The sequence below is a fragment of the Suricata suricatta genome, chromosome 3 (assembly GCF_006229205.1).
Source record: "Suricata suricatta isolate VVHF042 chromosome 3, meerkat_22Aug2017_6uvM2_HiC, whole genome shotgun sequence".
Taxonomy (NCBI): domain Eukaryota; kingdom Metazoa; phylum Chordata; class Mammalia; order Carnivora; family Herpestidae; genus Suricata; species Suricata suricatta.
In genome coordinates, this window is record NC_043702.1 from 146,674,747 (window position 1) to 146,746,835 (window position 72,089).

The following is a 72,089-nucleotide window of genomic DNA, read 5'->3' on the forward strand; positions in this document are numbered from 1 at the left end:
GAAAGCATTAACGTTGCAGAAAGATCAAGGAGAATCCGAAGGCTCGGAGGTTATTCACCTTTCTTGAGAAGACCGTACTGAAAGCACCACTCTGCAAATAACTCTGAAACTCCTTGCTGATTTGCACATGGGTTATTAAGAGCTTGGGTTGCTCCGCTGTAAATTTCCCTTGATGTCTAGCACACTTCATTTCACTTCAGGTGGAATTTCCCAAAATCTAAGCTGTGTGGATATGACCTGAGTTCTTAAGCTTTTGACAAGTTTCAGGTCCCATATGTCAGACCTATATGAACTTGGCAACGGGGATGCATTCTTCACATTTCTCAATCTCCTAACCTGATGATAAACTTGGGGTTTGATGTCCTAAGTGAGTAGGGAGGCTGTAGAAACTGAGGGAAGTGAAAAAACAGAGATCTCTATATGTGCAAAATTTCAAACTAGTGCTAGACTCTTGTGTTAGTTGAAGGATTCTGCAAAACGATATGCTTCCCCCAACATGTAACTGGCGTAGGAGGGAGGGGGCAGGAGCCGGACTTGAACATAAATGGTCAGCCGGGAACAGCACAAGGCAGTGACAAAGAATAGCGGCTCTAATAATCAGCAATCTAGAATTCCAGCCCTTCTGCTTCCTCCAGCTGTGTGATCTCGTACTAGTTACTGAACATCTCTGAACCTTAATTTTGTTATCTTCAAAGTGCCAACAATAACAGTACATTATTTGTTACTTCGAGCACAAAATAAGATCGTGCTCGTGAGGCACTGAGTGCAAAATCCTTACTCACTAAGGTTAGAGTGTGAACTCACAGTAGGTGTTAGCTGTGATTCTCTATGTTAGAATCTGAACCATGGCCTGAAGTGGAAACGTCTAACATGTTGGTGTGTCCAGTGACTTCTAGGAAAAGGAAACAGTGACAATTGCAGTTTGCAGACAAAGCCAGACCAGTAAGTCTCCTGAGGCTGTGAGGAGGGGCCCCCAGGGAGGCAAACAGCCCATCCCAGGCCCCGGAGGTAGAAACTGTGTAGATAATATTGATGCGTTCATAACAATGACACTAACAATAACCGCATCTCACTGAAACCCCTGTGCCAGTCCCTGGCCTAAGCAAGGCGCATGGCCTAACAATTTCAGCTAATCTCACAACGGCCCGTGAGGATGTGTTATCATCTCTGGGTGTGATGAGGAATCTGAGGCCCAGGGAGGGTGCACCTTGCCCAGAGTCACGGTAAAGGGTAGGGAAGGAACTGGAACAGAAGGCGGTCTGGAGGGCCTGTTCCAGCGCCGTGGGGCTCCATGCTACCTCCCCCTCTTCTCCTGGCAGGAATTTTCCGATTGAGGTGTTAGTTTTGCCCTCTGCCTCTTTCTGTCTTTCCTCCTAGCGAGTTGGGCAGCCGAGGCCCTCGCCCCATGTTCTGCTCCAACTTCTCATGTTCTTTTAACTTCTCCCCAAATGTATATATTCACCTTTTAAAGACTGACGACAGGAATACTAAACTGGGGGGGGGGGGCGGGAATGTTCAGTGCTTAAATTTATAAAAAGTGACTTATGTCAACTTCAACTTCACCCAAATCACCACTCAGAACCTTCTCACAACGTCAAAGCGACATCCCAAAGGGGTGACAAGCACATGTCAGAGTTTGATTTCCAAGTTGCTACTGGGGAAGAGGCCTTGGAGCAAGTCAGTGCCAAGAGATCTTTTTGGTGGAGAAATTTTACAGGGAAGAGAAAAGTTAAAGAATTACAGGATAAAAAAAAAAAGTTTCCTTGAAGAGGATTTGGTTAGTCAACTGAGTAACCGTATCTTCCCAGAAGTTTATAACCTCATTTGTTCTAGCAAACATTCCTCAAGCACTTTATCAGGAATGCTAATTTCTTCCCAGAAGGAGGCTGTGAATCATATCATGGAAAAAGTGGTGCCCTAGACTAGGTTTGAGATAGTTTTCTGCCATCCTTGAGTGATTCATCATCCACTTGAACCAACTTTTGTCCTTGATTATGTGGTGGGGAGGGAGCTTTGTTCCAGAGAAATAGGGAAAGAATATGAGCTCAAGTCTAGGAACTTGGAGAAGTTTCTTCCTTTTCTGTTCTTGAGTAGTCAATAGGTTAGGTTTATCTAAGAGCCCGCAGGGTGTGCCCTCCAAGGACATCACCTGGAAGGTACAGAAGATAAGTGTCCTGGGTGCTTGTAGGAGCAGCGGGTCTGGGCAGCAAGTCAGCGGCCCAGGAGTGGCACAGAGGAAGGGGATGTGTGGAGGGAGGAGAAGGAAACCTAACAGGGACCTGGGAAGCCTCAATCCTGCTGACCGGGGAGGCCTAATGGAGAGAAAATGAGGGCCCTGAAGGGCAGATGCTTGATGGTGTAGACAAATCCAGACATTGTCACTGAAAATTAGCCAGAGAGACAAAAAGCATGATTCGTTCTCAAAAGAGACTGAATTTCCTCTTATATTCTTAGAAACCTATCAGCATCTGAATTCAGGGGATTTGGTGGTAAGAAATGTGAAGAGCCACGTGCTTAATCAAAATGGTGTCCTCCTGAATTCTTTCTTGACTCCATCAGTGGTGCTCTGGTGGTTCTCCTGCACTTCAACATCGGAGTGTTGTCGTCTTCTGCGCTGAGAGGTATTACGTTATGAACAACTGGGGATCCAACAAATGGGTCTTTCACAAGTCCCTGATTTGAGGCAATCTAAGCTTTTTAACATGTTTCTGTGACTTTGCACTAGAAGTATGGCTGTCATTAGAGAAATAATTATTGGAATAAGTGGAATGAACCTGGTTATCAGATGATATTAAACTACATGCCCATCGTCCTCTTCTAAAAAGCCCATAAGCCAATAATGGTGAAAGGAAGAAAGATGAGAAGACTCCGTCTTGATTGTACCACACAATGACTGTAATTTGCACGCTCCAGAGCACAAGCTTGCCTGATGACTCACGCACAAGCAGCTGAATAGATAACCTTCACTGAACCGAACTGACACCTTCCCCCCTCCTCTGTGATAAATGGGTTCCTACTTTCCATATTAGAGAAAGCCTCAAAATCATTATCGGCACAGAGTTAGGCACAGCAGATTTAAACCTGCTAATCACCAGGGCACCTGGAGGGCTCGGTCAGTTGACAGGCCAACTCTGGCTCGGGTCATGATCTCACGGTTTGTGGGTTTGAGCCCCCATTGGCGTCACTGCCGTCAGTGCAGAGCCTGCTTTGGATCTATCCCCCTATCTCTCTGCCCTTCCCCCCTTTTCAAAAATAAACATTAAAAAAAAGGCTAATTAGTTAACCAAACAATATTTTGCTAAAAAGTGGAGAAGGACCTCAAGAAGGACACACCTATGTCCTACTCACCTTCCTGGGGCTGATGAGATACTCTTTAGCCCTTTTACTATCACAGAACCTAACGGCAGCAGATCTATTTTCAAGTACGCCATGTTTAAAGCAGTGCAGTACAACTCAGTGCAGTACCGGAATATTACGAGCGGCACAGGCTAACACGAAAAGTGATCCCATAAACACTGTGACAAGGGTTTAGTTGCTGGTCATGGGAAAGAGGGACAGACACTAACGTTCACTAACAATCCACTACATGCCAGGACCTATTCCTACATTTTTCTCATTTAATGCTCAGGTAGGCCGTGAGGAGGGGCATTACTGTTCTTTCTGCAGGTGAGAACATGGGTAAGAAGAGAGCAAGCAACTTGTCTAAGGTTATACCCCAAATGTATGAAACATGTGTCACTCCAAAGCTCATGCTCTTTCCACCACAGCAATGGGGACAAATCTATTCTGGACAACCACCTGCAAAGAGGCAGGGCAATGTTAAAAAAAGAAAAAAAAATCCAAGTAGTTGTCCTAACATTATTTATTTAGTATTTCCTAATTATTTGCTTTGTGATACCAGTATAAATATTATCACAGTTACATATAAAACTATTAGGTAACTAGTAAAACTATTATCAAGGCAGAGCTATTACAGCAATTTTGAGTCAGAAATAAAGTAAATGAACAAAACCAATAAAATAAAAATACCTTAGGCCAAGAGATAATTCTGAAGCCAATAAGATTTATTAAAGGCATTCTCTTTATAACATTCTTATCAGTGCACATGATTCTATAGCAAATATATTTTTCATCATTCATTCAAATACTGCATAACAATTTATTTGTAAGTATAAATACATATATATATACATATACAAAATTTTACAACAACACTAATGGGTTTCTGACCAATGAACTTATGAGTTTAGAAAGCAGAGGGTAAAGATTAAGTACCAAACATTAAGATGAAAACTATGGTACTGAACTATGGTACAGAACTTAGAAAGTTCTTCAAAGTACAACCTTCAAGAAAAGTTCTTAAATGTACATCTTGGTGATAAAACTATAAAACTTCAGAGCAAAAGTGCTACTTTCGGCAGAACGTTGACAATTAAAAGTATGTTTAGGAATTCAGAAAGAATACAAGCTCAAATGCCAAAAAGAAAACGAAAGCAAAATTTGCTACACTGTACCATTTTAAAGCACCTGGCAATGCAGCTCATGCTTTATTCACACAGTTCTGGCTACAATTACCAGTATTCTCTCTGGAACAAGGAAATGATCAAATTTACTTATGGTATTAACATCTGATTTTTACTAGTCCTGTCAAAAGTGCAAGTGGTATTTGCAAGTGGAAAGGGCAAATGCAAGGACCAGGTTATTTACAAGAATTATTCTCCAAGAACTACTCCTCATCACCCACGCAGTCATCACGTATCTTTCCAAATTACACATATGTTTGTGGTCAAAAACATCAAGTCAGTTCCCTAATGAAAGACCCTGAAAGTAGAATATTCTCTTTATTATTTGATTGCAAATCGAAGTGTTTAAAGCTGTGAGATACAATAAGGATCTTTCATTTTTACCAAATCACGTACTAACTCTTTCACTGCACATTTAAGAAAACAAGCATTATCAAGAAAAGGTCCAGCCTCTGATTTCTAACTCCATTCAACAGGTGTAATTCTATCAATATTTAATAGGTCTTAAATTATATTCATACAGCCCCCATTACAGAACGGAGATAACATAGTGAACTATTATGCCAGCAAGTCATATTATTAATATATACTCATACTATATTTAGGTAGCTACTTATAATTTGGAAAGAAAAGGAAACTATGCCTTAAACACACTATTCAAAATGGCAATCAGTTAACCTTTCAAGAAAAGAATTTTAGATTTAAAGATGCAAGTTAAGCTGCCTTAGTTAAATAAAGTGGCAACTTCACCATAAACCTCATTTACAGAGGAGAGAAGGCATAGCACAAAGGTGGCTGATTATTCACGTGTTTCCACTCATGAGAAAATAACTTATAATAACGATAGTAACCATTCACAAACAAGCTGAAGAACCAACCAGAGAGTGTATATCAATATTAAAAACAAACCTTTAAAATCCAAGGCAATGAGAACCTGGAGAAGAGACCATTCACTTGTTTTCAAACTCCTAATTTCGTTCTATTGCCGCCATGTTCCAATACAGCCGATGCCTGCGCGGAATCGCCTGAGGAAGTCCTGAAAGCACATTCTGAGATCAGGAGCCTCCATGCTTACACTGGCCACACCCAGTGCCGGACGACCCGCACACACCTACTTCTTTCAAACACTTTTTGCTGATCTCCTGCTTTATATGTTCTCCTCGGTGAGGGGATCTGCCTGCCCAGTGCTCTGCCTCTTTCCTGGATGGGCACCAAGCGCCTCTGCGGCGGAATTCATACCCACTGAATCCTACCGGCTGCGCTTTCCTCTGACGTCCCTGCGGGGCGTGAGCCGTGGAGTTCATAGACACGCTTTGGTACACCTCTCTTCCTAACGGGGTCGGTCCTGCCTGACTTAGATTGCTGTCCTTCTTCTCCGGTATCCTGATTACACGTTTCCCAAGGTTTCAACAAATTAGGACTTTCTTCAGGTTCAAAAAATAAGAGGAGTGACTTGACCAGAGATTCTAGGCCCCTGTGGCCGCCTTGAGGTACTGTCTCCTCACAGCTGTCAAGAGAAGTAGAGTGCATGCTGAAGTCTTCATGAAAATCCTTGGTCAAGGTGCAAAGACTTTCAACACAATTCTTGAGAAGATTTTTGTCACTGTGGCAGCCTATGCCAGGAGAAGAAAAAGTTAATTAACCCTTTCATTTGTTACCATGTATTTATTACTGTTACATGACTGTAGGTATCTTTTAGGTCAAACTAACTCTATCAAGACAAATCTAACTACTTACGATTATTCAACTTATCTGCTAAAAAAGCCCCTGGTTTTTTAGGATCTAATTACTTAGGCAACGTACTTATATATATTAAGTGGAAATGCAACCATTCAAGTTCCTATATTGATAATTAATGTCAAGGAAGGAGCACTAATTAGACTTGAGTTAATGAATTAGACTAGAAATAAAAAGAACAGATGTCTGAGAGTCCTTTAACTATAAAATTTTGGTCAATTACAAATTCCATCTGGAATATATACCTCTCAGTGCAGAAATAATAATTTGAATAATTTGCTCTAAGCAATGTTTCAACTTCAGGAATTCTGGAGCAATATTAACCATCTTCTTCAAATCCTGGTACCCAGAATTTTCTTGTAGTTCGCTTCTGAAACTTTTCTGTAAATAAAGTTTTAATATTTTTAAAAACACAATGGACTACATGACAGTAAAGCCTAGTTAATATGATTTTAATCACCAGAATCTTATGTCCAAGAAAAAGAACAAGTTTACTTTCCTCACCAGTAGTTAATTCTGTTTCTATAAGACCAAATATATTAATAATTATTCTTTTAAAAAAATAAGAATTTAAAAATATTTTTAATTTAAAAAGTTGGAATTTTTATGTTTGTTTATTTTTTGAGAGAGAAGAGAGAGCACATGAGAGAGCATGCATGCACATGAACGGAGGAGCGGCAGAGAGAGAAGGAGACACAGAATCCAAAGCAGCCTCCAGGCTCTGAGCTGTCAGCACAGAGTGTGATGCAGGGTTCAGTCTCATGAACCATGAGATCATGACCTGAGCAGAAGTCAGATGCTTAACTGACTGGGCCACCAGGGCGCCCTCCCCACCAAAAGTTTTTTTTTTAACTAAGTTTAATTCCCAGTGTGGGGCTTGAACTCATGAAAGGGAAATCAAGAGTCACATGACCTAACAAATGGGCCAGCCAGGTACCCCAAGAATTTTAAACTAATTTTAAATCAAAATCCAATTGTCCTATAACATGGGAATGAAATAAAACCACAACACCCTTTATTACCCAATATCATAAAAAATAAATTTATTTAATTTTTTAGAGTTCAACTTAATATCTCCCACTCATTTTTATTTAAATAAAAAAATTCAACCCATAGATATTTCTCTTCTTTTAACACACTGATTATATACTTGGTTTATATTTTTCAATTTACTTCTAATATGAAAATAAAAAATTTGTCTAATTCATCTATATTTTAAAATCTTTAAGCAAGTTGATTATTAAACATAATATTTTTAAGTTTATTTATCTTGAGAGAGAGAGAAAGAGCGAGAGGAGTGAAGGAGGGACAGAGCGGAGGAAAGAGAGAGAATCCCAAGCAAGCTCCGTGCTGCCAGCATGGAGCCTGACAGGGGCTCACTGGATCTCAGGAACCGTGAGATCATGACCTGAGCCGGAATCAAGAACTGGATGCTTAACCTACTGAGCCACCCAGGTGCCCCTATTAAACACAATTTTTTACCCAATGACTATCCCAGCAAAAGCTGACAATTACTAAACTAGGAAATAGATAAAATACATTAATATTAATCAATTTCTATATAATATCTTATATATTATTAAAACAAATAAGTTACGACACCCAACAGGAAGTAGCTAGGGAGCTACTGTACATGCTTCAACTAAACACGCACAAAGGAATTATCTGGCTAAGGATGAACGCTGAAATGAACACAAGGTGTCTGCACTTAAAGCAATTGAAATGATAAAATACACCAAAGAAAAGTAAACACAAAAACGATTTAAAGCTTCTCTTACTGTTTTCCACTCAGCAAAGATGTTTTCAAGAGATCCAACCAATGCCATGGCATTAGCTTTCATCTGTTTGGTAACCTATAGAGAATGTTAACATATTTTAATATACGAATAATTATTTACAAGTTTAAAAATCCTAGAATTCTATGGGACATGACAGGGAAGAATTTTAGTCTAAGAAGACAAAAGACTCAAGTTCTTTTATTGGGACTATAATTAACTAGCGGCAGTACCTAGATCATGTGAGCAAAATTTCTTTCAAAATAAATTATATACTGATTCTACATTAAATATAGATACCCTCTGATGTTTGTTATAATAATAGCATTTTGTCTTAAATATTTATAGGAATGAGATTTCCAAGACTTCTCTTGGAAGAAGGTGAGGTAACTAATATCAAGCAAATATTATGCTTCAAAAACTACATATACATTTCACCAGTTTTATTAAAATATATTTGACAAATAACATTGGATTGGTTTAAGGGGTACAACATGGTTCGATATGCAGCAAAATGATCACCGCAGTGAGTTTAGTTGACGTGCATTACCTCATATACTTATAAGCCTTCTTCCTGTGATGAGCACTTTTAAGATCTACTCTTTTAGCAACATTCAAATATACAATATCATAATATTAGAAATGATACACACAGTGCTGTGTTTTACATCCCCAGCACTTATGACTGAAAGTTGGTACTTTTGGACCACCTGCACCCATTTCACCCACCCCCACCCTCTGCCTCTGGTAACCACTTATCTGTCCTCTGTTTCTATGAACTAAGCGTTATTTTTAGATTCTGCATATAAGTGAGATCAGATAATATTTGTCTTCCTTTGTCCAAGTTACTTCACTTACATGTTTTATTATTTGCTTCTCAATTACAGCCCTATGCTGCACATGCAACTGTCTCCCTTCTACAAATAAGAAAACGGATCCCACGCTCCTAAGACTCAGAACCAGGGTGGAAACCCCAGTGTAAATAAATTCTAAGCCTTTGCTTTTGTGCTGCTCAGTGCTGCCCCCTAAGGTGCCTTCTCGCTTAATCTCTGCCAGCGGATTCTGTTCCCACACAGCTCTTCCCTAGGCCTTAGATTTCCTGTATCTGGTTTAAAAAAAAAAAAAAATAACACTCAAATTCCTTTTTTCCTTGACTCCAATTTTACAATTATAACTCCTATGCCTTATGGTTGAGTCCATTTTCTATTTCTTCAGATTCTTTTCTTTCCTTCTGTAGGTTCTTGAGTTTTAACTTCAATGGAATACGATAAGCTAAAACCCCACCATGACTAAACACCATGGCAAAGAAAGTGAGAGGAAGGGAGGTAGAGGTCTGCATGAAATGCAGATAACATGAATTTTATGCAAGATGGGCCTGACTCACTTGCTGTTTATTTCCTCAAAACAATGGCAAAGCTAACATCGGCACAACGCTCTACGACGCACTGAGCACATTCACACGCACGGCTTCATCTCTACTTTGCATTAACTTATTCTGTAGCCCCTTGCCCTTACTGCCAGCAGACGTTCTGTTTGCAAACACTGACAGAGTGTTTTAGTGATAAATGGAGCTGCTGAGCCAAACCACGCTGGAGATGTCAGCAGTGGCCGGAAGTCCACTTTCTTCAAAGCTGCAGACAACTGAAATCGGCCTCATGTCTCCTAGAATATGCTTGGACCCACATATCTTGATCTAGTGCCAAAATGAGCTCCTTTTGAATGTGCTTTTATTGTAAAAATAATACAAAAACACCAGGTGAGAGAGGCAAACATACACAGAGAACAAGAGCAAGCAAGCTGAGGCCCCTAAGATTTGCCTGGCACGGAATCCTTAGAACAACCTAATGAAGTACATATGGTCATCATCACATTTTAAACATTTCTTTGAAAACTTTTAAAATGTCCTGTATTTATTTTTGAGATAAAGGGGAACAGAGCATGAGGGGGAGGGGCAGACAGAGAGGGAGACACAGAATCCAAAGTAGGCTGTCAGCACAGAGCCTGATGCGGGGCTTGAACTCACAGACCATGAGATCATGACCCGAGCTGATGACAGGTGCTGAACTGACTAAGCCGCCCAAGCGCCCCAGGTCATCGCCACACTTTAAATGGAACAAGTGGGGCTCAGGTAAGCAGCTCATGGCTGCGCAGGAAGTGGGACAGCAACTTAATATTCACTGTCTTCTCCAGCTTGGAGACAGTTTGGGCAGAGATTAATCTATAAAGCCCTTTAGTCTGAGGAAAGGAATGGAGATCGCCTCTGGCCTACATGGAAAGTTTCCCCCCAGATTAGGAAGCTAGATGTACATTAATGAAAAGGTTTTCCTAAAAGGAACATTAAAACAACAACAACAACAAAAACCCCTGACTTACCTAACTTTCCTGCCTTCCTGGGAACAACTAGCCAGAGGGGTGGAAGCTAATAGTCCTCCACCAGATTAACTTTCCTGAGCCAATCATTATGTATGTAAATGAGGGTCCACCCTAGGGGGATGATCTCAGGAACCGAAACACCCCCAGGTGGCGCTATCACAGCACACTGACTCCAGGGAAAGAAAGGGAAGGGGCAGAGATGGTTCTGACAAGAAGTTGTTACAATGAGACTGAAACTCACAGTCAAGATTTGAACTCACTGACTCCCCAGTTTGTTAACAGTAACTCCCAAGGAAGGAACTTAGTGCATGAACAATGGCTTACAGAACTTATGTATGGACATGCTGAGCTTTGGAGTCAGGTGGGTAGAACATAAAACCCTGGCTCCAGATGGCCGGACGAGGCACTCCAGCTCAGTGAAACGCGTAGGAAGATGAGTAATTGCCACCTCGCATCACTATTGTACATAAAGCACCAAGTCCTAGAACTGTCACGGGGGGGATGATTGAATAAGTAATTTAATAAATAATGTCACAACCTAGGACACAGGTATCATTACACAGGACACTCGAGGAAGCAGTCAGAGCACTGACTTGAGTAACTGCTGGGCAATGACAGAGACAGGTTTCACACACCGCGCCACCTCCAAGACAGCATTGGTCTTACGCTTTCATGTTAGTTAGCTGGAGAAGGCGGGCAGGAAGCACACTTTAGGAAGTCACTCATATCTGCATTGGTTCTGTATCTTGATATGAAGTAATAGATTGAATGTCTCTGGCAAAATATTTTTAGTTCAAAATATTGGATCTATAAATGGTAGTTTCTATTCTTAAACTGAAAAGTAGAGACCTCAACAAAGATCAAGAAGAAAAAGACAAGCAGAAAGTGAACACTAGGTGTCACCACCACACTCCATTCTGCTCTCGACTGTATCCACGGGCTAAATTGTCAGGAACAATACTGAAAATTATACAGTAGAGGCTGTGGTAACTCACGAGTAACTTCGGAAAGTATCACCATGATATACTGATAACATCAACCTTCTCAATAAAAAAGTTATTCAACACAAATTAAAATACATAAATTTATAAGAATCCAATATATGGAACTAATTAAAAAAATTTTTTAATGTTTATTCATTTTTGAGAGACGGAATGCAGGGAAGGGGCAAAGAGAGAGGGAGACACAATCTGAAGCAGGTTCCAGCTGTCAGAACAGAGCCCGACGTGGGCTCAAACCCACAAACCCACAAACCGTCAGATCATGACCTGACCTGAAGTCAGATGCTTAACTGACTGAGCCACCCAAGAGGCTCAGAACTAATTTTTTTAAACCACCTTTACAGACCATCTGGTACTACATAGAATGTTCTTTCATTCCTCTTACCTCATTTTGGGTACATTGCCTTAAGAGTTCATGCTGAAGTTCTTTTGCTTTTTCCTGTCCAGAATCTAATAGAATCTTCATTCCTAAGCCTACACCATCACAAAGAGCATCCATGAAATCCTCCTAGAAAAAGTTTTAAGCATTAACTGAAAAACTCAGGTTTTATGTTTTTAAAATATTATCAAATAATTGTTATAATTTCTGCTTATTTTAGGACTAGAATAAGTTCCAGGTTTATTAAATTCAACCAAAGCTGGAATGAGATCTAATAGTCTATAAGAAAAGTGGCAAACCTGTAATTAGCATTCCACATATAACGTGCTATGAAGAACGTCTGTCATCTCAGGCAGGACATACATTGCCAGAACACAGTAACATTCTAATATAATACTATGTTTTCAATGGCACAAATACTTAAAGCAAGTAAATACAAATTTTCTAGAATTATAAAGTTCTTTAAATGTTGATTGGCTGAGTAGGCGGCTATCACGAAAGCAAAGATCCAAAAAGTAAAGTGAGGATTCCAGAATTATCCAGTACATTTAACCAACTTAGACTGAAATAGTTTTAAATTATATTGCTAAACTAATAAAAGTATGAGCTATTTCAAAATAAAAACAACTTCTCATGCTTAGTGGTACTATTATCAGAAGTCTACTGTTCCCTCAGATGAAGTCTTTCAAAACCAATATTACCAAGTTACCTGAACACTGATAGCCTTATTGCTACTGTTTTCCAGAAAATGTAGCTTGCTCCCTTTAAGAACTGCTAACTGTCCCACATACTTTACAGCTTGTTGCACAATTTGGATTATTTTCTTCTGAGCCTCTTTTACCATTGACGATATATCTGAACAGCATCCCTATAAAATAAAAATGGACCAGTTTATAAGATACATGAGATTACAAAGGGTGACAAAGAAAAGAAAAGCAATTTGAAAAAAACCAAATTCTGCATTCATTGATATAGTGACTATGCTTCATAAAACTCTCAGTCAGGGGTACCTGGGTGGCTCAGTTGGTTGAGCACCAGACTCAGGTCATGGTCTCTTGGTCTATCAGTTTGAGCCCCACGTCGGGCTCTGTGCTGACAGCTCAGAGCCTGGAGCCTGCTTCTGACTCTGTGTGTCCCTCTGTCTCTGCCCCTCCCTCACTCACGCTCTGACTCTCCCTGTCTCTCAAAAATAAATAAATGTTTAAAAAATTTAAAAAAAGTCTCAGACCCAGAAAACATGTAATCTTACAGCTACTAACGAGGATAAAATGACTAGGATATAGTCTCTACCCTCAAAGACCTTACACACTAATAGGAGACATAAGACAAGTATGCAGTCAACTAATATAAGAAAGAAGCAATAAATGAATGTCCCCCACCCCCCAAAAAAAAGAACAAAACAGTGGCTCTTTTGCCTTTGAACTTTTCCTGTCCTGGAGCCATCTGACAGATGGTCGGCAAAGATATTTTCTTTTATCAAGGGAAAAGGAAGAGGGGAAGGAAAAGGGGGAGAAACCTCCCTTCAAACAAAAGGCTTCTCCTACACCACAGTACACATGCCCAATAGGAGGTGCTCCCTGAGCTTGTCTTTCCATTACCTGCCAACTATAGTGACTCTCTTCAAAACACTTCTCTTGGCCTGCTTTCTTGGACATGCTTATAATACTGCTACAAGGTAAGAATCCTCACACCCTACTTGGGTAGTAAATGTAGTCACTAAATTCAGTTGTGCCAACTTAATGTGTCTCCTGAGCTCCGTCTAACCTCCCCTCCAGGTCACCTGTTCCCTACATCTTTGATTCCTTATATAAAACATTTCCCATAGGGCTCTAGGTTGCAACCCCTAAACTCAAAGTGTTCTTTCTAGGCAATGAAAAGAAGGAAAGAAACGACATACTAGTTGCTCTAATAGGTACTTTCTTATCACATCCATCCATCTGATCCTCATAACAACCTTGCCAGATAGGCCTGTTATTTTTATTTTCCCAGTGACAAAATGGGAGACTCAAAAAGTGAAGCGGCTTGCCCAAGGACCTACCACGAATTCAGCATGGGTTCAAACACTGGATTTCCAGATGCCAACAGTGCATTTTTTTTTTCCTGTTCCTGAATTGCCGCTCAGATCTAAGAGCCAAGCAGGTATATCTCCAACTCTCTTCTCCACCCACCCTCCACTGGCTTCCTTCTCCAGGCTCTAGCATAAGTCAGACCTCAGGTTCCGGCTCCCCAGCTTTGCCTTTCATTTTCATGGCTCTGTGCTCAGAGCATCTTCTTTGTCTCCTTCACCCACACCTGTTTGCAGTCCACCTCTCTGTCTTAGGGTCACTCTGTTTCCTCACCACTTTTATCCAAAGCGAGACTTCATCCAGGGTGAATTTTTTTTATCACTTCAATAACAAGCATCCAACCGAGCAGCTATCATATGATGAGTCCTTGCCCCTCTAACTGCCCAAAGCTTACTGCCCAATGAGGTGTTCAGGCCTGTAAATATGATATATTAATTTTTTTTTAATGTTTTTTTTTTTTAATTTTTGATACAGAGAGAGACAGAGCATGAGAGGGGGAGGGGCAGAGAGAGAAGGAGACACAGAACCGGAAGCAGGCTCCAGGCTCTGAGCTAGCTGTCAGCACAGAGCCTGACGCGAGGCTCGAACCCACGAATGTGAGATCTGACCTGAGCCGAAGTCGGAGGCTTAGCCGACGAGCCACCCAGGCGCCCCAATATGATATATTAAAGGCCATAATAGGTGAAGTACAGGGTTATCAGGAAAACAAATAAGAAGAAATGCCTAACCAAGTCATAGAGAGACCCAAAAAGACCTCCTAGGGAAGAATGATGGACAATTGAAAATAAACATTTGATTTCAATTTGATTAGCTCTCAATTTGATTTAATCAAACAAAATTTCCAAATCCTGTCCAGTAAATAACCCACCCAGGAAGTATTTGATACAACTAACATTCTACTACAATAGTAGAATGAAAAAAGTCTCTTGGTGGGTACTATAAGATTTGTTCAAATATTCTAGAACATTTTGTCATGAAGCCAAGTGAGCCATTTTAAAAAGTGAAACCTATGCCATCTGGTATTTTCAGATCTACTTTCCTCATATATTCAAGGAATTCTCATGGAGGAGTTCACTGATATGGTGGATGACTGGGTATTAACCAATATCAAATTCCCTACTTCTTCCATGGTAATAGAACTCTTGATTTTTCACGAGGTACACCACTGTCCAGAATAAAAAAATAATTTCCCAATTATACTTGTGGCTAGATGTGGTCATGTAATGAAGTCCTGGCCAAAGATTTATAAAGAGAAATGTCATATGGAAATTTCTAGAACCTACCCTTAAAAGAAGGCTCATTTGGCCTTTCCCTTCTTTGTCACTTCTTCCATCCTGCCACAATGAATTCAGACAGGGCTCCACCACTAGGGGGGACCAGAAATAAAGGGCATGCACTGGGCTTGGCAGAAAGGTGCACTAGGAGGAGCTTAGATCTCAAGGTATGAACAGAGCCACCATGCCTACTTCCAGATTTCATGTGACAGCCAGTGAGCTTTTATCTTACTTCTTTTCACAGTCATACCTAATCTCACTTGATATAAGGTAAACAGAAAAAAAAATTATCTTTCTTGACTGTATATCAGTGGGCTTGTGACTCACTCAGCACAAGTTGATACCCAATACATACATAACCAGGGCACGATTTTGCCTTTCTTCCCAATAGCCATTCTTGAGGACTAGCATAGTATAATGTGTTACTAGTTACATAACAGAACAGGCTACATATCCTGTGCCTCCGTTTCTGCATTTATAAAACGGCGATTAAGAACAGTACCCACTTCTAAAGTTGTTATGAGAACTGAATGAGTTAATATTTGTCAGTCACTGAGTACTCTCAGTGCCTGGCACAGAGGCAATAAACAATAAACAACTATAGAAAACCACACTTTCAGAATTGCAAAACAGAAATCACTTCTGTAAATCCTACAGATCTAATTTTGGGGACGATGCAGACAGTAGAAGGTCAATAAGTACTTGCTGAATAAATGAATCTTTCAAATGACAATCAGCAAATCAATTTACCTGCAGAAATAACTGTAAGTAGCTTCCGAGTTTTTTAACCTCCTGTCTCAGTTCATCTTCGAGTCTTGCTGTGCTGGTACCAGGTAGAATATCATCCAGCCAGTGTTTGATGAGCACCACAAGCTGCCCAAAAGTACACGTGACCTGGACAGTAAGTGACTGGGTTGCTCGATCAGAGGAGAACACTTGGAAGAAGAAGAAAAATTATTGGAAGAAATAATCTCCAAATAAAAGATTATTCAAGTCTAGGATTTGGGTTAGGGTTAGGATTTAAAATGTTTATAAAGCATTTTACCATGGTCAGAAAACGTATGCCAAATGTGAGAGTCATTCAAAAGAAAACGTAATGTGCAGAAAATAATCATTCATGTAAGTTAGTAAACACAGTAAGGTTGCTTACAGTTATCTTGACTTTCTTCATCTTGTTCTTCATGAGCTTTGGAAATGGCAAGTAGTCCGTGATAAATTTTAAGAAAATTATTAATCAGGCTGTCTGCCATGGTTTTTTCTTCATCATAACTCTGTCCAAGAAAATCTAATGATGACCCAATCAATTCTTTGCAAATTCCAGGAAGAAAAGATTCTGCTGACCTTGGGGAAATAGTGCTCGATTTCTCCAGTAAGCCTGTATTGGCAGAACACAGCCATGTTAAGCCTACTTCTCAGGCACAACACTTTCCCCAAATGCATTAATGCAAGCATATTACGGGCTCATTCACCAGCAAACTCAAAGCAGGCTGCTCTTATTTCAATGCACCCTCATTTCTACTTGCCAACGTGAAAACACAAGCCCGTAAAGGAGGTCAATTAACCTCTCAATGGCGTCAACCCGTAGGTTAGTAGTTCCTCAACAAGGTAAGTAACAGGACAATGCAAATAAACTAAATAACCATTGGTTTAATCTCCTTCTTTACTTACTTTTTGGGAACACCTAAGAAACTGTGAATTGGTGAAAACAATGGCAGTTACATGAAATAAAATAATATAAACATAATAAACATAAATATAATATAAAGTTAATTTAATTAATCCATATGCTGGGAACCTGGGCAATAATAAAGCAAACTATACTAAGAGGAATGTCTCAGTAGCTCTACTCTTAATTTTTCCTTCTCTACGCATTCTATAACCAAAATAGGCTAAAACCAGTGATGTACAGTTAATATATCACATCTCTGGGAGACAGACTTTCAGCATCATTTTCTAAGCACTATCCAAACCAGAAGTAAATGGAAAAGCTTGAAGGAGCTCTTTTGGAGCCCCTGGAAATACCTTTATACTGGAATGCTAACTCATGAGTATAATGATTCTCATTTAATAAACAAGATTATTTTTTTGGTCCAGTTCATTGGCAATACAAACAGCAAAGTAAAAGAAAGGTAGAATGAGGGCGAAGGATGGGAACTATTAAGAGGCTAGAACAGGGGCGCCTGGCTGGCTCAGTCAGTAGAGCATGAGAATCCTGAACTCGGGGTCATAGGTTCGAGCCCCATGTTGGGGGTAAAGTTTACTAAATAAACAAAACAAAACAAAGTTATTTTTAAAAAGAGTCTAGACCAAAAATGAATTTGATTTTAGAAGAGAAAAAAGAAAAGCTCTATCACTGCAGGGTAATAATATCCTTATGATAACGATTATAATCTAGTCATCATAAATAGTTAACAATATATTCTCTGTTTAAGATAATGATGTCAATGCATTCTAAAATCCAGCATCTGGGCACCTGGGTGGCTCAGTGAGTTAAGTGTCCGAATCTAGATTTGGGCTCAGGTCATGATCTCATAGTTGATCTCAAGCCACACGCAGTGACAGCACAGAGCCTGCTTGGGATTCTCTCTCCCTCTTCCTCTGTCTCTCCCATCTCACCAGCACCCCCACACTCCTTGCATGCACTCTCTTAAAATAAATAAAAATTAAAAAAAAATAGTGGCAGGGAGCCTGGGTGGCTCAGTCAGTTAAGTGTTCAACTTGGGCACAGGGCATGATCTCACTGTCAAGCCCCTTGTCAGGCTCTGTGCTGACAGCTCAGAGCCTGGAGCCCGCTTCTGTGTCTCCCTCTCTCTGCCCCTCCCTGCCTCACAATCTGTCTCTCTATCTCTCTTAAAAATAAATAAACATTAAAAAAATGTTTTTACCCAAAAAGAGTCTCTTATGCTTTGTTTCCTTCTGTCTTTAAAAAAATAATTTTTAAAATAAAATAAATAATAAATAAAAATAAATAAAATTCAGTATGAACATTTTAAATGCAAAACTCTAGTTTAAAAATATGGCCCTGGATGCCTGGGTGGCTCAGTAGGGCCTTGGTTAAGCGCCCTACTCTTGATTCTGGCTCAGATCATGAAGTCACAGTTTGTGAGTTCAAGCCCCACACTGAGCTCTGTGCTGACAGTGCAGAGCCTGCTTGAGATTCTTTCTCTCTGCCCCATCCCACTTGCTGGAGTGTGTGCTCTCTCTCAAAATAAATAAACTTACAGCAATTTTTTTTTCATAAAAAAATAACAACACATTTGGCCCTTAAGGTGAGAAGTTAAGACACTTGCTCACCTTCCTGGAGTGAAAAGTGCACCCTCCATAACCCCACAGCCTGGGCGGGTCCACACTCAATGCAGATAGGAGATTCCCATTTCCCTCTTTGAAAACTGCAAACAAGCAAAGACCTTTTGTATTTCACTTACTCTTACTCTAATAATACTGAATAAATAAATTGATGCCACAGATACATGACTTTTATTGTGCTGGTGAACAAAAAGCCTACAGCTTACTTTGTTTTCCCTTAGATTAAATAAGATAATTATCTTCCTAAAAGGTAATTTTGTGATTAAAAAGAAAGAAACCTAATTTCTCTATTTTAAAGTCAAGATGAAACATAATTTCCTTTTTTTTAATGTTTATTTATTTTTGAGAGACTGAGAGAGATGCAGTGTGAGCAGGGTAGGGGCAGAGAGAGAGGCAGACACAGAATCTGATGCAGGCTTCAGGCTCAGAGCCTGATATGGGGCTCGAACCCACGAAACATGAGATCATGACCTGAGCCGAAGTCGGACGCTTAACCAACTGAGCCACCTAGGCACCCCGAAACACAATTTCTTTTATGACTACTTGTGCCCCATTAGTGCCTTTATCAAACAGATTATTAACTTATATAGCAATTTTAAAACTCTTTGTTTACCAAGGTGTGGTCTATCCTCTGTAAAGTGTGCATATCTTACGTATATAGCTTATTGCTTTTACATACATGCGCGCCCCCTCTTAGATCAACGTGCGCAAAGTTTCCACCACAACCACATTCCAACAGCTTCCCTCTGGAGCCATTATTCTCTTCTCGACTGCTCTGGCTTCTGTCACCATAGATCCATTCTGCCTGTGCCTGAGCTTCATAGAAATATCATACAGTGTGTACTTTTTGTTACCTGGTTTCTTTCACTCAATAGAACATTTTTGGAATTCATCCAGGTTGTTGAGTGAAGCAGTCGTTTGTTCTTTTTTTTATTGCTGTGTAGCCACTACTACCTGGCAGTAATTTCAGTTCATGCAGGTAGCTCGCTACACATGCATGTTTACAGTGTGTCCCCTTCCACTGGAAAATTAATATTGTAATCAATATTCACATAAAATAATTACTCACTGGAAAAATTCCAGTAGCTTTTAAGTTTTTTCTTCCACATTTGAACTAGTCACTCTATTAAAAGGCTTTGAGTACCGAATCTTAGACATGGGAAGGGCCACCCGGTCCACCTCTTCACTTTACAAACAAAGTGGAAGTTTGTAGAAGATGAAATGATTTGCAATAAGAACATGACACAGGGTAGTGACTGAGCCATGACTTGATGCTTTTCTCAGGATACAAGAAAATTTGATGAGAAAATACCTGATGAATGGGAAGAATGCAAATTCTGAATTGGGTAGGCTTGTATTTCGTGTAAACAACCAGAAATTCTTTTGTTCTTCATCAAACTCTTGCTCCTAAAAAAGATAAACCATCAGATTAGTTATTATATACCACATGGAAAAATAATATTAAGAATATTCTTTTTTTTTTAAAGGAACAGATTTTTTTTAAGTTTATTTATTTTGAGAGAGACAGGGAGGGGCAGAGAGAGGGGCAGAAAGAGAATCCCAAGCAGGTTCCATGCTGTCAAAGCAGAGCCTGATGTGGGGCTTGATCCCACAAACCGCAAGATCATGACCTGAGCCAAGATCAAGAGTCACTCAACTGACTGAGTCACCAAGGCACCCCAAGAATATTCTTTATTCTCTAAAGAAATTGGGTATGCATGTGGGTCTTTTCTATGGAAACATTTTCATCAAGAAATAGTTTAATTCATTTGGTTTACTGAGCAAGAACTTTACTTTTTATAGGTAGTGTTCCAAGCATACAGTTAATTAGTTAAATAATACATATTTGTAGAGTATTACTATTTACAGGCTCTAGATACTGTGGTTAAACATAACAAACATGGTTTTTGGGCTCATTGAACTTAAGGTCTGTAGGAAAAGAGAAATTAGGCAAATAATTATAATAAAGTAACATGTCATGAGAGCAGAGCATGCCGTGGTAGATTCTGGAGAACTTAACTTGGCCCCAGGAGTCAGCAGGGCCTCCAGGAACCATGACACTGAAGGATGCACAGGTGTTAGCCAAATGAGGAGGCCAGCCTGAGAAAGAAGGGATAGTGTTTCAGACACAGGCGCCAGGATGTGGGAAGACCCGGTGATAAAAGAAAAGTACTGCACATGCAGAGCCAAGCAAGGACCAGAAGGACTGCAGCCTAGGGCATGAGAAAGCAGCAAGGGATGAGGCGGGTAGGTGTGCGGGGCCAGCTAGAGGCTGACCGCAGATGCCAGTGAAGGAAGCTCGAATTTTATCGTGACACTATCCTGGGAAGGATTCCACACACAGAAATGATCTAGGTAAATAAATATTTAAGTAAGTATTTGCTACACAGTGTGAAAAGCATAATACCTGTGAAGTGTAGCAGTAGCATAGTGGAGGAAATGACTCTATCTTTAGTCTCCCTTTTGGCTGCCTCTTTTCCCGCAGCCCATAAAACAACTCAGATTTCTCCCTCGAGTGTGACTGGCTGTCTAGCTGTTACTCATTCTTCCTCACTGCTACTGGAAAAGGCAGCCTACCTCCAGACTGCCATTCATCTATCAATTTTCTAAACTCCAACTCTGGCCCTCATTACATCCTTAAAGCTACTCGAGCTGTGACCTGGATCTAAATCTAAAAGATCCTTTGAAGTCTCTTTCCTAACAGAACTCTCTATTACCATTGGCCCCTCAAAGAAAAACGCTATTTGTTGAAAAGATCGTTAAACAAATTACATTCTATCTAAGTCATCTAAATGTTTCAAATATAATTTTTCCCCATGAATTCCTACAAGAAAAACACAGAAATATGACTGATAACAGGGAGAGGAAAAATCAACTCTCAGTATAACTGGTAATAGGGAGAGGAAATACCAATTCTCAAAGGTAACAGTGCTTTGTACTTAGGGATGAAAGGGAAGGGTCCATTATTACAGTAAGTCTAAACTAGGAAAACCTATTCTTGTAACAGTATCACGGTTAAACCATGTTTAAACTCAAATAAAATGCTGCGCAAAGTCCTTTCGCAGAATTTTTACTTAACCTCAGGGGAAACTTTACTTTTAACCGTCCACAACACATATCAAAATTTATAGGCAGCCACACTAGTCTGTTTTATTGCAGAGCAGATGTGCGTACTGTGGCTGAGACGCGGTTCCATAATTAAGAATCTGTCAGTGTTTCCATTACCCGGAGGCATTCTCGGAGTTTGCAATTCTGTCATAAACATTCTTACAAGGCTGAAACTTCATATACAAGGTCTCTGACCAAGAGCAATTCATTCTTTATTAAAAGATATGATACTTTTAAATTATAGAAGTTCTCAAAAAAAAAAAACCTCTTTACCAAATGAAAACACCTAATTTCAAAATCTTAAAAAATATTAAAAGAAGTTTTGGTTTTTCAGCAACAATTTAAACTTCTGCTGATTCCCTAATTTTTAAAAATGTTTAATGTTTGTTTATTTATTTTTAAAATAATTTATTTATTTTTTAGTTTACATCCAAGTTAGCATATAGAGCAACAATGATTTTGGGAATAGATTCCTGGCTCCCTAATTTTTAACCTATTTTTTTCCTGAAGTTAGCAGAAAATAAGATGTAAATCACTAACTTTCAATAAGCTAAATTTAATGTTCATTATTTATTTTTAATTAATTTAAAATTCCAGTATAGTTAACATACAGTGTTCTATTAGTTTCAGGCGTATAATATAGTGATTCAGCAATTCTATCTGTTACTCAGTGCTCATCACCATAAGTGTACTCTTCATCCCCTTCATCTATTTCACCCATCCTATCACCCACCAATGCTGATTAATTATTAATGCCCATATTGTGACCCACAACTCTAAGTACACCAAGTTTGTATCTGTTTACAAAAAAAAGATAATAGGAATCTAGTAGTTATAAAATCTAGAAAGATTTATAATTTACCCTTTGAGGCATTTGTACCTCTGGTTTGAATTTTTGGGAGGCTTATGTTACTCCAGGTTAGCTTACGTACCCCAAGCCCTTCCACCCCCACGGACCGTCTTTAGCTCATTTTGGAGAGCCCAACTCTGTTCGGAAGTCCTCCAGATAAATCACCTGAAGATATCACTATCTGTTTATTGGTATTAGATTGGAAATTAGATCTCAGATTGTCTCTGAATTCCAAGAGTTACTCTTACTTAATACATATTAAGCACTCAATAATAATAAGAGCTGCCATTTATTCAATACCCACCCATCGCAGTGGGAATTTTACATACTTTATCTCTAATCCTTGTAACTACTTCACAACATCATCATTGGGCCCACGGTGGTCATCGTAGAAGCAGCAGGAGAGCAATCGTTTTTATGTATGACCTCACTTAAACTCAGTGATAAGCTTTATAGAATAGATATATATTACTGTCTCCATTTGATAGATGAGAACACTGAAGCCTAAGGATGCAATGTCACTTGCCCATGGCCACACTGCATAAATCACTATATTGTATACCTGAAACTAACATAATACTGGGGAACTATACTAGAATTAAAATTAAAAACTTAATTAAAAGATTAGAACTCAGAATTGTGATATGAACCTGTGACTTTTTATTATGCAACATTGTAGGGGTCACAGATGTGTTCCCTATGCTCAAGGAACCAGAATCTTTTAAAGGACAAGGTCTGTATTTCTTTCAGCTTGAAACACACAGTTGTTACGTATATAACATATAAGGTAACATGTATCTATTGTTAGATCTTGGCTATTTCTTACTGTAGCTTAGCAGTTAGCATACAGCAAATAGAACAGAAGTACAGGGGGAAGAGTCCCTATGAAGTAGTTCAATCTCTGAAATTTTATGAGTTTAAAATGAGTCAAAAACAAAAAAGGCCTGAAAAGGCCTGGAAACCCAAATGGATTCTGAGCTGCAGTTGAAGGTGATGAAATGGGGAAAAAAAATTATTTAACCAGAAAGATTCTGTTCTTTCATATGCAGAGGAGGGGCTATATGGCAAGGAAGTCAAGGAAGTCAGGATCTTTGGAGTCACTCAAACTTGGATTTTTGAGTGCTGCTGCTTCTCTTACTAGCTCTGAGTTTGGACAAGTGACTTAACCTCTTTAAACCTTCAGCCTCTTCATCTGTAAAAGGACAGCGCTAACCTCATGGTTTTGATGTAAGAACTACATGAGATAATACTTGGCAAGCATTCAATATATGTTCTTGATAATGATGACGCTTCTGCTGGCTGGATAAATGCCTTTGACCCTTATATCCTGAAAGTTCCCAAATCCCTTCTTGCAAGTTCTAGACCTGAACAGACACTTGGATGCTCCCTGGAATCTCAAACTCATCAGGGTCAAAAATAAACTCATCTGACTCCACCTCAGGGGGCACCGCCTTCCCCTCGTCAGGGACCCTCGCTGGACCGGAACCCGCCACGCAACCCTGCGGCCGGCCACGTTCTTGCTGACTCCTCCTCCTGAATACGTATAACTCTGGACTTTCCTCCAGTGCTTCTGCCTGACTCAACTTTGGGTCTTTATCAACGGTTCCTCGGGTTTCCTCAGTGCCTGGTCTTTAAGGACAAAGAGTATTTTTTATTCATCTTTGTATCCTGAGACATAGCAGACAGTAGTCTTGTTTAAAAACAAACTAAGAACTATTTATTTAAAAAGACGTCTTTGTTTAAAAACCAAACTAAGCAGCTAAATTGGTTCCAAGACCAAGGCCTTTCTATGATACCATTTTGCCCTTCTGTAACCTAAGTATCTGAGGTCTAAACAGAGCTAGTTTTTTCTCAAAAAGCATGTATTCACTGTGGAAGTCTTTTATATTTTTAGTTAATAAGCAGCATTTGTCATATATAGAAGCTCTCTATCACCATGATTTATTCTTCTGTGATGTTCATACTAACTTGACAGCATTTAAAGTTCTATAACTTATACTAATAAAATATCATAGAATATGCCAAGTTCTTGAAAAAGGGTAATTTAAAAGTAATAAACACTATTCATTTTTATAAGAAATTAGATTTATGTTTTTTATGTCGTAAGTTATAAATATGACTTTTAAAAAGGTTACTTATGCCTTAAGTCACTCTTAAGACTTACATGGTAAAATGCCAACCATTTTTGGCATAACTGACCGATAAACAATTTAATGCCCCAAGTGCTGTAATTTGATCAGCAACATACTCTTTCTCTTATATTACTCGGTTCCCTGCACAGATATATTCATTATGACAATAGTTCTTTTAAAATAAGGAAATGATATACATGTATACCCAGAACAAAAAAATTAAAATGTCTTTACCTTCTTCTAGAAAGGGAAGAAACCGGTGCATTGGTAATGTCAGGTTCCCATTCATCTTCAGGATCACAAAAGATATCTTCACTTTTGTTACTACTATTACTCTAAAAAGTATATATATGGTTTCTATTATGTTGGGTTAAAAATATTTAGCCAAGAAAAAATGTTTATGTTTTTTAAATTACAAGTAAAAAATTAGCAAAATTACAGGTAACCCGATAGAAGTCTAAAAATATCACATTTCTGATAAAACAAAAAATCAAGCACATGATGCTAGAAATTGCATTAAAAGAGCTCTACTAATAAGATAGAAATCGTTAAATGATTCAAAAAAATAAACTTGGGATTTAGAAGACATAGTAAAAATAGAAAAGATAAAACCTCAGAAAAAAGATTTATAAATCTGACAACATTAAGATTCAATCACTTTCTGGTTAAATATATTAATTCTGATAATAATCTGAATTTTAAGTATTTGAGGTAATATTAAAGTTCTAACAAAATACATATAGAGCTTGATTTAGAAATAGGATAATTATATAGAAAAATAATCAAAGAAAATTGCAATGAACAGCTGAAAGTAGGAAGCTAATGAAGATAATGAAGGTAACTCACATACCACATTTTAATGTGTATGTCAAAACAAGAATAATCAAATGACTTCAATACAGTATTTTTTGCTGTTCTAATTATACAAGCAATTCACAATCATAGGAAATTTGGAAATTGTTAAATTATATTAATTTTTAATATTCTATTAATCTGTTCACACAGTTATAATTGTGGTTTCAAACTTTTACATTTAAGTTTAAGGGAAGAAGAAATTTCACAGACACAAAGAACTTTGTATCATTTGTAATGATCTTCAATGCCTATTATGTGCATTTTACATAACTACATTTATATTTCCCCACTGCTGGACTTTTTGGTGTTTCTATTTGTTTGTTATTTTAACAGTCAGAATTAAAAATATACCTGCACATATTAGTTTTTAAATGTTTTTTATTTTTTTTCGAGAGACAGACTGATCTGGGGAAGTGCACAGAGAGAGGGAGAGAGAATCCCAAGCACAGAGCCCAACGTGGGGACCAAATTCACAAATCATGAGATCCTGACCTGAGTTGAAATCGGATGCTTAACAGACTGAGCCACCCAGGTACCACTACAATCATAAATATATTAAAACAAATCAATATAAGCCCATCTACAGGCAAAAGTAAAATAAACATACATAACTGATCATATTAGGTGGTTTGGGCAGTATAAATTGCCTTTTCCTTTATTCACCAATTTTCTTTACTAAGAACATGCACTTATATATTTATTTCAAAAAGTTTATAAAGATTTTAATAATATTCCAAACCTCATAAAGTTCTTTCATTGCTGCAAGCTTAGATTCAAATTTTTCCAGACTCCAGAAAGTTGAGATCCCTAGTTTCAGGTTACGAACCCGAATAGAAGTGTCAGAACTGCTTCCTTTATCTGATACGTCATGTCTGGAAGAAAAACCAAAGAAAAACGCTTACCCTAAAACATACATACACGTTTATACGAAGAGTTTTCTGAATTAGAATAACTTCCATAAAAATTCAATCCACTGATTAAATATCTCCATTGTTAAGCATTTTTATTACAGTAAAAATCATGTCTAGCATATGCAATATAAAAATAACTTCTTACATAAAAATTTAAAAATCAAATTCTAATCAGGTATATTTCTTTCCAAATATGCAATACTAATAGGTTTGCAATTCAAAAGAAAATGAGCAAATTCCTAAAACATCTAAAATTATTGTTTATAAAATAAGTATATTTTACTGTATACTTAAATATACCTAAAATATACTTTTAATGCTTAAAATAAGTATTTATTTTATAAACATACCTAGTACAGTATGTTAATTATTGCAAGTCTTTTACTCCAGAGTGAGCTCGGAAAGGGGGTGTCTGCAACCGACACAGGCATTGAATATACTGTATCTTTACAGAAACTAAATTTAGAAAGCAATCATATGAAGGTCAGTTAACTTGAAACAAAGAATGACAGTATAATTAAGATAATTAATTGCTCACCTGCCAAAAACATAGTATTTTTTAAATTTGTTGCTGATGGCATTGGCTTCCTGAATCATCATTGAGAGTTTCATGGAGCTCCAATTTGGCTGAACTAGTAGAAAGCACACAGAGAAAAGTCAAAATATACATATGAGCCCTAACTTCTATCATCAGGCAGAACAACGCCTGAAAAAAAATATGATGTAAATAAATGGCGTTAACTAGTTATTGCAGAAAGTAAGGGCGATATGTGAGTAACTTTTCCTTAAGCCTGAAATAAAATACTTTTCATAGAAATGATGTCTTTCATTTGTGGAGACACAAAGAAAAACTGCCGAAAGTGATATACAAAGTTGAAACAGAAAAGATTTTGTAAGACAGGAAATGCCAAAGACAATGCTTTTTCTTCCAATACCTTTAAATATTTTTTCTCATTTATTTCTTTCCTAATTTCTAATTTGTTTAAAATTTTAGGTAAAGTACACCTTGGCCTAACTTTTTAGAACTACCATCCTTTTTTTTATTTTGCCTGAAAATTAAAACAAACACACACGGATTTCAGGACATCAAAACAAAAAAGGGAAAACAATTTAGGCCACAATTCTACTTCCCTAATTTAAATTTCAAATTTGAAAATTTGATCATACATATGTTTTGTTACTCAAACTTATAACCAATATTCCATTAGAACACTTTTTTGAAAGGACAACACTCATTATTCACATGGTAAAAATATTAAGTATTCATTGCAAGGCACTGTTTTTAGGCCCTAAGGGGAATAAAAGGACATATTACTAAATGTATTTTTTTTTTACCTCTTGCAACAGATATAACAATAACTATATTATATAATAGTTTCAAATGTATTTAAAAATAGAAGTTAAAGAAAGTGTACATTACAACTACCAAGTATCCTTGCTAAAAAATTGAATCCGACAAGCCTACGGAAATAATGACCACTTACTTTATAGGGAATCTGGGGGCAGAGGAACATGTTAGGCAAAAACATGGAGATACAACAGCAAAATCCAGAATGTGGGAAACTAAAGGATAAATAACCTGATTTTTTCAATAAACAATTTACAAGGGGAAAGAGAGAGAAAAGAAGAGCAAATTTACAGATTAAAAGAGACTGACACCTGGCTGGCTCAGTCAGTAGAACATGTGACTCAATTTCAGGGTGGCGAGTTCAAGCCCCATGTTGGCGTAAAGCCTACTTAAAAAATAAACAAACAAAATAAAAATAAATAAAAGAGACTTAAAAGGCATATCTACCAAACACAATGTATTGATCATACTTGTATCCTGATTCAAATAAACAAGATATTAAAAAAACCATGATAAAATCCAGGAAATTTGAATGTAGACTCAAAATTTAATGAGTATAAGAAATTGTTATTAATTTTTTAGATTTGATAATAATCTCATGGTTATGGTTAAAGAGTGACAGAGAAAGAGAGAAAAGAGAGTTCTCATCTAATTCAGAGGTATATAGTGAAGTATTTACATATCAAATGACAGAATGATTAGATCAAATGATAGGCTTGCTTCAAAGCAGGCCATGGAGGCATGGGGACTGAGTATAGCCAAAACAAGATTGAACATGTTGGTAACTGCTAAAGTTGGATGATAGGTATGTAAGAGTCTGTTGTACTAATCACTCTACCTTTATAGTTTGTTTAAAATTTTCCATAATGAAACGGCCACCCTTGGTGCACACTGTTGGTGGGAATGTAAACTGGTGCAGCTGCTCTGGAAAACGGTGTGGAGGTTCCTCGTAAAATTAACAATAGAACTCCCCAAAGACCCAGGAATAGCACTGCTGGGGCTTTACTCAAGGGATACAAAAGTGCTGATGCATAGGGGCACATGTGCCCAATGTTCATAGCAGCACTGTCAACAATAGCCAAAACATGGAAAGAGCCTAAATGTCCATCACCTGAAGAATGGATCAAGAAGATGTGGTATATATACACAATGGAATACTACATGGCTATGAGAAAGAATGAAATCTGGCCATTTGTAGCAAAGTGGATGGACCTCAAGGGAGTCATGCTAAGTGAAATAAGTCAAGCAGAGAAGGACAGATACCATATGTTTCACTCCTATGTGGAACAGGAGAAACTTAACAGAAGACCATGGGGGACAAGGAGGGGAAATAAACAGTTGGGGAGAGGGAAGGAGGCAAACCATGAGAAACTCTTGAATATAGAGAACAAACTGAGGGCTGGGGGGAGGGGTGGCGAAGAGGGTAAAAGGGGTGATGGGCATGGACGAGGGCACTTGGGATAAGCACTGGGTGTTACATGGAAACCAACTTGACAATAAATGATAGAAGAAGAAAAAAGTTTCCATAATGAAAAATGTTTACATTAAAAACATGCATGTTCTATACAGCAGTGTAGAAGTATACACGAAAAATAAAACATCCAAATGAAAAAGAAGATGAAGTACCCAATGATTAGATTCCATTTAAATGTAATAACTAAAAATTAGAAAAAGAGATTGGATTTAAAAACATGTTACATGGGGTACCTGGGTGTCAGTCAATTACGCGTCTGACTCTTGATTTTGGCTCCGGTCATGAATTCATGTTTTGTGGGATCAAGCCCTATGTCAGGCTCTGTGCTAATAGTGCAGAGCCTGCTTGGGACTCTCTCTCTCCCTCTCTCTCTGTTCCTTTCCTGCTCTCACTCTCTCTCTTAAAATAAATAAGCATTTAAAAAATAATAAAATAAAAACATCTTACACATCAAACTAATACTTGATTTTTGTTTACTATTTACCTATGTAACTAAATATATTAAAATCTGAATATTCTAAAACAATCATGCCTACAAACTTATTTAGATCCAAATGGTCAGCAACATCTAGAATAAAACATTTTTAGTATACAAAGGCAATTAACATTTTAGTAATTATATTATATGAAATAACATATACAATTTTGGAAAATGCCTGCTAAAATCATCATATACTCACTTAAAAAAGTTTTATCCCTATTATTCTGATTTTGCTGTAGGATTTGTACTTCTTTAGCAATTTTTTGCTTCTCAGTTTCCAAAGCTTCCAGAATTCTTGCATGGCGGATGCTGTGGTCTTCTAAAGCCTAATTGATATTCATCCACATAGATCCACACATGAGAATATACAAAAAGAGAAATTATAATTGATAATGGTAACACAGCATAATTAAACCTCATTTTACAGTATGTATTTTATTAATCATACATTTCTTATATATTTTATTAAGCATAAAAGGTTTTCAAAAGTGCTTTATAAAATATCTTTATGAATTTGCCCCATAACAAAATCATTAGAAACTTCTGATGACATAAATTAATCTTGTTCTTCCCATTGATAGGAAGGAAAAAAAAAAAACCTTCAGGAAAACAAAAGAGGAAAAAACTGCTCAAAAGAGTTCATTTGTTGACTAAACAGTCTTACATTTAAAAGACACCAAGAAAACCTCATTTGACACAAACAGACCTTATAACAGTCCATTAATAATTACTGTTTTCAAGATTTAAATAGCTCTGTTTTTTCTTCCAAGACTCTCAGGTGATTCACTAAGTACTTTGTGTCCTAGAGGTATATCCCATCACTATATTACAGTATCAGAACTTGGGGATTACTAGAGGTATTTTCTTCCACCCATACTTTTATCACAAAACTTGGAAAAAAGAAAAATAAAATTGCCACTTGAGGATAAAACTTTGAGGTTAAGATACGAGGAATCAAGCAGAGATAAAGAGTCTTTCTCAAACTTTAGATTTTGTCAGAATCCCATGCAGGTTAGCATAGACTCCGGACCCTGCTCCCAGAGTTTCTGACTTAGTAAAGATTCTGGAGTGGGGCCTCAGACTGCACTTCTAACAGTAATGCTGACGTAGCTGATCTAGAGACCAGACCTTCAGAACCACTAATATAAGGAGAAAGAATAGCCAAAAAGGTTGATTAAAAGGTAACTGAAGATATTAAAATACTGACATTTCGGTTTTACACTTCAGTCTTGTCAAGTTGAGTGGGGTGAGGCAGCCCCTGTGCCTCTGCTCTCACTGAGATGACAAAGGTTTCAGCGACAGAGTTCCTATGACTGTGGTAACAAGCACCCCATTACTGCGAGTTCTCTTCAGTCACTCAGGTGAGTGGCCTGCTGGCCACTCTTTCCACAGACAGAGAATGCTTCATTCTGACATTGGGATGTGACCCACCGTTAGAGCTGTGCCCTTCTTCCTTCTACATATTGTGCCCTAGCACTGTTTCATTCATTTACGTTAATGGCATGACTGATCACAGGATAGTTGTAGAGTCATAACAAGGGGGAAAAAAACCACCAGTAATGGAGCCAGCTAGAAATAAGAGTTCTGTCCCTTTTGAAATATTTGTGTGAAGATGTGTGAGCAGAGGTATGAGCATTACCAGGATGTAAGCTTTCAGGCAAGAAGACCCCTTCTCATAAAAAATAAATAAAATAAAATGATCTTAACCAAAAACAGAAAGAAGAGCCCATCTCATTTGGAGACCCAGATTCAGCCATCTCCTCTCAGGTACTGTAAGTTCTTCGCGGAAAAAAAAAAATCCAGCAGTTGCTCAGAATACAGCCAAATACCTACAAAATGAAATTACCTGTTTTGCAGCAAAAGTCTCCATTTCTAATCGCTTTTTGTTGACATATATTTCTTGTTCAAGACGCTGTTTTGCCTTTTCTAATTCCTCAATTTTGTCATTAGCCTTTTGGTTATTTATTTCCTGCATTTTCTTCCTTTGAGACTCTTCTTTCTTTAAAAAACAATAATCAAAAATAACTAGGGCAAAAACACACAGCATTTTTTCAAAAATAAAATAAAAATGAGTCCATTTCTTTAATCCATGTGTAAGAAATTGACTCACCAATAAAAAAGTGGCTCTGTAGTTCTTCTGCCTAATTCAGCCTGACTGATCTAACTTAGAGTAAGTATCACTGGTCAAGCCTTGCAGAGCATTCTCCTCTAAAACGGGTTGTGGGAATGCTAAGATGACCCCTTCGAAATAGTTGTGGGATAATGTGTGAGCAGCGCTGTGAGCATTACCAGCATGTAGGCTTTGAGGCAAGGGCCCTTCTCATAAAAACGGACAGAAGCATCTCAATTTTTCTTCATCTTCCAGCAGCCATTTGTCTACTGCTAACTTACTTCCTAACATAAAATTAAAAAGAGCCTGGACTCACTGTGGCTTTAATAACTCTCTAATCTTTGATATCTAGGGATGTAATCAATTTTATAGCCAAGACGTGGGGTGCACCCGCAGAGAAAGAGAAAGCCAGTTCAGCCTTTTACCAGTTCAGCTTCCAATGCTTTTATTCTGTTTTCATATGCAGCTTTCTGAGAGGAAAGCTCTTGCTGAGCCATTTCTTTTGCAATTTGGATTCCTTGCATCATTTCTTCCTTTGCTCTCAATTGTGCCTCTTTTATTTCTGCTTCAAGTCTACAAAGTGGCAAGATATTCACAGGATACATTGTTAAGGATCTTCTATATACCACAGTCTTAATCAATTTTAAATGTTTTCATTAAACAAAAATTTTAAACTCAAAATTTAATTTCTGATACTCTACCAACAGCATGCTTAAACTTTTGTTGTTCTTAGAATTGCTTATACAACACAATATAAAAGGATAAAAATTTGCTTATTTCTAATTTAGTTACTAGAGCAGATACCTGGTACTTAAGGAAATATATTTCTCTAACCTTAAAGAAAATAAGTCATATAAAAATATGATGTCATAGAGAACACTGCAGTAAATATTATAGCTAACATTATAATAAACACAAAATAAGGGTATTTTATGTTTAATAATGGTTACAGCAAAGATTTTATATCAAATATCAATAACTTTTAATTCATGTTTAGGTCATAGATTAGGAAAAAATTGAAATAACTCTAAAAATGATATAAGAGCTAATGAAACAGATTGTATAATATGTTTTCAACCATCTATAATAATTTGACATTTTGGTAAGTCAATACATAAATTAGTTTTGTCATCTTTCAATAGATAAGGGAAAAAGCATCAAGAACTATAGAAAAACTAAAAGCTTCTTTCCTCCCAATAAAGTCAACGCTTTAGCAACTACTGTATAGAAATTTCTATTCCCAATTTTGCTGAAGAGTAGAATATCAAAAGAAAGAAGGCTAGTAGTGACGAGGGCCGAGGGCAGGCCGGAGGGCCAGGGGAGAGGGCGGAGCCAGTTTAATGGATACAGAGTTTCAGTGAGTTCTGGAGATGAATAGTTTGATGGTCACACAAACTGCAAACATACTTAATGCCACTGAAATATACGTTTTAAAATGATTAAAGTTGTAAATTTTATGTTACATATATTGTACCATAGTTTTTTTTAAAAAGAGCAAAAGCAAGTTCGGACTTTTTAAAAGATAAACAAAGTAGGATTAGCCCAGTCCGTAACAGTCATTCTGATTCCTCCTCCCTTCATCTTCTTTGGTCATCAGGCCTGGTTGATTCTTACTCCTTATGACTCTCTCTGACCCCATCACACTGTACTTCTGTCACTTCAATAATCTCTGAACTGTATTTGCAATCCACACTCACTCTGACTCTAATCCGTTGTCCAGACTTAGCTCATGGTGAGTTCCAAAAATGTGATTCTGATCATGTCTATCTTCTGTGTGCTTAAAATTCTTTAATGATTACATATCTTTTTTTTTTAATTTTTTAAAATGTTTATTTTTGATACAGAGAGAGACAGAGCATGAGAGGGGGAGGGGCAGAGAGAGAAGGAGACAGAACCAGAAGCAGGCTCCAGGCTCTGAGCTAGCTGTCAGCACAGAGCCTGACGCGGGGCTCGAACCCATGAACGTGAGATCTGTCCTGAGCCGAAGCCGGAGGCTTAACCGACTGAGCCACCCAGGCGCCCCTAATGATTACATATCTTTTAAGATAAAGTCCAAACCCTGTAGTATTTTATTTATGTATACTTTACCAATTACAAGTTTACAAGGATACTGCTTAAATTAGAAATCCTACAATATTGCATGAGCTAAAAATGGGGCAAAGAAAACAAAAGGTTACACTCCCCTTGTTCTGCTGGCTAACGTCCAACACTCTTGCGACTCCATTCCAATGGATGTCTTCTTGTCACCTAGAAAACTTTGCCAATTCCTGGTTGGGGCTAGGAGTCACCCCTCACTCCATAAACTGCACACAGTGCGGGCTCTGTCATGAAGCTCTATCACAGCTATCTGTCAGTTCATGAGAGGATAAATTCCTCCAGGGGAGTAGCTAAGTTTCAGTTATTCTTTGTATTTCCTAGTATGGTGACAGATATATAACATCTGCTCAATAAATGCTGCTAAATGAATGAATGTACCAAGAGAAAGATCATGTCACCAGAAACTAGCACCCAAAGAATTAACCGCCAGAAACACACGATATGATTAACTCTCTCTTGTAGACTGCTCTCATATTCTTACTATTTCTTATCAACAATGATACTTACTGTGATCTCTGTGCCGTGAGCAACTCGTTTTTTGCAAATTCAAAGTCTTTTGGACCCTCGCTTATAAGAGCATCTCTACCGGATGGCCTTTTTCCTTTCTGGACTTCTACTGGATGGTTAAATCTAAAGTAATGGTCTCCGCCAAGAATCACCCGATCACCCTAGAGCACACAAAAAATTTACTACTTGAGGTGAGTCTGAACCACAAACTTATATGGGACAAATCATTAATCTCAACAATTCAATATAATCTAATATAGTAATAATAAACATAAAAATCATAGCAATTAACATTTATTAAATATTTTCTATATGCCAATCACTGTGTTAAACACCTTACACATATGTTACCTCATTTATGTCTCATAACAACCCGCTAAGACACTACTATTATCTCAATTTTAGGAAAGAGCGGCTAAAGACCACAGAACTTAAGTAACAATAAGCAGTCACTGAGCTTACAATTTGCAAACACTGTGCTAAGAACTATATATTATTTCATTTTAGCCTCCCCTACCCTGAAAGGTAGGATATATAAGAAGTGGCCAATGTCTTGCTTTGCCTGCAACAGACCAGTTGCCTGTTCTCCCACTGTAATTACTGCAAATGCTCTTAGGGCACCTGGTGGCTCAGTCGGTTGAGTGCCTGACTTCAGCTCAGGTCATCATCTCACAGTCCATGAGTTTGAGCGCTGCATCAGGCTCCATGCTGACAGCTCAGGGCCTGAAGCCTGTTTCAGATTCTGTGTCTACTTCTCTCTCTGTCCCTCCCCGGCCTATGCTCTCTCTCTCTCTCTCTCTCTCAAAAATAAACATAAAAAAGAAAAAAGAAAAAAAATGCTCTCAAAAGTATCCTGACTTGGGTGATACACAATCACCTTAGTTAAATAACTTTTTTCAAAGGTCATGTGGCAAATGACCAGGACTTCAACCCTGTCGGCCTAATTCCAAAGCCCAACTTTTTACTGAACAAATAATGATGTTGTCAGTGGTCAGCTTTTCAGGTAGTGGTTTATAGTAATATAACTTTCATTTTTACACAAAGAAATATAATAGAAAAGATAATTTTAGAACCGAAAAATCCCTAATCTAGTTCACTACCTTATCTCACAGAGAGGAAAACTGGGATTCACATCAATTAAACAATTTGCCCAAAGTCAAACAACTTGTTACATTTTTAGCACCAGCTAACTTACATGATGTAATACTGTGGATTCCAAAATATGTTTTCCATTTATATATGTCTTTGCCTCTCCAACTGGGATGATACTCACGATCCCATCAAAATTGTTTATAGTACTGTTAAGATAAGAAGCACATTGTTATAATTACAGGATAGATGAAAAAGGAAGAAACAGGCAATATGAGATAATCCTGCCTGTGGTATTCCTTTGTTGTTAAGGTTCATATCAATTTGTGACAAAGCAATCTAAAATTCTTTTATTTTCCTCCAACTACATTTTGAATTTGGGGGGAAAATAGCCTGGCTTCTTTAGCAATTCTGTCCATCAATGGTGGGAAGGTTGTTCATTGTACATATTTTGATTACAACTACTTTGAAAATAATACCAATCCTCTCCCCTAAAATAAAATAAAATAAAATAAATTCAAGGGAAAAAACATTAGAATATTGACAATGGCTACCTACAAATGAAACAGTTTTAAGTGTTTTATTTTTTAATTTCTGGTTTTATGGATGAGTTTTAAAGATGGATAGGAAAACAAACCTTCTCCTCTCATTAAAAGTAGGGTAATACAGAAGGAAAAGCATGGAAGCACTTAGATGCTTAGACTCCTTAGTCATCTAATTAAGGGGACCCTGACACTATGGAAAACCAGCTATAAATGCTATATACTGCTTTGAGTCTTTTTATTTAGAGAATAGGAAAGACACTCCAGTCATCTTTGTGGGTTTTTAAATTTTTTTTGCACATTTATTTATTTTTGAGAGACAGAGTGAGACAGACAAAAGCAGGGGAGGGGCAGGCTGAGAAGGAGACATAGAATCAATCGGAAGACAGGCTCCAGGCTCTGAGCAAGCATTTAGCACAGACCCCGACATGGGCTTGAACCCACGAACCGCGAGATCATGACCTGAGCCGAAGTTGGACGCTCAACCGATTGAGCTACCCAGGTGCCCCTCCAAAGTCATCTTTGGATTAACTTGACAGAGAGGAAAAAACAGCAGCAAAAGTTGAGTCCTAACCCAAAACCTCCAGCTGTTGATTTGGCTCCAAAATCTATAATTGAAGAATAACAATTCAAATATAGCATCTAGAGAAAAGAATCTGGAAGTAATAGCTCACCCCCCAGCAGGACATCCCTCCCACCTGCCTAGTGTCTTAACCAGGTAAAGGTTTAAACAATATCTACTTGTTCTGATTCCTTCTCTCTCCTGGGTCTATCTACTCTTGACATCAAAATTCCTTGGCCTGGCATTCCGAACCCGAACCCTCCACAATCCGGCTTCAACTACCAACATTCTTTATCTGTCACCATTTCCCCATAACAATCCTATCTTAACACTCAATCATCCATAGCCGTATCCTGAATTTGCCTTGACATCAGCTTCTCTCTTTTGAGTCATTTCTTCAACATAGGAAGAATGTTACCTCTCTCATCCTTCAAGGACCAACTTAAATGCTAGAAGCTTGGGGCACCTGGGCGGCTCAGTCAGTTAAGTGTCTGACTCGGTTTCAGCGCAGGTCATAATCTCATGGTTCATGAGTTCAGGCCCCACATCAGGCTCTGTGCTGATGGTGCAGAGCCTTCTTGGGACACTCTCCCTCCCTCAGTCTCTCCCCCTTCAACACACTCTCTCAAAATAAATAAATAAACTTAACATTTTTTTTTAATGCTAGAAACTTGTCTTTAGGGCTCAAACTATAAGTGGACTTTACTTCTAAGCACTAAGAATGCAAGACCCATGTTAACCTTAATACACATTGATAGCTACTGAAGTTCTTTTATTCATTAAGTCCCCATGTGCCACATATGTCTTAGCAACGAAGACACACATGAAACCAGCTTTCATGAAGTTCACTGTGTGGTGAGTAAGACAATAGTGATGAGTGTTCTAAAAGGGGAAATACAGAATGCCAGGCAAGCAGGAGACTTCCTAGTTCCCTACTGGACTTCTTTCTTTCTTTTTTTTTTAATATTTTTTTTATTTTTGAGAGACAGAGAGAGACAGTGTGAGCAGGGGAGGGTCAGAGAGAGAGGGAGACACAGAATCTGAAGCAGGATCCAGGCTCTGAGCTAGCTGTGAGCACAGAGCCCAACGTGGGGCTCAAACCCACAATCATGAGATCATGACCTGAGCCGAAGCCAGACGCTTAACCAACTGAGCCACCCAGAACCCCCCTACTGGACTCTTAACACTTTGGGACGATGCTAGGTATCTTTGCCACTGGTGTAAGTAATACTAGATTTATTTGTTATAGAAAGCAGTGAACTAATAGAAGAGCAAAAGGACCTGAAGAAGGGATTTGCCGTACCAGATACAAAGATATTATAAAGCTCAAATAATTACTAAGTAAAAGACAATCCAACTAATATGCAGACAAAAGACATAAATAGTCAAGTCACAGAAACACACATTAGTAGCGCCTAGGTGGTTCAGTTGGTTAAGCATCCAACTCTTTATTTTGGCTCAGGTCATAATCTCACAGTTCATGAGATGGAGCCCCACACTGGGCTCTATGTTGAGAGCCCAGAGCCTGCCTGGGATTCTCTCTCTCTCCCTCCCTCTCTGCTCCTCCCCACTCGCTCACTCTATCAAAATAAATAAACATTTAAAAAAGAAAGAAAACTAACATGGCCAATAAATACATGAAAAGACCACTAGTCAAAGAAATGCAAAAAGAATCCACAAATGAGATACCATATCGTGTCAACCAGACTGGCATAAAGAAAGTCTGAGAGTACCAAGCGTTGACAAAGATATGGAATAATAGGTACTCTCAATGCCAATGGACATAAAAACTCATAATCATTTTGGAAAACTAATTTGGAAAACAATGTGAAATTACTTAGAAGTAAAACTGAATAAGAACATACCCTACAGTCTACTGTCTCAAGTATTCTTAGACATAATCTAAGAGTGTTTCCCAAAATTTAAAATTTATTACTATTACAGCATAATTAGAAAACTATATTTATACAGCAGATCAGGGTAAATAGAAAGGCTGTTCTCAGTTAGGCATGACTAGTCTGGTAGGTCAGGCCTCCCAAGTACCTACTGGCTATCACTTGACGGCTCATAGCTCAGTTTATCACCTGAGAAACTCACTCTAGAGAAACTCTTCACATTTGTACCCAGAGAGAGGGATAAGGACAGAGCAATAATGTGGTAACAAACTAGAAACAATCCAAATGTCTGAGATAGATTGTAACAATATAAAAGATAGATAAATACAGCCAATAAGATACTTCACAGCAGTAAAAATAAAAGAACATCAACATGAATGAATCTCCAAAACAATGTGGAGCCCAAACAGTTTATATATATTATCATCCCAACAATATGAATATAATCATTCAATTCATATGAACAAAATTCACATCAAATAAAAAAGTTTTAATTTGTCAATCCAACCAAAAATCTTGCTATATAAGATGGATAGAAGTTTGGGGTGTCTGGCTGGCTTAGTTGGAAGAGTGACTCTTGATCTTGTGGTCGTGAGTTCAAGCCCCACATTGGATGTAGAGATTACTTAAATTTAAAATAAAAAAAGATGGGTAGAAGTTTAGTTTCATGTCAATGATTATAATACCAAGAAATGATCCCTCAACCAAGAGACCACATACACCAAAAGAGAAATAGCATTACATTGTACCTCACATGGAGAGTAATCAACCTATCTTCCTTGCGAAACACTCAGAATGTCAGTTTGTCTTGGCTAAAAGACGCATTTGAAGAATTATAGCAAAGAATCAGTATAAACGAATGCCTCACGTGAAGGACACCGTACATGACCAAGATGCAGAAGCCTACTAAAAAGTGAGCAGGTGCCTTCTTACTTTTCGAAGAATGACATACCAGTGATCGTCAGCAATCAGTACCCCAGAGAACTGAATATCATGGCTGGAGTTTGGTTTATACTTTCCAACTGTCGTTGTTCCTTCTTTTATCATATATAACAGCATCTCTGACAGCTGAGGATCTTCATTGAGATTGACAAGGTTTGGCAAATGGTTGTCCATTTGAAATGTAATTCCTGCTTTCTAGTAGAGATCAGAAAACAAATTAACCTTAATGACAAACATCAAATGATTAAATCCACCTAAAATAAAGGGTCAATGTTAAACATTAAGATCACTGTATGTGAAGTCTCAGTAAAGGTTTCTCAGACTCCCTATGTCAGGAATTCTCTATGACTCTTACCATCATACTTCTGAGACTTCTAACATTATGCTGAGCTTCCTCTGATCTTCCCCATCCTCAGCCCTCTCCTACATCAATTCATCACCCCCAAACTGTGCCTACTCTTCTTAACTGGTTGTCTTCAGAGCGGGTCCGTTCCTCTTGTTGCATCTGCTGCCATCACCTTAGTTCACATCCTTATCACCTCACACTTGAACCACGGAGCAGCAGCCTCCTGACTGCCCTCTCAGCAATGTCTCCTGTTTTCTGTCCATCTTACGGCCTATACTAAATTAACGCTCCTGACAGGGTATTCTTAAAATGCCCACTCCCTAGTCAGTTTCAACCACATCCTACTTCACACAAGATAAAACAAACTTCTTGGCCTGAAAATCAATAAGCTAACCATAACATATCGTGCCAATTTTATCTCCCTATGACCTTATACAAACTGCTTGCTCCAATAAAACTGATTCACACACACTCTTCTGAGCACATCTTAAACTTTTATACCTTTACTCTCATATAATTTTCCTTTCCTACAATACACTCTTCCTTTTTTCTACCTATCAAAATCTTGCCCAAGCTTCAAAGCCAAACCTCCAAATTCAAATCTCACTTCTGTGAAGCTGGACTGACCCCCACCAAGGAATATTCTGCCCTTCTCCTCAATTCTTATGATACTTTACCTACCAATCATTTAAAATGTTTCCTTCACTGCCAATACCTTTGCCCTTGACCCATGCTCTCCTCTCTCCCTTTTGAACCTCTTTCCATTAAGGAATTTTGATTTCTATAAAAATGAGTGGCTCAGTGGGTTAAGCGTCCGACTCTTGGTTTCAGCTCAGGTCGTGATCTACATCATGCCCTACATCAGGCTGTGCACTAACAGCACAAAGCCTGCTTGGGATTCTCTCTCTCTCCCTCTCTCTGTCTCTCCCCTGCTCAGGTTCTCTAGCCTTCTCTCTCAAAAATAAATAAACTTTAAAGAAAAGTTTAAGTCTCTTCCATCCTTTAAATAAACAAAAACAAAAGGAATGAAATAAAATTTCCCCAGTCTCACAGCCCCTTCTTCTGACTCCTACAATTCCCACTTAAGGTTTTCATTCCTTAACCCACTGTCCACTGTCGTCTGATCCAAAAACACCCTCTGTATCTGTCAATTTTACTGACTTTCTATCTCTTGAATCCAGCTCCTCCACTAGACATTCCCCCTGCCTTCATCCAAGCCTCTACCTTTTATATATGCTTTTCATTGCATTAGATTGAACCACATGACACTCCCAGTATTCAACCACTTTTCACCCAAAAAATGGCAGTGTCATATGGTTCAACTGAGTCAAGTCAGACTGCACTTCAATCATCTATTTCCATTTTGTAAACCTCCCTTCAGATCACATGCTCTCTGAAGGCCAAAACTACATTTTATTCATCTTGGGCCACCCCCATGCCCAGTAGAGCATGAACATTTAATATTTGTTGAACCAAAGTAAATAGAATTAGATGGTTTGTTTATATTTTAACTGTCCAACACAGCTATGGGCCCTAAGTAATCAGTCTTGATCTCGACACTTCTTTATACTAGTTCTGTTTATGGTATTGCTTTGAACAGAGTCAGTATGCAATGAGTATTTGAGAAATTATATTTACATACTTACTGTCATCTTTATTTTTCAAATCAGTTTAGAGAGTTGAAATTGATACCTGTAACTCCTTTGTTTCTTGAAGTTTTCTTTTTTCGGCTTGTTCAAATTTTTCTCTCCATGCTCTTTCCAAAGACAAAGTAATAGAGTTAAGAATATCCAGACACATAATATTGAGAATCCAAAGACCATCAGTAAAGATTAGGAAGCCACTTTGGAATATTTAATAAATGACAGTCTAGGGACGGATTGCTCTGTTCATACAGAAAGTAGGGAACAGAGCTGCAGACCCTTCTCAAGCTCCTCCCTCTCCGGCCTCCCCCCACCCTCCCCGCAGCGCAACGACTCCAGGCCACACACTGACATCTGAAGTGTGGACTACATCTCACCTGTGCATCTCCGCCATGTCTCTCTCCTGCTGATGCAGTTTCATTCTTAAGGATGTTATTTCTTGTCGGCAGAGCCTGTATCGTTCGGGGTCAATATTTCGACTGTTCCTTTGAGCAGCTTTTAGCTTTTCAATTTCTGCTTTTAATTCTAAATATTTGTAAGAAGATGCATGATTAATAACATTTGATATACAATAACTACCACAGTAGGCTTAATCCTCTAATCTGATTTGAAATTTTAAATATTACTAAACAAAACAGAGTATTTACAGAAATCAATTTTACTTTACTTACATTACCTATAAATCTCCATGTAACCTGAAAAAGTGCTCCCATGTTAATGAACTTCCCCCTCACAAACAGTATGGCTATATAATGTAGTGTCCCAAGTGGGACACTTCTGAGAAAGAATGGCAGCACTATTCATCACCCTGAGACACAGACATAAACTAGGACTGTCCTGGCAAACCCTAGTCATAAAAACATGTTTGATAAAAATCAAAGATTTTTCAAGCTGGAATTCAGAATACTTATTTTTAATGAAAACAGCCCTATTTATGAAAGAGAGGGGAATCCAAAAGGGAGAAGACAGACTGTGATACAGTAAACTCATTCTTCTCTGGCGTTCTCCTCTGAAGTAGCTATTAACCCTCTGCAGCTCAAAAGGCCAGAGGACAAAGGACTATGACAAGATGGCAGTTCCACACAAGCCAAGAGAAACTGCACAAATCAAGGGTTCCTAGCAGGAACACTTGAGCTCAAGCCCATCCTTAGCAGGTGATTCCCAAGAGATAAACAAAAAGTAGTATTTAGCATAAATGAAGTTAGTCCTTTGCTAGAAACTCAAGCCTTTAGATCACTACCCTTTCTTTATTTATTTATTTTATATTTTATTTTATATATATAAAGAGTGCATGAGCAGGGAAGAGGAGCAGAGGGAGAGAGAGACAGAGACAGAGACAGAGAGACAATCCCAAGCAGGCTTCACGCTCAGCATGGAACTTGATGCAGGGTTCAAGCCCACGACCCTGGGATCATGACTTGTGCTGAAATCAAGAGTCAGACACTCAACAAACTGAGCCACCCAGGAGCCCAGGATCACTATCCTTTAGATCAATGAACCAAATAAGAGTAGAGCTGACAAACAGAATGACAATGGAGGAAAGGAACTAATAATCTATAATATTATTGTTATTCTGCTGTATGCATCTATCGCTCCATCTGTAAGATGATTTTCCTACTCGCTATTTCCCCTTTCCCATTTTCCATGCAGTGTTCCTGATAGTTTCTCCCTACTCCGTATTCTCTTTCCCATTGTCCTTCTCCTCACTTCTACCATCACTGTAGAATGATGACTAGAATGTTATAAACAAGTATTATAAACAAACTATATTAAATTATCAACAAAATAACTTTCATATTTTTAGAAAAATAGTCACCTCTAATTAACTTAGCATTCATATCTTCATTTACTTTGGCGATATTGATTATCATACGGGCTTGGCTGGCGTATCTAAGAGTGCTTAATGTTTCTTCAATGTTGCTGGCAGCGGGACTGACTGTGGCAATCATTGCAGTTTTTGAGTTTCCACCCAGACTTTCTTTTAACAGCCTTCAAGGGAAGTAAGTTATAATTAGACTTTCCTTCTACAACCTAATAGCAGTGATTATCTAGAAAGCACAAAACAAACTAATAGGGTATATAACACAGTATTATACTCTTCACTCAAACACCAACTAGAACTTTTTTTTTAATAAGCTCTATGGTCAATGTGGGACTTGAACTCATGACATTGGGATCAGGAGTCACATGCTCTACCATCTGAGCCAGCCAGGCACCCTACCATTCAGAACTTTTTTGATATTTGAGGCTACTTTTAGATCTCATGAACATTTTATTTTCTCTTACACTTTTTATATTGTTTCATGAAACAATAACCAGTACAAAGATTTTAAAATATGGTTAACCATCAAGTATTTAGTAAGATACCTCAATAAGTACTGAATATAATGAATGGACATATAACAAAAATTTTGTTTTCTACTATATGCAAAAGCCTTATTTTAGAGGGAAAAAAGATAGTATGAGACTAAAAAGTCTATCTTTATTAATGCAGAATTTTCACCATTCATTTTCAAAAGGCACACACACAAAAAATCAGATTTTCCCTTAAATGTTTTGAGGCGACAACTACATTCTAGTAAGCCAATTACAAAGACACACTGCCATCAAGTAGAACTATGGTTCTTATCAGAATAATTATATGTTAATGCTTCTCACAAGTGGATGTTAAATCTATATAGATGTAATTTAACAATAATGTATCTGATTTATGAAAACATATTCATTAATGAAAACATTTATTGAACACTTAAAATGCTAGCCTGGTGTGCCAAACAAACAAAGCAATTTCACCTTACACACATACCAACATGTTTGGTGATATCATATATGCTCACACATTAAACATTAAACACTAAAAACAGTAAGTATTATTAAAAGGTGTTTACACAGATATAGAACATACTATGTATTAAGAGTTTTACATTAATTAATCTTCACTATAACCCGAAAGGTAGGCGTTGTTATTATCCCTATTTTACAGAGGAGGAAACAGACTAGAGTCACATAGCATATAGGATGCGGAGCCTAGATTCAAATCCATGGAGTCTGGCTCCTGAATTCACACTGCTAAGCACTTCTTCTCTGTCCCAAGGCTACATGAAGTCAGTCAATTGTTCTTCTCCCCACAGCATTCACTATATTTTATACAACTCTTTGTACTTCAAAAGATACTTGCCACGTAAGAACAGATTCACGGTAAGGAATAAAACCTCTCTTCCGGTTTGCTTGTTCAGAAAGTGCAGATATAACCTTTCCCAATGTGAGCAAGGACTTGTTAATACTCACACCTTCCTGCACACAAGATAAAAACATCTAATTTAAAATAATTGCTCAGCAACAAATTTATTTCATAAAATATATTCCTTCCCTCATATAATTACTGAGTAAATATTTTCTACCATAAACCACCAACTTTTTTATAACTCAAACTTTACTAATTTTCTTTAAAAAGTAAACATAACCAAAAAGGAAAGATCTCTTCTTAAACCGCAGCAAATCTATAAACTGCACGTAAAGATTTTTTGTTTTTGTTTTTTATTGTTGTTGTTGTTGCTAAATATATTTGGTTTGCAATCTCCTAAAAATAATGCTCTGGGGAATAAGTTTTATCAAAATCAGAAAGCCTCATATTTTTTGTAAGGATTATATTCCTTTAATCTCTACATCCAAGGTGGGGATCGAACTCACAACCCTGAGATCGAGTCACATGCTCCACTGACTGAGCCAGCCAGGTGCCCCACAAAAGTCTCATAGTTACCTTCAGTCGCTCTCCACTAGTTTGAGCTGTGGAGCAGCGCTCGCTGCCCGCCAGGTCTACCAGGTTTATCCGACTCGTTATTCTGTGATCATGTTCTTCACCTTCCACAGATTCTATCTGTAGCAAAATGATATTTATGTGTCATAAGTTCTTCTATGACTTCTATCAATGTAAGTCTTGAAATGGAAAGTTATACAAGATTACAGACCACTCATTTATTTTTGAAACTATCCCTTCATGAATCTGTGATAATTTGTAATATATATATGTATATATATATTCAAGATACATGGAGCAATGCTTGAATTATGCCAAAATAAAAGAAATGACTTTAAAGAGATAAAAACTCACAACTACTCTATTAAGAAAATGACCATAAATGAAGCAAAAACTTAATGTACACAAAGGTGCCATTTAGCCCAGCATTAAAGGAACAAGGTATTTAAAAGCCACATAAATGTCCAACAGTAGAGAAAAACTTGAGAAACAGGAATAGTCAATAGAATGCGCTATAGCTAGGAAAAAGGATAAAATTCTTTGGCAAAGAATTTTAATAGCATAAAATTGTTGCAGATCTTGTAAATTTGTTTAAGTATGATTATAAAACAACTAAAATATACCAAAATATTTAGAGAGGCTTTATTTGAGTAGCAGAACCTATGGCTAAATTTTTTTAAATCTTTGACTTTCTGATAGGTTTCTCCAAATACTGTACAATTACCATATATTGATAACATATTATCATACATTGATATGATAATATTAATAACATAAATTAATAATCACATTATTGATGTTTTCATTATTTTTTTGTTTTTATTTATTTTTGACAGAGAGAGCGTGCGAGCATGAGTTAGGGAGGGGCAGAGAGAGAGGGAGACACAGAATCTGAAGCAGGCTCCAGGCTCTGGGCTGTCAGCACAGAGCCCAATGTGGGGCTTGAACTCACGAGCTGTGAGATCATCACCTGGGCTGAAGTCAATCGCTTAACCGACTGAGCCACCCAGGTGCCCCTGATGTTTCAAACAGTAAAAAAAAAAACCTGCCATATATACTAAAAGTCATTCAGTTACTGTGTATACTCAAATCCAATTATTTATTTATATTATCATACTCTTACCTTTGATTTGAAGAATAAAGTACGAAAAACATAAAACCTGACTATAGTTGCTATCATAGCTAAGAACTTATGAACAAGAAGAATACCTTGGTCTGGGTCATCACCAGGGTAAAAACTGAATGTGAGCGGGAGCTCTTATCGTTCATACCAGTAGCAGCTGTTGCTCTCTGTTTATTTCCCAATTCTAACCAACTCTTAGAGGAAAGAAGAGAGGGAGGTCAGAACTGCAAACTAAAATTTACTGGAACAAATTAAGGAACAACAAAGGTAAGTAAGCATGTTTGGCAACATATATGCTTTATAATCTGTTCTGTTCATAAAATGAAATAAATAAATGCTTAGAATTTAATCATTTGTATTCCCATTGACAATTTTATGTCCATCACAGATATCTGAATCAGGAAATCACACCTTAATTTTTTCTAAGATTTTATTATGTTTGAGTATTCTCTACATCCAACTTGGGGCTCAAATTCACAGCCCCAGGATCAAGAGTTGCATGCTCTTCCGCCTGAGCCAGCCCAGCAAATCACATTTTCCAACTGCTATTTCAATAACTCTAAGCTACTATGATGGTCATTTTTATTTTTAGTTTAGAAGAATAATTCTTTTTATTAAAGTATAACAAAATAAATCAACTCATAATGAATTAATGAGATTAACTTAGGCAAGTAGTAATTAAGGAGAAATATTCTTATGAATACTTAAGATTATGATCTTTATCTAGTGGAAAGAAGATAAAATACAATCAATCTTACCTGGATATCAGAGTAAGAACTGACAACATTCCTATTTTTAAAAAGTAAAAAGACAAATCAATTTTGCTAATAATTACATTCTTACTCTCATAATGTAATAATAGCCTCTCTATTACAATAATTACCCTTTAAAGACCACATCGAATAATTCATAGATATTATTATACTGATTGTCACAGAATCTGTCACAGAATCTTTCACTATCCCCATTCTTGAAGGGTAGAAAACAAAATGCCTTAATTTTACCAAAAAGTATGATTTTTAATTAATGATGCAGCTTACTTCTTAACATTATAATTTTCAAGCGTAAATCATGAGACCCAAACATAACACTTGATGTATATACATGGGGTGGGTATGCTGGTATGTATGGATCTTAACATAATCCCAGGTTTATTAAATGGAGCTGAATCCATCCTAATCACTTTCCCTTTCCTTTAAGAAAGCATCTGGAGTATTGAAAGATGAACTAAATGATGCTTAGTATATTTCACACTCTCAACACCAACCTTATCACCTTCTCCCCTCTTCAGCTTCAAGTAATAGATACATAAAGGAACTCAAGAGGGAAGGCTTAACTTAACGGGGGAAAGGGAGGGGTAGGGAGAAATATCAAATCTTTCACACACAACATAACTAACACTCTATGCCAGGCAATTCACAGGTGCTATGAAATACATAAACAAATACAAAAACAAACAGCTCACACTCTATTTGGAAAGAGAAAGAATGGTTAATTGAATAATATTAAGAATAGAAGACTAGTTATCCAGGGTTTCAAAGTTGGGGAGGCAAATGAGAACAACATTCACTCTATTAGTTTCTTTTCTCCTCCTGGCTCTTGCTGAGCGAAACACTTACATGGACAGAGCTTCAACATATGGTCCAGAAACAGGATGCTCCCTTACTCTCAGCTAGTAGAAGCAGACGTTAGCATTATTAAGGGCATGACAAATATTTCATATAAAATGTAATTTTAAATGATCTTTGTTTCTATATTGAGTGTAAGGCAAAGAGCTTTGCCTTTACCTGACCCAGAGATAAATATAAAGGTTCGCACAAACACAAGTCTGTAAGGCATTAAGACACCACTTCAATCTCCAAACTGTTTTATAATCGCACAATATGCCACTGTTCACTGCAGCATCACATATCTTAGAAGTTCTTTATTCTTAAGACCTGCAATAGCTATTATTTCTACACTTTTAAAGATCTCTCTAAAATAAGTTCAATAAATTTCAGTTAAAATCATTTTCACTTTTACATTATACATTTTAGTATACGTGCTGCTGAAGCGAGCTTTGTAACCAGAACTGTTATCAATTTCCTAACTAATCTGATAAAATGCATATTCTATGATAACAACACAATTTTTAAACTTCTGCTTTTTGGCTTTATAGACTTTTAAGGATCTGGCATTTGATTTAAGTGGTCCAAGTAAATTCTGGAATAAACATTTTATATTTAATTTTTATATAACATTTGCTTTAAAAGAGGCTAAATTTGATACCTAATTTAATTTCCACTAACAATAACATTCAGCTTATTTACTATTTATTTACTTATTTAGGCTGTAGATTCCAAGCATTGGCTATCATTTAACAGCAATTTTAGTAAAAATGTAAGCCCTCTAGATCATCTTGAGAACCAATATAACCACTTGCATTTACAAAAACAAATTAAAAACAAATCATAAATTGTTTTAATCTTACTGGTTGCTTTCTCTGCCCGTTTTCACCTTTACAAACCAGAAGGTCATGAATTTTTTCATTATATACTTCAAAAAAGCTCATTTCAAGGTGGTAGCTGACCTAGTAGGAAGAATAGAAACACAGCATGCAACTTATTTTAAAAATCCTTGAGGGTTTTTTGTAAATCACATATCTGATAAGGTTCTAGTATCCTGAATATATAACGAACTCTTACAACTCAACAGCAAAGAGACAAACAACAGAATTTAAAAAATAGGCAAAGGACTTGAATAGACATTTCTCCAAAGATAAGTTCCATTTACTAAGATCTCTCAAACATTTAACCCTACAGTCACTAACTTAATCTAGCTCCTTGTCATGTCTTCCTTACACAGTTTACAAGTCCCTCAGCTGATCTTTTTTTTTTAATATAGTTTATTGTCTTTTTTTTTTTTACATTTATTTATTTTTGAAAGACAGAGAGAAACAGAGTGTGAACAGGGAAGGAGTAGAGAGAGAAAGAGACACAGAATCTGAAGCAGGCTCCAGGCTCTGAGCTAATGGGCTGCGCAGAGCCTGATGTGGGGCTTGAACCCACAAACCGTGAGATCATGACCTGAGCCGAAGCCAGACGCTTAACCAGCTGAACCACCCAGGCGCCCCTATATAGTTTATTGTCAAGTTGGTTCCCACATAATACACAGTGTTCATCCCAACGAGTACCCTCCTCCATGCCCATCACCCCTTTTCCCCTCTCCCCCACTCCCATCAACCCTCAGTCTGTTCTCAGTATTTAAGAGTCTCTAATGGTTTGCCTCCCTCCCTCTCCTTAACTGTTTTTTCCCCCTTCCTCTCCCCCATGGTCCTCTGTTAAGTTTCTCCTATTCCATATATGAGTGAAAACATATGGTATGTCCTTCTCTGTCTGACTTATTTCACTTAGCATGACACCCTCGAGTTCCATCCACATTGCTACAAATGCCCAGATTTCATTTTTCTCATTGCCATGTAGTATTCCATTGTATAGATAAACCATATCTTCTTGATCCATTCATCAGGTGATGGACATTTAGGCCATGAATTGGCTATTGCTAAAAGTGCTGCTAAGAACATTGGGGTACCTGTGCCCCTATGCATCAGCACTTCTGTATCCCTTGGGTAAATCCCTAGCAGTGCTATTGCTGGGTCATAAGGGAGTTCTATGGATAGTTTTTTGAGGAACCTCCACACTGTTTTCCAGAGCGGCTGCACCAGTTTACATTCCCACCAACAGTGTAGGAGGGTGCCTGTCTCTCCACATCCTTGCCATCGGCTGATCTCTTTGCATCCAGTTCTACTTCCCTTCAATCCATTCTCCACTGCAGCCAGAGCTGTCTTCTTGGTTTGTTTTTTTTTTTTAAGAGCAAAGATGGTCCTATGACTTCCCTGCTGACCTTCCATAGCCTTTTAGATTTCTGGAAGCATGGCTCATAAAGTCCTTCACAAGCTGAGTTCTGTCTGCCTCTTTAGTTTCATCTCTTGTCACCTTCCACCCTCAAATTCCATGCTTAAAGCAAAGTAAACAATTTATAGATTCCCTAAGTCTCTCTACTTTCTTCTTTTTTTAATGCTTATTTAATTTTTTCAGAGAGTACAAGCAGGGGTGGGGCAGAGAGACAGAGAGGGAGACAGAGGATCTAAAACAGGCTCTGTGCTGACATCAGGTTGCCCAATGTGGGGCTCTAACTCCCAAACCATGAAATTATGACCCAAGTCAAAGTTGGACACTCAACCAACTGAGCCACCCAGGCACCCCCCTACTTTCTCGCCTTAAAATCTTTGCACACACTGTTCCTGCTGCCCAGAATGTCCTGCTCCCTCTTCACCAAGCTAATAACTGCTATGTTTCCTTCAAAAATAAGCTCAGTTGTTCCCTCATCTAAAAAAACCTATCTCCCTCCTATCTTATATATTCTCACAGTACCCTGTTCTTACTCTATTATATTTAACTTTAAATTGATTGCACTTGGCCATTTGCTGGTTCATTTCTCCATCACATGCTCCTAACTACAGGGACTGGGTCTTCTAACTCCATACTCCCAAACCTACCACAATATTTCTGTAATTTCCCTTATCATAAGAATCATGAGGGGAAGGGGCACCTGGATGGCTCAGTTGGTTAGGCATCTGACTTCAGCTCAGGTCATGATCTCACAGTTCATGAGTTTGAGCCCTGTATCACGCTCTGTGCTGACTCAGAGCCTGGAGCCTGCTTCAGATTCTGTTTCCCTCTCTCTGCCCCTCCCCCGCTCACTCACACTTGCTCACTCTCTCCCTCTCTCTCAAAAATAAATAAAAACATTTTAAAAAGAATCACTAGGGGAAAATTATAAAAATTAAAAACTCCCAGCTGTAGCCCAGATCAACCAAATCAGAATCTCCAAAAGAGATTTTTAGCAAGTGTACACACACACACACACACACACACTCAAACACACAAATGAAAAACTGCCCCTGACACATTCCTGGTAATAATTTGGGAGAAGGTGATCTAATAGACTGCTTGGCAAACAGCAGATGCCTAGTGAATACTTGCTGAATGTACGAATGTGAGAGAAAAGGGAAGCCAGTACTGTCTTTGCAGGTGTAGTAGAGTGGGAAGACCATAAATGTTGAGGCTGAATCTGGGTTCAAACTCCAGCTTCACTACTTCATGTTGTTCTGAAGTTTATGCCTGTTGCCCTTAGTTATTATGTCTGGTATCCACCTGACTACAGAGAAACATATAATGGTATTTAACTGCCACACTGTAAGTCACTACGCACGCATGAAAGTAATACAGGAGAAACAGCTAGAGAAGACAGAGGAGATGAGCCTTCCCTCACCGCCCGTCAAGAGGAATTTATTCTGAAATTTCGAATCTCCAACCTTTCCTCCACACCACTGTTCCAAAAAAGAAAGATCTAGAAATTAGAATTACATCTTCCATTATTTTCTTAGTGGCAATGACTCTGATTTTGGTTTGATTGGACTGTTTTTTAGTTTGACATGAAGGCTTACAGATGAGAACATACCTCTTGGGTTTGTTTTTTGGCTACTTGAGCAAAAAGATCTTCACAAAACCTTGGAATTATTCCTGGCTCCTCACTAAGTCCCATCATCCTGAAAAATACATAATGAACGGGGTGGGAGGGAGTTGGATATTATTAGCATTTTTTAAATTCTTTTTGGGGAAATGGGTTTGGGAATGAATCAGAAGCAAGCTAATTAAACCTCATTAATATCTAGTAATGTAGTCTCTGAAGCCAAATCTTCCTGAGTTCAAATCTTGATCACACCACTTATTAACTCTGTGACCTTACACAAGATACTTTACCCTAGTAAACCTCAATTTCCCTTCTTTAAAATGGGAAAAAATAGGAACTATCTAATTGAGAGGGTTGTTGTGAGAAAGTATAAACAGAGCTTTTATTATAGCTCCTGGAATATAGTTAGGAACTCAGTAAACATTAGCTACTGCTAAAATTCCGAGTCTCCTTCGAGGACAGATATACTATTCCATTTATCAGGTGACTTACTTTTAATTCTCACGAGAATACTTACAAAATAACTTCTCTCAGGGCTTTGGCTGACACAAGAAATATAATGTACAGTCAAATGGGCCATCAACACTTAACAAGGCAAACAGTATCTTGTGCATAAGCTGAAGTTAAGTAACTTGCCCCAGTCTGCAGAACCAGTATATAAAATGGATGAGACGTGAGCCTACTTCTGTGTGGTTTTAAAACTACACTGTTTCTATCAAACCAAGCTGCTTCTCACCCAAGGCTGAAACGTTTCTCAATAATTGTACTGGAATAAAACATACGTATAAGACTTTCCAGAGCCAGTCTGACCATAAGCAAAGAGACAGGTGTTGTAGCCTTCGAAGGCTCGGTCCAGGAGCGGTGCTGCCAGGGTCTCATAAACAGTCGTCTGGCTGGCGTACTTTGGATGGGATTCGTCAAAAGACCAGAATGCGACATCATAAATAAAATTATAAACTTGTTTCATGTCAGGATGTTCCACTGCTATTTCTTCCCCATTCAGGAAGACCACTTGGGATGCCTTTTCAACTTTCTCTCTTTAAAAAGAGGCACAAAAAAAATATTGTTACTGTAATTATTTTGAGCATTTTTCCCATAGAATATAATAAGAACCTCAAAACCAATTAAATAGGACATTCCTTAGGGCAAGATGATTCTTTAGTTTTCTGTGGCCAGTGTAAACCAGCTAACATAATTCTAGCGGGTTTCCAAAACATATGTCCTGTACCTCCAGCTCCCACCACGTAAGGGACGAATGGAGTTCCAGATCTGCTGTCTGAGAAATTACCCTTCATTTACAGGATTTTCCGCCTTTTTCCTTTTTCTCTTGGGCTCTCCCATCTCCCATCCCACCTACTATACCTATACTCTTCGGTGCAAATCTGGAAACCTTTTAACGTAAATAAATTTTGTAGGTGCAGATCTATACAAAGCTGACCTATAATTGCAACAAACTCAGGCAAGTATAATTTCAATCATAATCTCTTTTGGTGAGTAGCAACTGTTACTGCTAATACAAAGGTCTCTCCTCTGTTAGATTCTCTCTCTAAATACGGATCTTCATGTCCATCCTTCTTCCATTCCAGACTCACACAGAAATCTTTCACGTACTCCACTTCTGCAGAAAAACGTTATCAGTCCTTGTCTGGCCCCAGATATCCTTTTTTGTCCCAACTCTGCTTTGATCAGAATTCATCCTGGAAACCACCTGCCTCATCCATTTGATAAATGTCCCTGCACCTGGGCTGTAAACACAGTTCACAGGGCTTGTGCGATGAGTCTGGAATCGGCACTCGGTCCCTTACTAAGTTCTCTACAGGGTAGTTCTCCATCGTGGGGTTTGTGCCTCCTGGCTGTGTTCCTTCTGTCGCCTCTCCTCCTATCAAGATTCTAGAGGCCTTTTAGGTTTCCCCAGCCTCACCCTCAGTTCTCTCACTTATCAGGAACCCCACATTTTCACTAACAGGCTTTAAAGCACCATGTAACTTGCCGCAAACTACTGACCCTTTAGGTTCAAACCGGAGGCTCCTTCCCATTGCAGTGGCCACCATATCCTCTCATGGCTTGCTTAGATATACAAGTCAAAAACTGCTAACTGAGGCTTTTCACGGTCACCCCATTAAACATTCAAAAATAATCAGATGACACATTCATGTCCATGTTTTTCAACCCTACCTGTAATCTGTGACCATATCATTCACAAATCACTTTGGAGCGAGAATTTTTTGTTGTTGTTGTCAAAATCAAATCTAATAAATCACTGCATTTATAACTACTATAGATCAAGATGATGATGGGGATGATTCTACACTGGAGTTTTGGAACTACCTCTAAGGGAATAAGTGAGCTAACAAGCACTCTTTTTAAGAGAAACAGAAGAGCCCACCATACCTTGCAGATTTGAAAGCAGACCGTATTAGAGACTTAGGTCATTCCGGCTTTTTAAAAGCAGTATAGCAAAAGAAATTTACATTTACAAAATCCAGTGACTTCACTGTTTTAATTTTACAGCCAATCATCAAAAATCATCAGGATACTACAACTAAACCTAAAAGTTCTCTCTATGTAGAAATGCTGCCGACACGTTTGAAGATACATAAATACACGCACTTTCCAAAACCAGAGAGGAATTAGACACAGTACGTGTCACTAGCTCGGCCTCAGACGTTGAAAGGTGTAACATACCTCTTGCTGAAAGGCCTCACCCGTACTGCCACTGTGACTTGACTGTTCTCCACCTTTAAGGGGTCTGTTTCTGCAGAGAGGTTCCGACCTGCGGTGTCCTCTTCAGGAAGGAGCGTGTTTTCTCGTGACCTGGCCCTTTTATTTGCAGGAAGAGAACTTTCTCGCTTTGGTGTAGCCTGCAGGCTAGGCATCCTCTTTCTCAGTAGTGATGACGCAGCCGGGCTTGGCAGCTGTGGCGCGCCACACTTCGGTGTCAGTCGGTGTCCTGCCATATATTTTGTAGGTGTTCTCGTTTTTTCTAAGCTTTCAAATTTATTTGAAGATTTTGCAGTGTCCTTCCCAATACTCCTGTGAGGTAAGCTCCCGGGCACTTTGATGCTCACCTTGCTCTGAAGAGGTCTGGTTGCCAAGTGTCCCGACGGAACTACTTCAGTCTGTCCCTGGGAACCAGTGGGTGCTCTATTACTTAAGGACTTAGGTGCAACCTTTTCATTTGCCCCAGCGAGGGCCAAACATGTTTCTTTGTGTTTTTCATCTACCGCCATCTCAATGTCTTTTGGGTCCTCCGCTAAAGGTACAACCGATGCAACACAAGAGGTTTCATCTTTATTTACACTCGTTACGTTTGCACTATCTTCCAGCGAAGCATGATCGGTTTCTGCCGCACTTCCCACCTTCTGTGTTGTTTTCCACTTTTCCCCACAATCTGTTTGAGCTGTTGTGCGCTTTTGCACGGAGTCTGCTTTAGCACGCCGCTGCAACGTAAGACGTGTTTCTGCAGTGTTTTCAGCCGAGTCTCCCCACTCGCTGCCAAGCAAAGATGATTCTTTGTTCCTCGTGACTCTTCTCTGAAGGGCCAACCTTCCTACAGGGTTAGGGGTCAGGGGCACATCTCCTGTTTTTTTACAGGCAGAAATAACATAAGTACTGTTTATGTCTCTGATTTTCCTTGCTGATGTCAATAATGGATCATCGTTTTCACATTCTGTCCTATCCGATGTCAAATGCAACTTCAGTCTGCTACTCTGGGTGAGGACATTCAGCGAGGAAGTCTTTGGGGAAGAAAGTACACCAAGGAGTCCGCTGTTGTTTCTATTACGTGCGGTATACACGGACATTGTGGCAGCGAGTCGTTTTAAAAAAGAAAGTCGGTGAAGAACCTAAGCTCTTTTTTTAGGCATTCGTCTGACTTCCAGCCATATTTCATGTATCAGTTTCCAAAATTATGTTACACTGTAAAAAAAATTAGATTACACAGACTTTAAACAGACTTGAAAAAATATGAGAAACTTAGGGGCGCCTGGATGGTTCAGTCAGTTAAGCGTCTGACTTCGGCTCAGGTCATGATCTCCTGGTTTGTGGGTCCGAGCCCCGTGTCGGGTTCTTGCTGACAGCTCAGAGCCTGGATCTTGCTTCAGATTCCATGCCTCCCCACCCCCACCCCCACCACCCCTGCCCTGTTCACGTTCTGTCTCTCAAAAATAAACATTAAAAAAAATTTTTTTTAAATATGAGAAACTTTCATCGTGAAAGTAACTTCCCAGAGGAATACATTAGAATAAACCACAATCCCCTCCTCCACAATCCCCTCCCAAGCAGCTTCAAGGAGCTTACAATCACGATGCAACAAATATTTACTGAGTGCCCGTTATGTGCCAGGCCCTCTGACAGATACAATGGATTTCAAAAATAAGACCCAGTTCCCATTTCCTTAGTCTAGAAAGAATACACAGATAACCCTATATCAGGCCAAAGGTGCCAAGTGACGTAAAAGATGTAAAAAGTGCATGTCCAAGAAGATATATGAATGCTCAACATCACTCATCATTAGCGAAATGTGAATCAAAACTGCAATGAGATAACCATATCACACCCATTAGGATGGCGACTAACACAAAAACAGGTGTTGGCGAGCACTGGAGAAATTGGTACGCTGGTACACTACAGGCAGAAATGTAAATTGGCACAGCCAATGTGGAAAACAGAATGGAATGTCCTCAAAAAATTGAAAACAGAATTACCAAATGATCCAGAAACTCTACTTCTGGGTATATAACCAAAAGAACTGAAAGCAGGGTCTTGAAGAGACATTTGCACACCCATGTTCACAGCACCTTATTCACCATGACTAACACATGGAAGCAACCCCAGTGTCCATGGACTGGCAAATGGCTTTCCCAAAATGTGGCCTATACATACAATGAAACATCACTGAGCTTTAAAAAGAAATTCTGCCATCTATTACAACCCGAGTGAACCTTGAAGACATAATGCTAAGATAAGCTGGTCACAAAAAGGCAAATACTGTATAACTGCACCTCTACAAGGTACTTAGGGTGGTTAAAATCATAAAGACAGCGAGTATAACGGTGCTTGCCAGGGGCAGAGGAGAAGGGTGGGGGGGTACTATTTAATAGATACAGGGCTTCAGATTTACAAGATGACAAAGGATTATGGGAATGGATGGTGGTGATGACTGCATGACAATGTGAATGTATTTAAGGATATACCCGTTAGAACATACACATAAAAGTAGATACGATGATAAATGTGTATTTTAAAACAAGCAGCAGCAGCAGGAGAAAGAGGAGGAGGAGAAGAGGAGGAGGAAGGGGGGTGAGGGAGAGCCCATCAGCAAAGATTTTTATTTAAGTACTCTCCGTTTGCAGATTAGGAGAGGGACTAACAGAAACCCTGGCACTTAATGTGCAGCCTGGAGTAAAGCATTTTGATACTACCTGATGCATGTATGTTAAATACAGGACTACGTCATGGAGATCAGTTTGAGAGGTGTCACAAAACAGAGGATTCCCAAATAAGTAGTGCTGACAATAAATATGATAAGTCCTGTAAATTAACTACTTGTGTTGGGAAAAATTATGCAAGATTAGGTAAGTGGCAAGCTTGCCTTCTAGCAATTAGACAACAAAGTAGACAGGTGTGTATGTAAATATGTGAACAATATCTCTCCGGTTTAAGGTTTAAAAGAACAAGAACAGCTGAACAAAAAAAACAAGAACAAGGGAAAGCTAAAACGCCTGGCTTCTACTCGACTCTACACCAAACTGGTTATATTGATGTCAACAAGTCTTTACATTTCCATGCCGGGTTCTAACTTGTAAAATGACACTTGCTCAAACTATTCCGTAGATAATGCTCTTGCGGCATAAAATAATGGAAGCTAATCTTTAAGTATTTTAAAGCTCTAAATAAGTAACAGTCACCAGCACTCCCAAAAAAATCGTCAGCACCTCCTTCAACCTTTTAACTAAAAGGTGTAGTATGTTCCTAATAGCGAAAGAAATGTAAAGGCAAGAAAAGATTCCGGAAATCCTACGGCAGCTAAAAACTATTTGCTACTTACGCTAATAGACAAGGCTTTGTGTTTGTTTGGGAGCGGACTGAAGAGAGGGGGGAAAAAGGTCACAACCCAACCCAAAAAAGATCCCCGTGGATGGGTTCTCAGCTCGTCACTCCGAGGGCTGGGACAGCGAGCGTACCTCTTGATGTCAATCGACTGAGCGAGACTTCGGTGGGTGAGGCTGTGGCCGAGAGGCCCCGAAGTCCGGCTGCGCTGTCCCCGCTGAGGCGCCACCCGTGCGCGTCCCTCGGGGGCCCCTTCGCCGCCGACCCGGATTCCGGGGCCGCTGAGGGACCTGAACTAGGGCCTCCGCCCGCACCTCAGCGGTCGCCGGTAGAGAAGACGCCCCCTCGCCCCCACCACACCGGTACTTCACCCCTCCGCAGGGTTCCCCACTCTCCGAGGTTCCCCCCAGGAAGTCCGCACTCCACTCACAGCGCCCACGACCGGCTCCCTCGGTGGCTGCGATTTGAATGGGCGCCCTGCATTTTGATTGGCTGCTGGACTTGGCGTCGGGCACCGCGCCCTCGCTTCCTCCCACCTCCCGGAAGCGCGGTAGTTAAGTCTTCGGGAGTCTAAACACAAGACCAACCGCCCTCATCTCCTAGGCAACGGGGCCCGCCCCTCCCCAGGCTCCGCTAAAACCTTGAGCGTGGGCCCCTTTAAATCCGACTGGAGGGAGGAGCTGGATTCTGAGTGGCAGGCACCTGGCCGCCCGCTAAGATGGCTTAAAAAAAAATTTTTTTTTAATGTTTATTTTATTTTTGAGAGAGAAAGAGAAACCGAGAGACAGAGGGTAAGTAGGAGAGGCAGAGATGGAGACACAGAATATGAAGCATGCTCAAGGCTCTGAGCTGTCAACACAGAGCCCTCTGCAGGGCTTGGACCTACAGTTAGGAGATCATGACCTGAGCTGAAGTCAGATGCTTAACCAACTGAGCCACCCAGGTGCCCATGACAAAAGTGATAGTGACACTTCTGTAAATCCACAATATAAAAAAGTCTGTCCACCTTAAAATGAAGTTGTAAAAATGGCTATTTGTCCTCGAGCTGAGCATAATAATTAACGCCCTTCTAGTGCTGTTTTTCCTACGCAAAGCGTCTAAGTAGAAAGTATACTAAATGTCTTACACAGGATTTTTTCTTTTACTCCTGAATATTTTATTCAATAACTATGAATATCATCCTCAGTTTCCAGATGAAGTTTACAGTTAAACTTTTCTTTTTGTTTAATTTAAAAAATTTTTTAAACAAAAGTATTTTTTAAAAGGTAAAAAGTGTAGGAAATAGAAATGCATTTAGTGGAATACAAAGGGAAATCAGAAGTGGCTCCAACTATGTAGAAAAAATGAACGGATAATAAAGTACTCATTCTAGGAACGCCTGGGTGGCTCAGTCGGATAAGCATCCGACTTCAGCTCAGGTCATGATCTCGTGCTTTATGGGTTCGAGCCCTGCGTCAGGCTCTGCGCTGACAGCTCAGAGCCTGGAGCCTGCTTCGGATTCTGTGCCTGCCTCGCTCTCTGCCTCTCCCCCACTCGCGCTGTCTATCTGTCTTTCTCTCTCTCAAAAATAAATAAACATTAAAAAATTTTTAAATAATAAAGTACTTATTCTAAAACTAACTCTAAAAATCATTCTAGGGGCACCTGGGTGCCTCAGTCTGTTGAGCTTCCAACTCTTGGTTTCAGCTTCTCCTGATCTCATGGTCCTGAGATGGAGCCTGCTTGAGATTCTCTCTTCCTCTTACCCACTAGTGCACATGTGCACTCTCTCTGTCTCTCTAAAAAATGAAAAAGCAAAAAATTCTAAAATTTAGAATGTTATAGGGGCGCCTTGGTGGCTCAGTTGGTTAAGCCTCCGACTTAGGCTCAGGTCAGATCTCTTGTTCTTGGGTTTGAGCCCCGCATCAGGCTCTGTCCTGACAGCTAGCTCAGAGCCTGGAGGCTGCTTCCGGTTCTGTGTCTCCTTCTCTTTCTGCCCCTCCCCCTCTCATGTTCTGTCTCTCTCTGTATCAAAAATAAAACATTTTTTAAAAATTTAAAAAATTTAGATTGTTATAAAGAAACCATCAAAAAAAAGAATATCATATTTATCAGATCTATGGGAAAATAATCATTTGGTTTGTAAGCAAAAGATATAGCAAAGGGAAAGATCAACAATCTCAAATACACAAAAAATTTTAAATGATTTATAATTCAAAACAATAACAATAAAATGATAAAATGCAAGCTAACAAGAAAAATATATTACATATTACAGAAGATGGAAACATTCCTTTCAAATTTGCAAGAAAAATAAGTTTATAAGTAGAATAAGAAAGAAAACAATATAAAAATGGGCAATAGTATTTCACACAAAAGAATCAACCTATACACAAAATTAATTCATATAAAAATAGAATGTGGAAACCCAATCATTAAATGCAAGTGTAAAAAAAATTAGTTACAAGTGAAAAAAAAGTTTTTTTTTTATTTCAGTGCTGGTGATTTAGCATCAAAATTAAAAGTATAGAGGCACCTGGCTGACTCATTTGGCAGTTCATATGACTCCTGATCTCAAGGTTATGAGTTTGAGCCCCACATTGGGTACAGAAATTATTTAAAAAATTTTTTTAAATTAAAAGTATACGTTTCTAGTGACAAATTCGTATCTTTCTTGAAGTCAGGGACCATAACTCTTCATTTTGTACCCCTAGTGCTTCATATAAGATAAAGCTTGATATACAGTGGATGCTTAATATTTGTTGTGTAAACCATAAATCCTTTTAGACCCATAAAGACATTAATATTCTTTGACCTAGTAACAAATTTATTCTATGAATATCTTTCAGTAGAAACCAAAAAGTATGCAGGAAAATTGTCTATCCATATTGGCCCCAAACTGGAAAAATTCTCAATGCCCAACCATGAGGGAATGTGTTAAGTGGTTAAAAACAAGAAATAAATGAATTCTATTAAAACTATGAAGTGTCCATTGAGGTTATAGTTATGAGTTAAATAGAACCCCAGACAATGCATGGCCTATGAACCAAATCATAATCTTTCCCCAAAAACTAGGAGCCCCATATGGAGCACGACCTTGTCTGTCTTATTCTTGTCTCTCCAAGTGCCTGGCCTTGAACTGTCAGAGGACCCACAGATCACTAGCCACACTTTCCCTTCTTAGTCACTTTTAGAAGCTCCCCCAATTTAATTCCAGCTGCAGAAATAATACTCCACAGAATCAAGGGCCACCTGTGGGCCATCTCCAGATTATATGAGAGGAATTTTGATCTTTTATTTATTACACTGAGATATACTTCTGTCTCCAAATCCTGTCCACAGCTGACCAGAAGAGAAAGTCACTTAACTCTGGGTGCCGCCGGTTCCTCATATGGAAACTGAAGACGATAAAGCTATACTTACCCTAAAGTGTTGTAATGAGGATTAAAGTAGATAATGTATGCAAAGTGCTTAGCATAGAGCCTGGCAGAGGATTAATGCTCCGTAAATGTAGGCTGCTAAATTGCATAGCTTAATAGTACTCTCCGAAACACTGAAAAACCCTATTCAAGGCTAGTGATGAGAAACTGGGATCATGCACGTTAGAAGCTCTCTGTTGTAATAATGGCACATCTTATTTTATGAAGGATGAGGATTAGGATTTAATCCCTAGAAATATCCAGGAAGTGAAATAGTCATGTTGTAATGAATTCACTGTACTCTTAAAAATCAAAAGAGATGGTGCGCCTGGGTGGCTCAGTCGCTTGAGTGTCTGGCTTCGGCTCAGGTCATAATCTCATGGTTCATGGGTTTGAGCCCCGCGTCGGGCTCTGCGCTGACAGCTAGCTCAGAGCCTGGAGCCTGCTTCAGATTCTGTGTCTCCCTCTCTCTCTGACCCTTCCCTGCTCACACTGTCTCTCTCTGTCTCTCAAAAACAAATTAAAAAAAAAACATAAAAAAATAAAAAGAGCAATGAAAACCCAGCCTCAAGAGGGAGCGGTGCTAATCTCAGTTTTGCTCCAATTTGATTAATTTTTTTAGAACTTCAGATTTTGTAGGCTTTTTGAAAGAAGATAAGAAAAGGGAGTCTAGGGGCAACTGGCTGGACCAGAAGGTAGAGTGTGTGACTCTAAGTTTCTGGGTTAACCCCCTGGCTATGGGCAAAGAGACACGTCCGCGGTGGTGGTGCTCTAATATCAGCCTGGGCAAAGCAGATGCAGTCCTTTGTTCATCCTAGCTTGATGCCTGGGTTGGTGGCCAGAGCTGTTTCATGTCTAGGGCACATGAAAAAAAGAAAAAAGAAAAAGAAAAAATAATACTAAATCTCTGGGTTGTGAGTTCAAGCCCCAGGCTGAATGTGGAAATTACTTAAAAATAAAATCTTGGGGCTCCTGGGTGGCTCAGTCAGTTAAGCGTTGGACTTCTGCTCAGGTCATGATCTCGTGGTTCGTGGGTTCAAGCTCTGCGCTGGGCTCTATGCTGACAGCTAGCTCAGAGCCTGGAACTGTCTTCAGATCCTGTGACTCCTTCTCCCTCTGAACTCTCCCCTGCTCATGCTGTCTCTCTCTCTCAAAAATAAATAAAAACATTAAAAAAATCTTTAAGGGGCTCAATTGGTTAAGCACCTGACTTCGGCTCAGGTCATGACCTCACAGTTTGTGAGTTCCATGGAGCCCCGCATCAGGCTCTGTGCTGACAGCTCAGAGCTGGAGCCTGCTTCAGATTCTGTGTGTCTCTCTCTCTCTCTCTGCCCCTCCCCTGCTTGTGCTCTTCTCTCTCTCTCTGAAAAATAATAAACCTTAAAAAACATTTTACTAATAAATAAATAAAATCTTTAAAATAAAAAAAGAAAAGAAAAGAGAATCTAGAAAATGTAGTTTGGGCCAGCATAAGGTTCATTGGCTGAGCAACCTGAAGGAACCACATTTCAAGGCTCAGCTTTCTGAGTTGGTGGCTAGCATCTGCCTGACTTGGGGCATAACACGCTCTCCACCACCCCAAACAGCTGGCGGTGTGAGAGCCCCGCTCTCCAGTTCAGGCAGAGTGTTTTGCTAATGCCCAAACAGCAGGCCTTTAAAAACGCCTTATATTTTCAAATCTGTTTTCAAACTTGGCTCAGTAAAATAACAGTTCCTTTGGGAGACTAAAGTCATAAAACCTGCTTGTTACTCAAATTGCTTTATCTGTCTCTCAACTTAGGCTTCTTTAACCTGTGAAAGGAGAGAATATATCAACAACTGCTAGAAAAATATAATTAGATAAAACATGCGAAACAAGTTGAGAAATGTGTAACATTACTATTTATAAATGTATATGGATAGGTGTTTTGACCATATGCAGTTAGCTGTCAAATATATTTATGAGAATCATAATAGGTAACGTAGGGCGTCTGGGTGGCTCAGTGGGTTGAGCGTCTGACTCTTGATTTCGGCTCAGATTATGATCTCGGAGTTGTGAGACTGAGCCCTACCTTCAAGTCCGATGTGAGTGCAGAGTCTGCTTGGGATTCTCTCTCTCCCTCTCCCTCTCTCTCTCTCTTTACACACACACACACACACACACCCTCTCTCTCTCTCTCTCTCCCCAAAACAATGACAAACAAAAAAGTCAATAATGTATATAAAAATTGCAAGCACATTGCTTGGAACAGAAGTTCTCCCTAAGTGAACTAAATTAAAACCAACTGCGTCTTCAGTCATCTAAGATAAGTCTACTGATAATATTTTTTCTCAGTTTCCAATCTCATCTACCACTAGCTCAAACTGATTTCAGAGAAATCAGTGTCCTTCCTGCTACCTAGGGCCAGTCTCACACCTGTACTCTGTATTCATTTTCTCCATCTCCCAGGGGCCTTCCTACATCAAATGTGCCATTTTCCTTCCAATTTCAGCATCTCTGTCATCTATAAAAATAAACAAACAAACAAACAAGAGGGGTGCCTGTGTGGCTCAGTCTGTTAAGTGTCTGACTTCAGCTCAGGGCATGATCTTATAGTTCATGAGTTCAAGCCTCACATCAGGCTCTCTGCTGTCAGCACAGAGCCTGCTTTAGATCCTCGGTCACCCTCTCTCAATGCCCCTCCCCCACTTGTTCTCTCTCTCTCTCTCTCTCTCTCTCTCTCTCTCTCTCTCCTTCTCTACCTTTTCATTCCTCTTCATGTCGACACCCTCTTAGAGAAGGGTATAGCAAATATGGAGGGTTATGAGGCACATCGGATTCACGTGCATGAAGCTGCATCAGTCAGGGCTGTTGGCCTGCGCAGCTGGAAGTGCTAGAAGCTAGAAGGAAAACACAAGATGGTACCCTAGAGAAAATGCTGCAAAGTTAAGTCTGTCGTGAAAACCAAGAAGGAAGCAGGGGCCATTGAGGCCCCAAATAATCAAGTTTCCAGCAAACACAGGAATAGGATGAAAGGTTAAGAACAAAGGTGCATGTAGAATAAGGGAGTCTGGGATTTTTCCACAGACACCTCATGGTTCTTTCTGCTCAGACGCTAACCTCTCAGTACGAGGTTGGGTCAGTCATGACACGGACAAGCACAGGACACTCCTCTCTTCATGTGAGTTTCCTGAAGGCCAACACTCCCTTTCTGTACTTCCTTACCCCCCTCCTTCAATCTCAGTTCACTGCCAACTAACATCTACCCCTACTATCTTGCCGTTATGATAACAGTGAGAGGCAAGAGAGGTGCGATTCTAACCCATGAGCCTCAACACTGAGCAGAGCTCTGCTCTACAAAAAAGTGCAGACACACCCTCCCTAAGGTCACTAATCACCTTACTGTTAGCTCCAATAAAAGTTGACCCTCAGACATCGTATGACTTAACCTCTCTGCGGCATTTAGCATGATTGGTCATGCTCCATTTTATTTATTTATTGTTAAAGGTTTTATTTCTAAGTAATCTATACAGCCAATGTAGGACTCGAACTCATGACCCCAAGATCAAGAGTTACACACTCCGCCAACTGAGCCAGCCAGGTTCCCCTCATCACTCCATTTTAAATCACTCCTCTGCTGTTTTCTGCACTCTCTTTCTTTAGCTCCAGAGTTTCTATACCTCCCTCTCAGTCACATTTTATTGCTCTTTCTTCTAGCGACATAGGGAGCTAGAGAACAAAAAGGAAGAACTAGTCTGGGGGTAGAAATCAGTTAGTTTAGGGGCACCTGAGTGGCTTAGTGGGTTAAGCATCAGACTTTGGCTCAGGTTGTGATCTCAAGGTTCATGGGTTCAAGACCCGTACTGGGCTTTCTGCTGTCAGCATGGAGCCCACTGCATATCCTCTGTCTCCCTTTCTCTCTACCCCTCTCCCGTGCTCTCTCTCTGTCTCAAAAATAAATAACCATTAAATTTTTTTGAGAAATCAATTTATTTTCTGGGAAAATTGAGTCATAAGTGCAAATATAGATCTCCAATGGAGCTCTGGCAGCCATTTTGGGCCATGAAGACAAAAGCCACACCCTATAGATGGAGGAAGTGAAATTGGAAAGAGCCTGGATCTCTGACGACAAAAAGCTCCATACGAAATTACTTCCTGGCTTCTTTTATACAGATAGAACTTAACTTCTGTTTTTTAAAAGCCACTTACAGGATTTTTGGTTTTTGCAGCCTAAACCATATTACCTACAAAATAAGATTCAAACATAACCAGTGATTCGGCCCCTGCTCACCCTTCCACTTCATCTCTTCCCGTTGCATTTCACCCTATTTGCTTGTACTTTGTTCCCAGCCGTATCAAACCACTTGTAGTTCTCTGAATACACTTTTGTGTCTTTGCAGGTGTTTCCTAGTGCTCATGTAGCTGTCATGGAGCAAATGCCTTTAGCCTATCTCTACCCTTCTTGAATTGGAGTCTCTGCAAAGACTCCCACCCAGGCAACACAGAATTCTAGAAATTCCACAACATAAACCAGGCTGACAACAGATGATGAACTCTTAACTTGCGTAAAACCTCTTCCAAATAATCCAGTTATTCTGAAAATAAAAGCTAGTATTTTTTTTAAGATCCACCAGAGGGAGACAAACTGAAAGAAAACATCCTGAAAGAATTCAGAAGCAAAGCAAGCACAGTTGAAGCCTTCTAGATTAAGATTTAAAGAAAATTATTAACTCATACGAATTAATGGTCTCTTAGGATATAAGCCTATGACAATTTAGCCAATTTCACAACTTCTTATTAAAACACTCTGCTTTGTAGGTGTTTGTATTTAGTTGCAGTTGGGGTCAGTAACAAAAATGTGCAATAAAACTATAAAAATTAATCATTTTATAGTCCAAAGGAAAGGGGCAACTGGTGGTTCAGTTGTTTGAGCTTCTGACTCTTGATTTCAGCTCAGGTCATTATCCCAGGGTGGTGCGGTCAAGCCCCAAGTTAGGCTCTGCAATGAGCAAGGAGCCTGCTTCAGAATCTCTCTCACTCTCCCTCTGCCCCCTCCCCGCCTTTCATGTTCTCTCTTTCTCTCACACACAAATAAAATGAAACAAACAAACAAAAATAAAGTCAAAAGGACAAAGTAGAAGTTGAGGGAAGGTGGTTAAGAGCCCAGCGCCTGAATTCCAGCTATGTCTCTGTGACAACTTAATGATAGGACCAGACTAGTCTCTGCTGCCATTTCCTTACTTGTGAAACACAATTACTGCATTAAATAATTACAGCTAGCAAGTATTGACACCTTTCTTTGGGCAAGATATATACATTATCTCATTTAATCTCCATTACCCTATAAGGTAGGTACTATTACTGTGATTATTGCTACTCTACAGATAGTGGAAACTGAGTTTCCAGGAGTTAAATAACTTGCCTGATACTATACACTTATTAAGTCACAGAACCAGGTTCAGGACTCAGGAAATTGGACCCTACTGCCTGTGCTCCACACCACTGTACTGTTTTTTGTTTTTGTTTTTGTTTTACAAAGATTCTTTCGGTTTCTCAGATTTCTATGACTTTATAATAAGCATAAGAGTTAAACAAACAGGAGTGGCTGGGTGGCTCAGTTGGTTAAGTGTTCACCTTTGGCTCAAGTCACTATTAAGCCTCATGCCATCAGGGTCTGTGCTGATGGCTCAGAGCCTGGAGCCTGCTTCAGGTTCTACATCTCCCTCCCTCTCTGTCCCTCTCCCACTTGCGCGCTCTCTCTCTCTCAGAAATAAAATAAACATTAAGGGGAAAAAAAAGACTCAAACATAAAGATAGTTTAAAATCTGTCATAGTTTGTATTTTCTTTCTAAATTCTAACACACGTTAGACCAAGAGCCTTGGAATTATGTACCATAAAATGCTTGTACTTTTTGATAGTCTTTTGACGAAATTTATATGAATTCAGTTGTGATCACTCAGTGACACATTCTAAATACATTTAGCAATACTACAGGAATCTGAAAAGAAACAATTACATTAAGCTAGTAATCCTTTCTTAATATAAAAAGAAAAGAACTCAGGGATTAGTAAACGTTCCAGCAGCTCTTTTCTCTTTGAATCATGCTGGTTTCACTCCAGAGAAGATTAGTAAGATTTAAAAACTATTGTCAGCCCCAAGGCTACTGGGTAACCAGTCTTTATATAAAGGTTCATGTAGGAAGAACAATTGTTTGAAGAAGGCCAATTTTGACCTTCGGTCGGTGTCTTCCTCCCATGGTGCTTTGTCAACATGGCCCAAGGTCATTGTTTACATTCCGTTGAAAACATTTTGCCAACTCTTCCAAGTAGAATTTGACGGGGTTCGGGACAGGCCCCCCAGAATATGCTGCCTTGGCGTGCGGATTATTTTGAGTTGAAGACTATCAAGACTCTGCTGGCTCAAGAGAAAGTTTTGCCCTTCCCTTACCTACATAGAAGAATCTAAATGGAAGGGGAGTGTTTTTCCAGAACAAGAGTTATTACCAGAGATAAATTTTATCTGAGCAACCCGTCCACGTGGAAGGGTAAACATCTAATTACTACTCTTCTCCTTAGTATCCTGTGAATGCCGTTCCTTTTTTTTGAAACCACAGACCCTTAGCCCCTTTTCCTTGGTTCAGGATGACATATATACTTCTTTCTTGCTTGATGGGCTTTGGAATTTGCCTATCTGTGTGCATTCTCTGTACATATGCTATTAAATTCAATTTTCTCCTGTTCATCTGCCTCACGCCAATTTGGTTCTTAGTCTAGCCAGAAGGCCCGTCCCCAAACAGGGGACAGGACATACTTGCTCTCTCCAAATTGTAGCTGCTTTCCCAAAGGGAATGAAAAATAAGACCAACTTACCTTTCAACAAGTATAAAAAAAAGATGAGGTGGTCTCAGAAAGGATGGTGAATGTGTATAAATCACCCCACTGTCCATATTAACACCCAAAGAGTTTATAATCTCATTTCTTTTATTGGTTGAACTTCAACTCCAGTACTGTCTAGAATGCCTAGAATGGTCTAGAATGATCTACATTCAGCTGTTTTTATAATCACTCTTCAGCTTGTGTGTTCATATAAATCAGTGTTCTCGCTTAAGAAACAGCATGAAAAAGATTGTGCCAAGTGATTGCTACTCATATTTCCTGTTTTAAAAGACCAGAGCGAGGCCACCTGGATTACAAGAATCACATACATCCTTGGTCTTTCCAGAAGGGAGAAAAGGGAGTGTCTCTCCAGTTTTGTAGCTTCATGAATAATTCCACACCCATCCACATGCCTTTACCCGTTTGCATAAAGCTTTTTTTTTTAATTTTTTTTTTTTTTTTAGTTTAGGCCACAGTCTGTTCTCTGAGTCACTCAGGAAAAAAAAAGAAATCCACCAAGAGAAGGAGTTCTACATGTTTTTTTCAAACAAAATGATCTGGGGCACAACAGAGAAGTTAGTGTTCTCCTTGAATTAACATTTTCTCGGTTTCCTCTAGCATCCAGAGATGAGTAACTGATGGCATTTTGCTGTCTTCTATGAGGAACAATGTTTCACAAGCCACAGTGGAGGCTTAAATGGACTCTATGGGTTTAATTCACATGAAATTCTGCCTAAATAATTAGTCTTGTTTACTCTGTCCTTTATTCCTCCCCAGCTGCATTTCTTAAATATTAATTAAATTTCTGTACCACACGTCTTTCATTGGCCTCAAATATCCACTCTAATTGACAACAGTTTGGCCTGAGCCATTTGAGATTATATTTCTGAGAAAAGAAAATGAAAACAATCTCCTACTTTATAGGTTTGCTCCCTCTCTCCAGAAATCTAACAAAAGGAATGCAAACTGCTACCCTAGAAATCTGTTACACTATTTGAAAATCTAAAACAGACTGTCTAATATAAGCTACATGTGAATTTTAAATTCTCTAGTAGCCATATGAAGAAAATAAAAAGAGTAATTCATTTTAATAATATATGCTATTTACCCCCAACATATCAGAAATATCATTTTAATACACAATCCACATAAAGATCAATAGTGAAATTATGTCCTTATCTGGGACACCAGTGTGTTTTTTCACACTTCCGGGACCAGCCACATTTAAGTACTCCATAGCCACAATATTGAACAGGGACCTCTCTCTCTTTCCTTCTCTCATTGCATACAGGAATAAGAGAGCAGGGCTCTTAGATGTGGGTTGAAATATTATTTAGTCAGGGTGCCTGGGTAGCTCAAGACGGTTAAACATCTGACCGTTGATTTTGGCTCAGGTCATGATCTCGCAGCCATGAGATCAAGCCCCGTGTCAGGTTCCCGGCTGATGGTGCAACCTGCTTGGGATTCTCTCTTCTTCTTTCTCTGTCCCTCCCCTGTTTGTGCTCTCACTTTTTCTCTCAAAAATAAATAAACTTAAAACTTTTTTTAAAAATTTATTTTAGGGAGACAGAGAGAGACAGCGCGAGCAGGGGAGGGTCAGAGAGAGAGGGAGACACAGAATCCGAAGCAGGCTCCAGGCTTTGAGCTAGCTGTCAGCACAGAGCCTGATGTGGGGCTCGAACCCACGAACCACGAGATCATGACCTGAGCCGAAGCCGGATGCTCAACCGACTGAGCCACCCAGGCGCCCCAAAACTTTTTTTATTTAGTCAATCATGAGAGGATTTCACTCTACCCAGATAAAAAAGGACAGAATACCATGGCTCCCCAACTCTCTGACCATGTGTTTCATGGCCTCTCTCTTCACACCTACCCAGGACTTCATCTACCCCTGCTGATGGTAGGTCGGTGACTTGAGGCTGTTTCTGATTTCATGAAGTCAAGCCCATGCCGTGCTCATGTGTGCCCGACTCTGCTCAATTAATGCTAGCTTCAAAATTATTTCATTTCCTTTCTTCCAGCTCAAAATCCCTGCTTCTCTCCCTGCAGCAAATTTAGAATCCTTAGCTCAGAAATACCCTGCAAAGTACCAAGTCAGCAAAAGAGTGAGGACAAAGCATGAAAGGAATTGTGGGGACCCCTATCTGAAACTCCAGACACCTCAGCCAAAGTTTATTTTTTATTTTTATCTTTTTTATATTATCTATGCCCAACATGGGGCTCAAACTTGCGACCCAAGATGAAGAGTTGCATGCTCCACCAACTGAGAAGCCAGGTGCCCATGAGCCCTGAGCCAAAGTTTAAAGATTTCTCTTGCACTGAGCTCAGGAAAAGGATAAAAAAAATTCCTTTACAAAATATCATGGCAGGGGCCCCTGGGTGGCTCAGTCAGGTAAGTGACTTGGACACAGGTCACAATCTCATACTTGATGAGTTCAAACCCCTGCTGTCAGTGTGGAGCCTGCTTTGGATCCTCAGTTCTCCTTTCTCTCTACACCCCCCTCCTCTCTCTCTCAAAAATAAGTAAATATTTTTTAAAAGTTATTAAACATTATATATTATGGCACATTCCTGAGTTCCAGATCAACCTTTCCCATTGTTTCCCTTGCTTCCCTCAGCCTCCCCTCCCCCCCTTTTTAAACACAATGTTGCATTTCAGCATATCTACAAACCCAAGATTGCACCCAGGATTCTAAATGAGATGTGAGAAATTCATTTATGTAGAGGAACCATTACTTCCGCTGCTCTATGAGGAAATCCCCAGTTTGCAACTAGACTCTTCATCTTATTATCTAGCCTGAGGACTCTTTCCTCATTATTGTCAGCAATTCTAACTATCAAGACTTTCTTTAAATGTATTATGGATTCTACTCTAATGCATGATCTTCCAGCTTTCCAAGACTGAATTTCATTAGCCTCGTTTCTGCCCATTTCCCTAAACTGCTGACATCTTTAGTAATCTGGCCCATTCCTGGAATGTAGCAACTGATACTCCTTCATCAGGGTCATCTGTAAATTTACCTTCGTACCTGAGCACACAATGCACTCAATTCTCCCTTTGTGTTAAAAGGTACCTAGTACAGGCTAATGGGGATGCACACTGCTGCCAAGGGCCCTGCTTTTCTAGGGTGGGGGTGTGGTCTGAATGTGGGGTACCTGGTCCTGGACGGTCTGAGCTGCGCTCCCTGCTTCTCTCCACCCTGCACCTGGGGGTTGTAAGGCGGATGGGCAATCCTTTTCACACTCATAGTTTTCCCTTCATTCCAATCGCCCTGCCCTGCCATAACCCTCAGCTCCAGCCACACTTTCATTTCTGCTTCCATTTCTAGGGAGGGGAGAGGTTTTCATTGAAAAATTGAATCTAGGCAGTGGGTATGCAGATTCTCTTTCTCTTCACTGTCCCTTCCCACTCCTCCCACCCTCCTCCCTCTCCCTCCACCCCTGAATGTACTCAGAGCAACAACAGAAACACCAACTTCAATGATGCCTAGTTATGCCTCTCAGTACCAATTTTGCTGTTCGCCTGGGCACTGTGGGTTGATGCTTTGCCCCACTCAGTGCCGGGGAGGGGAGGATGGTGCTGAGCTTCAACCCAGTGCCAGTCTCACACCTCCTCCCATGTTTTGTGTTTAACCACAATGGCCGAGTCTGTTTGGGGACAGAATGGTAAAGCTGGAATTAGAATGCAGGCCTTTGTGTCCCAGGCTTGTGTCGAGATCAGAACCAGGCTTCAAGGAAGATGAGCAGACAGGCGTGTGTGATTGTGAGCAGCAGACAGGAGCAGGGCGGGTGGCCAAGGCAGGCAGGCAAGGTAAGGTCACTGTGTCAGTCCACGTGTGAGGTAATGAGGAACCTGGTTGACACCAGGGGCAGAAACAAGGCGATCAATGTGACAGACATCTTGAGGTGAGGAGCAATGGAATTTGGGAACCGACCATATGATGAGAGCTGGGAAGGAGGGGGTGAACGGCTCACACTTTAAGAGCAGGTTGTCAGGAGATGCCAAGAGGCCCAATCAAATCCGTTAAACCTGTAAGATTCTGTTTCCTTACTTGTAAACTGATGGGGTTGGACAAACTATTTTC

The 72,089-nt window shown here is 39.1% G+C and overlaps 1 protein-coding gene and 1 non-coding gene across 2 annotated transcripts; one reads left to right on the forward strand and one right to left on the reverse strand.

Annotated features, from left to right (window-relative positions):
* Nucleotides 1–5,709: 5,709 nt before the first annotated feature.
* KIF14 (kinesin family member 14) lies at nt 5,710–57,980 on the reverse strand. Its single transcript, XM_029933137.1, has 30 exons — nt 57,906–57,980; nt 54,406–55,638; nt 52,503–52,757; nt 51,709–51,796; nt 48,677–48,775; nt 47,826–47,878; nt 46,965–46,995; nt 46,293–46,400; nt 45,087–45,203; nt 44,505–44,620; nt 43,143–43,315; nt 41,704–41,851; nt 41,376–41,439; nt 39,348–39,532; nt 35,503–35,605; nt 34,308–34,468; nt 32,129–32,276; nt 31,440–31,592; nt 29,793–29,919; nt 26,829–26,922; nt 26,119–26,251; nt 24,759–24,859; nt 19,747–19,841; nt 16,279–16,503; nt 15,879–16,063; nt 12,498–12,656; nt 11,795–11,917; nt 8,039–8,113; nt 6,506–6,641; nt 5,710–6,136 (listed from the first exon to the last, which is right to left on the reverse strand). The coding sequence occupies exons 2-30, from the start codon at nt 55,521–55,523 to the stop codon at nt 5,757–5,759; spliced, it is 4,953 nt and encodes a 1,650-aa protein (XP_029788997.1). The 5' UTR covers nt 55,524–55,638; nt 57,906–57,980; the 3' UTR covers nt 5,710–5,756.
* A 3,916-nt stretch (nt 57,981–61,896) lies between these two features.
* Nucleotides 61,897–62,037, forward strand: LOC115288857. Its single transcript, XR_003907244.1, has one exon. It is a non-coding gene; the product is annotated as a small nucleolar RNA SNORA48 (small nucleolar RNA).
* The last annotated feature ends 10,052 nt before the right edge of the window (nt 62,038–72,089 follow it).

Bases quoted from the DNA above. Each gene is read 5' to 3' on its own strand.
- KIF14 (XM_029933137.1), bottom strand. From the start codon at position 55,523: ATGTCCGTGTATACCGCACGTAATAGAAACAACAGCGGACTCCTTGGT. The intron at 44,621-45,086 runs GTAACTATGAGA...TCTTGTGTGCAG, and splicing joins CTAGTGGAGAGCGACTGAAG to GAAGGTGTGAGTATTAACAA. The intron at 43,316-44,504 runs GCAAGTATCTTT...CTTCCCTTGAAG, and splicing joins CGTGAATCTGTTCTTACGTG to GCTGTTAAAAGAAAGTCTGG.